Source organism: Dreissena polymorpha, chromosome 1, assembly GCF_020536995.1.
Source record: "Dreissena polymorpha isolate Duluth1 chromosome 1, UMN_Dpol_1.0, whole genome shotgun sequence".
NCBI lineage: Eukaryota > Metazoa > Mollusca > Bivalvia > Myida > Dreissenidae > Dreissena > Dreissena polymorpha.
The window spans coordinates 193,420,853-193,492,941 of NC_068355.1; the positions used below are offsets into that span (position 1 = coordinate 193,420,853).

The following is a 72,089-nucleotide window of genomic DNA, read 5'->3' on the forward strand; positions in this document are numbered from 1 at the left end:
GATACATAATAAGACCACGAAACCTTGAGAAACTGCGCAGACAGCGCTTTATCTACCCTAGCCAAAGCGCCAAAAGACCTATTTTCGCATGACGCGACTAGAAAAGTATGATTTGAATGCGTGGAAAGAAAACTGCATGTCTAAAGAAAACTACATGCTTATCAACTATTTGAATACCATATACTTCGTTGGTGAAAAATAGACTAATAGTTAAAAAATGAGAACACAAAGGATGTGATCTCCCATATTATAATTTTTATTTACGTGTGGTTTGAATACACATGCACTTGATAATACAAATTTCAGCGGTGAATATGCGACACACAAGTCACAAAAACCAACAACAACAATCTAAATAGTTTTGTTCCATTAACTTATTTAAAGCGTATTTGTCCAACTGTTTTCCAAATCACGATATTATATGTTAGCTATTATATGTTAGCGTTTCCGATCGACAAAATATGTCAGCTCGCGACTAAAGTTGATAATGTAAAAAAAAATGGCGACCATCAATTCTGAACTATAACTGCGAGTTTTGAGGATTTATGAAAGAGGAGAACATTGAGCGCGACCATCGCACATTTTGTAAACGAATATTTAATGTTAAGATGTCAACAAACTTATTATCGCTATATGCCAAAATTGGTCCATTCCCCTTTGTATATGTACAGATATGTCAAAATCGTTAAATTCTTTTTTGTAAATAATATACTGTAAAGCAGGGTAATTGTCTTATAAAACAAATTGGTCCACCAAAGAGATAAGAAATTGAACACAAACATAACGCAAATAATAGGTCATCAAAAGTACGGGACATTCTTAACCAAACTGGTTTTAACGATGTATGGGTATTCCACATATATACGGAATTAAAATCAGTATTCGAAAGATCGTCTTATCTTGATATTGTTGAAAATAAAAATAAAAACATTGGAATATTATTGCTAAATTAAGTTTGTCGTCTCACAAATTATTTATTGAAACGGGTAGACACCGAACATTGTTATAGATGAATGTAAATGTGTTAAACGTTAATGATATCGAGGGTGAATATCACTTTGTTCTTAAATGTCCTTACCATGTCGATGTAAGGAAAGCTTTAAAGGGGCCTTTTCACAGAGTTTTGCATGTTTTAAAGTTTGTCATTCAAATGCTTTATATTGACAGATGTAAATATTGGATATAAAATGATCCAGTAAAAAATCAAGAATAAAATATAAAAACAAGAAGGAAAAAAGGTAACCTTCAGCAGGGCTCGAACCACTGACCCCTGGACTCCTGGAGTAAAAGTTATACCACTTAGATTACTCGGCTATCCTTCCGGATACAATATATGATGTATTTTATACTATATTTAAGCAATCCTTGAAGTTTCACAAAAAATAACGACAACAACAGAACTCTCCAAATTATTATTTCGTTTCGCGTTGCGACGCTTTATAATTTTCGAGATTTTAAGCAGTCAAAAGATGCATATAATGGCTATTTTAGAGCACGGTACATGTCCAGTATTACTGTTTCCTCACAAATATCATAACTAAAACGAAAATTTGCGATTCTGGAACAACTTTGTTTAATTTTGTCAATTTACTCAAACGTGAAAAGGCCCCTTTAATTCGAAAGTATAATAAATCTCGCCTAAATATGATCAAGTTTATCGAACTAATTAAAAGTTCAAAGAAAAAAGTGTTAAGAAAACTAGCCATGTTTTGTTTAAAGCCAATACGCTTAGAATAATGTAATACTTGTTGCCATCATTAAACAACGTTTTTTTACATTGTGTTGTCATCAAGTATTTACCTTTTCCATGTGACATTGTCACTTAAACATGTTGTATTTCGTTGCTTTTTAAATCGATCTTTCTCTGATATGATGTATGTTTTGTATTTAATTTAAAAGCATGCTGTTATTGTTTATGCATGTTTATGACGATGAGCTGTTATTTTCGGTTAACTTGCGACTATTATTTTTGATTGATGTAGGTCAATGAAGTAAGCGTTTACCGCAGATTGTTTAACACATAATTACAGGTTTACCAATACGGTAATTTATACAGTACATTAAAGACACTATCGGACATCATCCTCACTCTAAACAATAGTTACTTATAGCAATTTGTTAAACATGGCAGTAGATGGTACGTTCATATCAGTATTGGTGACGGGTGGAGTAGAGGAGTTACGATTTGATGTCAGTACATGAAAATGAAAAAAAATGAAATTGGAAATACATTAAATTAAGCATTTTTTTTCAGTCTAAAATATGTAATATGTTAAATGTCGTTTGATCGACATTAAATACAATTCTCGATAATACCAATACATTTATTATTAGAATTATGGTGTGGTTCATTCTTTGTTAGACTCACATACTTTTCCTTAGCACCGACTTAAATGTACGTTGAATTTCTTTTTTCATTTGTGTACTCATAAGTGGATTTTGTGTGAATCCTTTTTAAAATTATTAGAGATTGTATTTAAATCAATGAAATTTTCATATTTTTATCAAAATCTCACCATTGTAGACAATTAAAAGTTAATTACATTGGTGTTCATAAGTCAAACTTCATGTCCTGTGACTGTAAGTAATATAAAATACGTGCAAAGAGTGAACAACTGCAGTGCATTCAGCGCTTTGATTGTATAATATTCAAAAGCTAAGACGGAAACGCAAACCGCAACGGAAAGCGGGTTGTCTGTACACTCGTGAACCACATTGATAGAACGTAAAACATATTAACAAATCGTTAATCAAATACTATTATTTTTAAGCGACTGAAAATAAATAAGTTAAATGCATATTTAATACTGAAATAAAGTGTACCATGCGTCCAACTAGACCTACGAACTGTTATACATGCCGCAACAACTGTTACACTGATCTTTTTTAAACTCCTACTATTATAGCATTATATATTACATATGAAATATATACCACCGAAAATTGCTTGTAGGCCTAGTTATTTATACTTTCAATACTTTCATCAAATGTTATTAATGATAAACAGGAAGGCCAGAAAACTGCACTGCTACATCCACCGTACTACGGGCGGGACCATACATTAATATTCTTTGAAGTCCGTATGGAAAAACCAAGCCTGAGATTTTTTTTCGATAATAATGCCAATTCAAAAAGGATTTTATCAACTCTACAAATAACTTTCTGAACATAAATGATAAATGTACATGTTTTATCTTTATTTAAAGATTTCTGTAATCATATTAAAAACTGAAAACGAAAACAGTTTGGCCAACCCACCAGCACTATGCATTTGAAATCTAAGTGAAAACTTACAATACATATAAGCATATAAGGAATGGTGTATGTTCTTGTGTTATACAAGTTAGACCTCCGTAAACAAAAACGATTCCTGCCCATAAGGCATAAGCACGCCACAGGCGGGACAGTTTATTACTGGACCCCAATGGACAGTCAGAATACAGTAAGATTGTCATGGAGTCTCTAACGATCAAACAACAATTTCTTTGCCTTTCCGCGGAAACCCAGTGTCTGCGTCTCATCTGTGTATCGTTGCGTTTTACCGAGATGCTGTTGCAAAGACAACACCAGTAAGATAAACTTCGGGTTTTACTTAGAAATATTTCACGCGACATGGGGCGCTATTGGTCTCCACCAAGAAAGATGCCCGTTTAACGCAGTGGTTCGTACACGAGCTTTTTACGTAGGCGACCCGGGTTCGATCTCCGCTAAATGCCAATGTCGTTTGTTTGTCACCATTGAATGTTTTTCAGCAAACTCTTTAATACCGAGTGGCTGGAAATTGCAACTGTAGTTAAAAGATAACTCCAACTTTTGCGAGTCTAGTCAGTAAATTCACCATTAGTTCTTGGAAATACTCTGGGTACACACAGAATGCAGCCTTCGGCGCGGAAGGACCTCATCAACTTCGATATGCGCATACACGTTCGTTGTTCCCATGGCGTCTTAATGCTTTCTGGACACGTTTCAACGGCACTATATTACCATTAAAATCCTGTAGCGTTATATGCACAACTAACATATGTCTGTTAGCAATAAATATACACTGAGTATAAAGTAATAATCAAGTAGGTGTTTATACGTAAGGCTTTTTGCTTTGGTCAGGTCTGTATCCATTTCAAGAAGGCAACTCGTTCAGTTATGATACAACACAAATTAAAATCAGCACTATCTATTTTCGTACAGTCTATTTGTCTGGACGTCCTTTTTGTGCATATGCATATGCCGCGGGATAAAAATATGCTGTAAACGGGTATTTTAAGCAGTTTATGCCAACGTCCAATCAAGGTACGGTAAATATATGGTCTTCAAAAACCTTATTTTAAAAGTTTTGTTCAAATATTGTTTGAACATATTCCTTAATACATGTATACATGTATAAAACAGTATCAGATACCGGGCCATATGAAAAGTTTGGTATAGGGACGAGGGCATATGTTCATTAAAATAAAAACATATTTTCCATAAAATTACAGAAAATAATGGGATTTTCAAAATTTAAGTCAATTCAGTAAAACAAGTATAAAATGCCATTATCCACTTCTTCTCATGTTTTTAAAACAGATTTCAAATTACAATAAAAAGATATTTCTTCATTATCAATTTACTAAAACTTATATTTTCTCCTTGGCATATTATTTTAAAATCCTTCAATGGAAGTACATTGGTCCATTTTAACAGGAGTAAGAATATATCCTGTTATAGTTTAGCTGCGCTGTGGGATAACTGGGCTTAATACATGTAAATGTCTTCCCAGATTAGCCTGTGCAGTCTGGATGTTAATTCTTAAAGGAAAACTTTCATAAATTGGAAAGGTGTCGTCCTTGATAAGCCGGTGCGGACTGCACAGGCTTATATAGGATGACACTTTACGCATTCAATCCATTTTTCCCAGAACGCATCTCATCTCGTGTATGTTATTCAAATCATTTTACTTTTTTATATACCGGCATTTAAGATTTTTTTATTTAATATATATTTTTTATTAATGTTGTTAGTTTCTTTTTCTCAGGGCCACTCATTCCATAAATCTATATTTGTAAAAGTATTTAAGATTAAGGTTCTGCTTTGGAAGATCGTTGACCTTATTGCTTAATTTGGCCAGCACACAACTCATGATTATGAAATTATAGGACTTAGGCAAAAATAAGGTGTCGTTTAAAGATTGCTCATAAGACGTTAAGTTGCGTAACATTTTCCCTTATTGTCTATGTTCTTTGGAAACTGCGTTAGCCATATTTGGTATTATTCCTAGACCGAAACAAGTGTAATTAAGGGAAATTGAGGATGATTTATCGTTGATCATTATACACGCGATTATATTAATAGACTATATGCATGTATGCCATAGATAACTCCCACGTGCATGTTATTTATACTTTGTGTTCCGTGTAAAATACTGAATGGAGCCTCGTTCTGGGAAACCTGGGATTGATGCGTGTGGATAAATTGTCGTCCCAGATTACACTGTGAAATTCGCACCTTCTAGTCAGGGACGACACTTTCCATCTACACAAGATTGTCTTTTAGAATCGACTTCCTGTAAACGCAGAATTCCATAAAAGCGGCGTCTCTGATAAGCCTGTGCAGACTACACAGACTACTTTACGCACATGCATTGAGCCCAAGCTCAATTGTTCCACGTACTTTTTGTCACAACTGAATCTGACAAAGTGATGATAAACTATATACGCAGTTTTTGATGTTACATAGTGTTCCACCAAGGTTTTTCTCACAGACCATAGCTATCCCTTCTGATCGTATTCTCCCAAAATGTGTATCATGTAGTCGCTGTTGAAATAAAAGATAATCGTTCAGGAGAACTGTTATATCAATATGTTTTGAGAATTCTGCGTTATTAAACTCGTGATTTATTGACAGCAGATTGAAAATGATTATATTGATATGCTTAGTACGTATTTACTGAAGCATCGTTCTGTGACAACTGAGCTAAATGCTTATTTGTGTGCACAGGCAAATATGACACGACACTGTCCGCCTAAACCGGATAAATTTAAGAAGAGACTTAATTTAAACAAACAATACCATTACAGCGGAAAGTTTCTTTCATGATTAGCCTGTGAACACTGCACAGGCTAATCCGTGACGACACTTTACGCGAATGCATTGAACATAGTTTTCCCAGATCTAGGCTAATGTGCGGACTGCACAGGCTAATCTGGGATGACACTAAACGCACATGCATTAAACCCAATTTTCTCAGAACAAGGCTCACATATCTTTGAAATCGATGTTTCACGTTGACGTTATAAATTAAGCATACATTGCTTTTGATTTGAACAATAAAAATAATAAAACATGTCACTTTTCACTGAAATGTTGGCAATGAAATTATCTTGATTTCTTACAACTTTCAAAAACTATTTATTGCCATGATTCGCTTGTTCAGAAAATACAAGCGTAACTGCGCCTTGATGATTTGTGATGCATGCGGCAGTTTAATATGTTTCACTATTAACTTGACAATAAGAACTTATGTAATTGCACGCTTAAAAATTGGGAAAGATTTACTTCTGTTATAATGATGTATTTACTAGTTTCGAAAGGGTTGATGACGATCTAATCATAGTTTACGTATCGAGACACGTGTTCGGCTGTAGATCATTGCAGCTTTACATGTGGTTATTGACCTATTACTGAATTCCGCAATAATAAAAACGCAAAAAATACTAAGACACACAACATGTTTCTTTAAAACAACCTATTTCCATCTATTTTGCATAATACTTGATAACAGTCAAAGTGTCGAAGTCTTAGTTTTAATTGTCAACATTAACCAAGAAATGTCGCATAGGTTTCACATTATAGGAATGACGAGCAAGCGTGTGCACACGACAACGAAAACAAACCAACTTTTATTTCAACGACAAATCAGACGAATATCATATACAATTACATGTCATTGATACTTTAGCTATCCGTTTCCGACAGACTAAAGTACATACGTTAATGCGATGAAGAGAGGACGAGCGGAGTAAACTGGTTTGATAATGATTACTCTAACTTTATCAATTGTGCGGTATTTAATAAAGTAGATTAAAGCATCTGTCTGATATAATTTCCCGCCATAAACATTTTTTTGAACTTGGCATTTAAGCGTGATGTTGTTTACTCACTACTTGACTTCCCGTGTTTAAATTGCGAGCGTGGCGATTGATTGTATCGCTTCCGAATTGTTGCATTAACATTCCATATGCAGATATGACAAGCTGCTTTCATAAATACAATTGAGCCGTGCTCTGTGAAAACGGGGCTAAATAAGTGTGCGTTAAAGCGGCCTTTTCACAGATTTTGGCATTTTTTTAACTTAGTCATTAAATGCTTTATATTGATAAATGTAAACATTGGATCGTAAAAGCTCCAGTAAAAAATCAAGAAAAAAAATAAAAAAAGGAAAAAAATATTGCCCGGAGCAGGTTTCGAACCAGTGACCCCTGGAGTCCTGCCAGAGTCCTGAAGTAAAAACGCTTTAGCCTACTGAGCTATTCCGCCGATTATACAATCTTGATGTATTTTATACCTTATATAAGCAATCTTCGTAGTTTCACAAAATTTAACGACAAAAACAGAACTCTCCAAATTATTCAATCGTTTCGCGTTGCAACGCTTTATAATTTTTAGGTTTTAAAATCGTCAAAAGATGCATATAATGGCTATATTAGAGCATGGTTAATGTTCAGTATTACTGTTTCCTCACAAATATCATAACTAAAACGAAAACTTACGAATCTGAAACAACTTTTTTCAATTTTGTCAATTTACCAAAGCGTGAAAAGATCCCTTTAAGTGTCGTTCCCGTCTAGCCATGCAGTCCGCACAGACGTATCAGATACGACACTTACCACGAAAACTAGATTTTCGCTCATTAGATACTTCCTTTAAACTAAACAAGAAATATATTTTTAAAAGATATACGGCGTTGATTGTGGTCGACGTTTATGAACGATCAAAAGTTATCTGTATGAGATAAAAAGTAGCGGATGCCTTTTTTCTGCGCAGTTCTTAGCTACATCACAAGCAATTCAATTACGGGGTGTTGCGCCAGATTTCGTGGCTTATTTTGCTTTATGTGATATTATTACTCAGATATCTATATTTACAGAATAGAAAAACACAAGAAACATGAAAATAAACGAGTGCATATAGGTCAGCCGGCAATACTCGAATTTTATTTAATTGCATAATTATAGTATAGTGAATTATTGTGCTCATGCTTAATAAACTGGTCTAAATGGATAAATATTTCTAATTAATTTTATCAAAATTGGTCCTTATCATGCAAATGTTGAAAACATATTAAAAATCGATGATTGACATACCACAATAATATCGCCGAATATCTTTATTTAGTATCTTTCTGATCAAAACAGACTTCAAGTGCACAAAGTTTACGAGACGGCGTTTATATAAAGATTTCTGCAACTGACCGCAAACTGACCTCGATATCTTGCGGATTGGAATGCGATGCATTAAAGTTAGGTAACAATTCTGCTGCTGAAACGACGGCTTGTTTACGCCAACTGTACACGACCAAGGCAACAGCTGTGCCTAAAATATTGATATATCGACAAAGCGACTAAACGAACTATTTACTCCATCAGACAAAAATAGCATAGATTCCAATTTTTTCCTTCAATGAAAAAATCGCAACCCCTTCTGCGAACTCCGGTGATGAACTGTATATAAACTCTGACTTTCACACACTGGCCGCGAATTGACCCGAAACCTCGCGGGTTGAAATGCAATGCAAGTAAGTACTAAATATAAGAATATAGCCTTTAGTATAAACGCTTTTGCGCTGGTAATTCTCTGAAAATAAAAGGTGAACGCACAAACTGTATTTATGTCGAAAATTGATTGTAAAACTGTTCTATCTATTGAGCCTTTTCATTAGAGATAAAATTGTTTCATGCAGTAAAACAGTGTTACAAAGACGCGGATATGTTTCCAATGTTCTTGTGTTATACTCAAATCAGCCAATGGAATAAATGAAGTGTATTCATTCGTACCTAGCCGCGGGGAATTTTATTTGAATATTATTGGACACTTACAAAGGTCAAGTCAGGGTGAAAAGCTGGCTTAATACAGCTTACGCCGAAAAATTCCATCAGAGCGGAAAGTGTCGTCCCTGATTAGCCAGCACGGACTGCACTAGTTATTCTGTGACGGCACTTTACGCACATGCATTAAAGCCCGTTTCATCAGAGACAGGCTTAATTGAACTTATGGCATATTAAACATGACCAGTGGGAGACCCGTTTTTTTGTCATTCCCGGACATTCGGCACCCCGCAAATGGGTCGGACAGGACAATGGCACCCGATTATATTGCACATTTGTATGGTCCGCAAACTTATGAGGTGCCGATCGTTGGGTAATGCAAAAAAGCGCATTGAGCCGATTGTCCGGCTGCCGTTGTTCCGGATACCTTTATAGGCTTAATACTTAAGTGTTCTGTGTGTCAAACATTTCCACTTTAAATAATGTAAACACAATTAGTGACACATTTGCTTTTTAGCTAAACATTTTCACTTCTGTAACACGTTTTGAACTTTAGAATCACATTTGCAACTTTTAATTACCTACCTATGCGCGTGAAAACTGAATCTTCACTCGAGCGCTTGTAATCACGCATATCTATCATTCACGAAAGGTCGCTGGATTGATGTCCCATAGCTTTTTGCTTCACGTTTTATTTTAATAACAGGCAAGTTTAATTGTTCATGGTTTTTTCAGTGTAATTTGACTTTTTTTTCATAAAATTAATGCTTATGTCAGAGATCAGAGAATGTTCGCTCAGTTGCTGCCATGAAAGTTCAAATTGCCAATATGCTATATGAGAAAAACAGTAGAATAAAAGAGACATAGGGTATGATTAAAAATTTGCAAATACGATCGCATCAGTCGAGCGATCGCGTAGCGTTGTGTTGCTGACTTCCTCTTGAGTTCTGATGCATTCAAGTGGCCGCAAGAATTATGATAATTATTTTCATAATGAGACCCTCGCACCTTTCATGATTTTGTTTATGTATATGACACCTAAATGCTTATTAGATACACAAGATTCGTCGCTTGATATGTATGACACGTCGCTATACCGGGGCAATACTATTTACTTCAGTTTGTATCCTTTTTTAGCTATGACAATGCCTAAATCCAGATGTTTAAAAAGATATTACGATGGTATTTGATGCGTTAGTATGATATGGCTGCTAAATAGTGAATACTAAGATAAAGTTTGTATAAAGACACCTCCTGCATCGCAGAAGATATAGTTTCACAAAATAAAAGTGCACGAAAAAACAGTGATGCTACCTGGTTGCGAACGATAGCATCGTAGAAAACTTCGAAATCCGACAATGAAGTTATACAAAATTGTGTTTTGCTTGCAATAACGTACTAAATGGCCAAATTATGTGCATCATTCATGATTGGTGCCGAGTCATCCGAAACTGTGCATTGTGTGATATGCGCCAAGCGTAACCCAAGACCAGTCTGAGCATTCGCGCCGTGTTATCAAGTGCCTTAAAGGGACATGTTCACATATTTTGGCATGTATTGAAGTCTGTCATTAAATGCTTTATTTTTGATAAATGTAAAAAATTGGATCGAAAAAAGCTCTTGTAAAAAAAACAAGAATAAAATTACAGAAAAAAAACACAAGTAACGCATAACTGGGCTCGATTCACTGATCCCTGGAGTAAAAGTCTAACGCTTAGACCACTCGGCCATCCGTGCTCATACCATGGGTGCTGATTTAATACTTTGTATAAACAATCCTCGTAGTGTCACAAAATATAACGACAACAACATGAACTCTTCAAATTATTCAATCGTTTCGCGTTGCAACGCTTTATAATTTTCAGGTTTTAAAATTTTCAAAGAATGCATATAATGGATAATTTAGAGCATGTTAAATGTTCAGAATTACTGTTTCCTCACACATATCATCACTACAACAACAAAAATCGAATCTCAAACATTTTTTTCAATTTTGTTCAATTAACCAAAACGTGAAAAGGTCCCTTTAAATCCCCGAGAGGTTTCGTGGCCTAGTAAGCGGATAAGGTAGCTCCTTACCAGACTGCTCGGATGCGCAGGCGGGTCTTGAGCTAAACTGGCCGCATACGGTTAAGACCCATTTTCGCATGTCGCTCCTCATAATAACTATGCCGAAGCAAAAGCCCCGATTTTTATTTCAGACAAAGTTTGTAATTTTAATAGTTAAAAACTGTTACGACTATCTTCATTGAAAGCGTTTTATATAACTGTATAGTTAACGGTTAAATTCAAACTCATACAGAACAAATCATTAAGTCATCAAACGCTACAATATAACTGCAATTTGAAATAAAGACTGCAATGAACTAGTTAAAACCACATACTCCTAAACCCAATATTCCAGTCAGCAATGATATGTGTGTGAACATGAGACAAACACATATCGTTTACATTTTTTACCAACATGCGGTCGTTTATTGTTATTTGTGAGATTTTGTTAAATAAAACATTGCATATGTTTATTGCAAAAGTAACTTATCTAAAGACGAAGTAATGTATGCGATATGCGGTTTTGTTAAGGTCACCATTGCCAAAGCTATATATGCATGTGTCGCAGATTTTATTTAACATGTCATGTTTATGTAGGTTTACATAAACGGCGGGTTTATGAACAAAATATCGACGTATTTACGTCTAAAGATGTTTATCACAACGGTAAATATTGGCATGGCGTAGAGGACATATCTCATATGGGGACCGCGGTGACGGGCTAATGGGATTTTCACACATATTTGATACGTTCATATTTTATATGCGGGTCCAATGCCCTCTGGCGGCTTGGCGTACTCTCTGGTCAGTCTGTTGCGCGAATTCACTTAATAAACGGCGACAGTCCTCCGTGGGGGATATGTTCATCCCCTCATCATATGGTGTGAAATATTTTTATTCACTTTGTCGTCATGAAAATATATGAACATGATAATATTGTTTACCACGAACAACCTTCCTAACTTTAAAGGACGTATTTTAACATACAACGAAAATGGTTAGTTTTCAACAATTTTGTGTTTTACACTTTAACAATACCAACGACAAGATAGGGACATCAAACAAAGTTAATATAAAATGTTAGACAATGCTATCGAGGTATAAAACAGTTGCAGAAAACGAAATTTATCAAACTTATTTAGTTCCCTATTATGAATGGATACACGTTCAGCCTCGTTCTGGAATTCTGCGAGTAACGTTATTTCGCGCCCTAATCAGTTTTTGCTTATTGTGCAAAAAGGTCTATAGCTGTAAGGTTATATAATTTACACAATTATATATCTTTATACAACGAGACTAAATAATGATAACTCCTTGATTTGGTGCTTCTCTTGATCATGACAAAGCGAATGCCGAATTCTCACTACAGCAGTAGAATTTAAGATTACCAGTGCACTTTACGTTTCTCTGATGCCTTGAAGGTGAGTTTGTTTGCTGTAAAAGACAACAACAACAACGTTAACACACGTTTGTGCACTAAAAGAGTGTTGCAAACAATTAAGCAAAGCAACATATTTCCATCTAAACCCTTAAATTCCAATAGGAATTGAGGCTTGAAGAAAGCAGACAGACAGATAGACAGAAAGATAGTTTATTCAGATTTATACAATTGTACAATGTCTTCATGCTTAAATACACATTCTATTCTCTGTCTCGAAACAAGGCATAACAAGATAACATTACTGAAAATAAAAATACCAATAAATACAATCGATGGTAAGAACACCTAGGTTCTATCAAGGCGGTACTTAAGTTAAATGAACAGTATTATTAAGTATAGTATTTCTTTTAACAAAAGCTTCTTTAATAAATCTACAAACATTATAAATTATTGATTTGTCACAGGAATTTATATACAGATGGGTTTATACAAAATGAACGGCTTATATAAGTTTGTCTTAACTCAGTGGCATATACATATTAAAATGGTATTCATCTTCTAAATCAAAGTCATAACAACACAGAAATAACTTGTATACTTTAAAGCATACTTCAGGAATAACCGCTGCAAGATTTGACGTCGGCAAGAGGTACAAAACACTTGAGCCGAGCACTTGGAAAACGGGGCCTAATGCATGTGTGTAAAGTTTCCTCCCGATTAGCCTTTAGGTCCGTTAAGTTATTACTTTACGCCACTTTTAGCCAGAACTGGATTTTCGCTGAAAAAGATACTTCCTGTAAACGAAAACTTTCGTTAATGAGGAGAATGTCGTTGCATGTGCTGACTGCACAGGCTTATCAGGGACGACACTTTACGCCTTGATTAGATTTCGTGAAGTAGTCTTCGTTGAAATGTAAAATGCAATAAATGCGGAAAGTATCGTCCTTGTTATCCTGGGTGGACTGCACAGGCTTATCTGGGACGACACTTTACACACATGCATAAAGCCCCGTTTTCAAAGATCTCTGCTGAATTATTTTCATATTTAAATTCCTCCATTTGAAAGCCATATGTACGAGGCACGCGTAAACAGACTATCAATGGCGTTCCATGTTTTGTCTGTCCGCGTGTTTGTTTATTTTGGAATCGATTAAGCCTTGCAAATCTGGATTTCAAATTATGCGCGTCGCTCTGGTCACTGCATTAGAGGCGCTTTATTCACGCTAATTAAGCGCCTGTTTGAAAACACACAAACCACGCGTCCCTCTAGATGTTTATAGCGGACCGGAAGTATTTGAAGTAAAAAAAGTGTGTGAGACTGATTGTCGTCCATTTTCTGCACGTGCGCACCTGAGAGAATGTTAGCAGCCGACAGATCGGGATCGAATACGCATTGTGTTTTGATTTATAATTGAGCCCAACAATCGCGTATTTTGTAAAGTTTATACAATAAGAGGACAATGGTATGACATAAAAAAATCTCTTTAATCAATGAACAACATAACGTCAACGGTGTTCGTTTTCCTGTTACCGTCAAAGAAGTACTTGTTTGTTTGTTACCCATATCTTAAAATATTTATGGGCCTTGCTCTATGAAAAGGGGTTTAATGGATGTCAATAAAATGTCGTTCCAGATAGCCTGTGTAGTCCGCACAGGCTAATCATGGATGAAACTTTCCGCTTTTATATTTTTTGTTAAAATAAAGTATCTTCTTAGCAAAAATCCTGTTTCGGCGGAAAGTGTCGTCCCTGATTAGCCCATGCAGACTGCACTGGCTAATCTTGGACGACGCTTTATGCACGTGCATAAACCACTTTTCCCTAGAGCTCGGCTTTATATATATATATATATATATATATATATATATATATATATATAAAATACAAAATACAAAAGCAAAACGCCAAACACTCGTATACCGTTTGAGGTCACTTACCATCCAGGGCTACCTAAAATAGAAGACATCATTGACCGCCACTGGACCACAATCGAAAAATCAAGCAAGCTTAAACGTATATTTTCTGAAAAAGCCCATTTTGGCATAAAGAAGACCCATACTGGTAAGTGCCAAAAGTACACCAACTTCCAAAGAAGCTGTTCTAGGTGAATCAAAACCATGCGTTGCCAAATATGCAACATGATGCGCCCATCAAATACATTCAAAGCCACATCTGGTGCCATTTCGTCCATTAAAGGTAACCACAACTGTAAAACTGCAAATGCCCCATACCTGATGACATGCAGTATATGTAAAAAAAAATATGTTGCGAAACAAAACTGGCATTGAACAAGCACACTTCAGCAAATCTGGCCACTCGTTTGACAATATCATTTTGTTTTGTATAGAAGCAAAAACACAATGGTCCGACGACCATTATATTATATTAAATATTTATATATATGTTTGTGTATGTATATATATATATATATATATATATATATATATATATATATATATATATATATATATGTATATATATATATATATATATATATATATATATATATATATATGTATATATATATATATATATATATAAGGCGACTCAATACTCTTCAGCCCCATGGAATAAATAAAAACGACATAAAAAATAAAACAACTTAACGCTAAATTCTAACTTCCATTTTAATCATTTAAATGTTAAATCGATATAATAAACATTGTAAGCGCCATTTTATAACACACAATTTTAATAAGTGTATGTACATAATCATAAAACGAAGAATAAATATGACACAATACTGAATGCAAAACGTTCACTGCAAATTATAATATTTTTCATTATAACATCGATATAATTTATATTACGGGCGTCAGTCTATAACACAATTTAAATATGCATAAATATATAAATAAACAAGGGCTGTTTGTAAAACATGCATGCCCCCCATACGGGCTCTCAGTTGTAGTGACAGCCATTGTGTGAATATGTTTTTTGTCACAGTGACCTTGACCTTTGACCTAGTGACCTGAAAATCAATAGGGGTCATCTTCGAGTCATGATCAATGTACCTATGAAGTTTCATGATCCTAGCCATAAGCGTTCTTGAGTTATCATCGGGAAACCATTTTACTATTTCGGGTCACCGTGACCTTGACCTTTGACCTAGTGACCTCAAAATCAATAGGGGTTATCTGCCAGTCATGATTAATGTACCTATGAAGTTTCATGATCCTAGCCATAAGCGTTCTTGAGTTATCATCCTGAAACCATTTTACTATTTCGGGTCACCGTGACCTTGACCTTTGACCTAGTGACCTGAAAATCAATAGGGGTTATCTGCGAGTCATGATCAATGTACCTATGAAGTTTCATGATCCTAGGCCTAAGCGTTCTTGAGTTATCCGGAAACCATTTTACTATTTCGGGTCACCGTGACCTTGACCTTTGACCTAGTGACCTGAAAATCAATAGGGGTCATCTGCAAGTCATGATCAATCTACCTATCAAGTTTCATGATCCTACGCCTAAGCGTTCTTGAGTTACCATCCAGAAACCTTTTTTTCTATTTCGGGTCACCGTGACCTTGACCTTTGACCTTGTGACCTGAAAATCAATAGGGGTCATCTGCGAGTCATGATCAATCTACCTATCAAGTTTCATGATCCTAGGCATAAGCGTTCTGAGTTATCATCTGGAAACTATTTTACTATTTCGGGTCACCGTGACCTTGGCCTTTGACCTAGTGACCTCATAATCAATAGGGGTCATCTGCGAGTCATGATCAATGTACCTATGAAGTTTCATGATCGCCCAAGCGTTCTTGAGTTATCATCTGACAACCACCTGGTGGACGGAACGACAGACCAACCGACCGACATGAGCAAAGCAATATACCCCCTCTTCTTCGAAGGGGGGCATGCAAAATAAAACGACACATAACTAAAAAAAAACAAGACTGAAAGCCAATAAGTTAATCTCTATTGTGCATTCGCACTGGGGAATCGTTAACTCATATCTGTATACACCCCTGAAGAAGACGTGTAGTCGAAAGCGCTAGGGTATAAGATACACATTTTTTACACTGTTTGAACAATTTCTTTCTATATATATATATATATATATATATATATATATATATATATATATATATATATATATATATATATTGCCATTTAACATTAAACAAAATGAGCTCACGGTCACGTTTTTACACCATTTCAATAGGGGAAAGCTATAAAATTGATACGACAATCCTTGCGGTTTTTATTTGTAAAGACAACAAATTGTCACTTAGCAATACTATTCCACGTGTATAACAATGTACTTTATTGAGAATGCAACATTACACTTAGATTGGGAAATACATATCACCAAAATAAACATGTTTAATTATTTACATATATCATAAAACAAAAACAACAGCATTAGTGATATGCGCTTTGTCTTAACAAAACAACCACAATAAAATTACGCACGAATATAGACAATATTAAACTTGGTAAGCCAAACAATATAAACACGTTATAATTAATGCAAAAGATGCCCGGTTATAGTTAAGATGCTAGTTTATCTTTTAATATTAAAATCCTCTTAACAAGTATCTTTGAAGATATTTACACAATCAGACATAGGCATTAACAATCATGCAATAATTTAGAAAGACCCTGATCCATATGAGGTACTTTCCATAGACATTATTACCCTATATTTACTTATTTAAAATGATTATTTGGAGTACACGAACATATAAACACATTATAATTAAAATTGCATTTCATCCGAGATGACAAATATAGCACAATTATATTTATACCAAATACATAAATTTGTATTTGGAAACATGTGTTGTTTAGCTACCAATACAAGTTAATGCAAAATGTGTTTTTTTCTATATATCAATTTGATCTAACATGTCACACAATTTACAAACATCAAGCTATTTTCAGCTATTCAAAAACAGAACAAACATGTTTCATGCATTCAATAAAAGTTAAATATAAACATTCCCAAATATGAGGAAATCTGGTCATAAAACATTTGCTGAACTTGTAGTGGAAGATGTACAGAAACTGGCCCCACTGAAAGCGAATAAGGGATTGTGGGAGGGTCAATTTGAAAGGTCAAACACGCTGTTACAAAACTAATAAAATGTCAAACTTTATCATAAGCAATATGTCAATACTGTTCACGTTTAATATAAGCACATTCATAAGTGTTAAAAAAAATTGCAAAACAGACATCTTTGTTTTTATTTTTAGCTGGGTATTTTCGGAGAAAACCCGAGGTAATGTCATAGCCAGTTCGTTGTGTCGTCCGCCGTCCGCGTCGTGCTTAAACCTTAACATTGGCTCTAAAATCAAAGTGCTTCCAACTACAACTTTCAAACTTCATATGTAGATTCACATTGATGAGTTCTACACACCACACCCACTTTGGGGTCACTAGGTCAATGGTCAAGTCACTGTGACCTCTCAAATAAATTATGTCAAGCTTTCATTTATTCAAAACTGCACCCGTAGCCGAGCATGGCACCCTTTATGTGGTGCTCTAGTTTAAGCAAATTGTATTGCTCTGTTGTATTACCCATAAAGGCATTTGCATTTCTTGACTATTGTTAGCATATGGCAACACTCCCTTTTTTTTCATTGACTGATTTCAAATTACAAGGTACTATTTTTTCTTCAGATAATGTTAAACAAAATTAAACAAATTTTAAGTAGGTGTTCTTAATAAAAAGCATTTCATATAACAATGTGTTTCTATTGCCTTAAGTATATTTTTCTCTTCAGAAGTTGTTACTGTGCATTATTTTAACAGTTTAATACATATTTTAGCATTGAAACAAGAAATATTTTTTATAACAATAGTTTGTACAAATTAATGTTAACAGTGAGTTTATCTAATAAAAATGGCAACAATACATGGATACATTACATTTAAAATACAATTGTTTTACAGTTGCTCTATGTATAAATGGCAAAATATACACTTGATACAGTGATCAAGATATCTTGATTAAGTTGCTCACTGATTAAAGAGGATACAATCTTGTCGTCGTTATGTACATATACAAATATAAAGCATAATAAACTATTATGTCCGAAAACAAATTTTAACACTTATGACCATGTTAGTATATGATAAAACAACACAACTTAACAATATTTTGCCATTTTTCATAAAACTGTAAAACAAATTTAATATTTATTTTTTAATTCACAGTTTCATTTAAAGCTTTTCAACAAGAGTCATACTCTATTCATTTAACAAACACTATCCATTGAAATCAACAAAGTACTAGTAGTAAATACAGAATCGATTATTTCAGGTAGATTAAATAATTTTGCCCAGAATTAATTTATATTCCCATGAAATACATGTACATAGTATGCTACTAAAAAAGATTCATGATAAAATACCGACCCGAATGAGCCAATTGACTAGTATTGTTTTCATAAGGTTGATTGACAAAAATCTGAAGCGTAAACATTTTACACCTTTCTGAACAAATACTTTTCATTAGCTAATCTATATTAACGGGTTAAAAACAGACAACTGAAACATATCTTATAACATGAAAACACTCCAATGTTTTTTTCAATCTTGTTCAAGTTACCAGCATCATTTAAACAGCTTTGGCAATCTTAACAAATCTTTGATAACATTGTATTTCCCATTTATTTACCATCATGAGGATCAACATCTGTAGTGAAAGTTTCATAATACAGGCAAAGACATTGAATTGACATGCAATATGTGTGCTTTTAAAAATACTTTAAATGCTTTGCTAAACCAGGGACCTATACAAACAACTTGGTAGGTCACATAAAAAATAAAACGTAAACTATTGTTTTTCGTTGAATACAACTTGGCTGGTCACATACACAATAGAGCATAAACTATTGTTTGTCTTTGAATACAACTTGGCTGGTGACATACAAAATGTGGCTGTTGACATGACTTTCTGGCTTTCCACTTGAATTGTTGTGATGTGTCATTCTGCCATTTCGATCTGAACAAGGTCATTCATTTCCATCCGTCATAATATTCAAAGAGTCAGAGTAAGTGCTGACCAAACCAGGCCGTATGCAGAGACTAGCAGAACTAAATCAGTATTTATCTCTGAGCTTCTTAGGTTTGACTGCGGTCAATATGGTAACAACTGCTGCAACAGTCTGTGTTTGTGATCGGATGGTTTGATTTCGTCAAAAGGCATCTGAAAAAAAGACTTGTTACTGTAAATGTCAGTTTTTCATTTTATCTTTGATACCGATGGAAAAAAAGAACACGCGGAGCACTTGGTATTTCAGAATGATACAACTAATCTGATTTGAATCCATCGAGAAAATAATGGTCCTGAGACTACTCATAAAATAATAATTAATAATAAGTGATTAAATTAAAGTGTATTCTTTTTATTACCAAACCATTTGGATTGTGATTTGATGAATATACATTTTGCCGTCGGAATCAAACGTTTTGTTTTGAAGTAGTGAAAGGGTTTGCCACCATTCACCTACATTTTGCTTTTGTCTCAAAATTCCACATATGTCAAAGAAAACGAAATCAAAATACACAAGTAGGCAAGTTCACAGTATGGTTTGGAAAATATGTTAAGTTTAATCACACTAGAAACAATACTTTTCGAGTTAAGACTATGCATAAAAATCCAACAGCAGGATGCACGTATGGAGGGACAAAGGTAAATCTACATTCACCCACACATCTATGAACTTGGGGGCGTAAAAAAAACATGCACATGACTTGAACACTCACCTGAGGTTAGCTCTGCATTTTGTTCACAGACTGAGGTCGTCCTTCACCATGGAGATTCCAGAATATCAAGATGATGACTGCTTCTGGTGCAAATGCTTCAAGAACAAACTCAACGCCTTGCTATCCGGGTTTCTGCAATTAAGTATGTCATGTATAAATTAAGACAACATTTTTTAAGACTTTATAAGCATTTCATTACCCTGGCAACACACTTGATACTCTCTCAAAAAGCCATTCATTAACTTAATAACAAACAAACTAGAGCTTTGTCACAGACGTGACGAATACCCCCACATGAAGAGGTGATGAAAGGTACTTGAAATAGGGAAAACCTTGCTAAATGTGTAAAACGCACCCGTGACCCCTTGACCTAGTTTATGGCCCGGAATGGCCCATGTTTGAACATGGCCTAAAGGTCATCTAGATTAAGTTTTCGACCAAGTTTGTTGAGAAGGGGATGATAAGTACTTGAAAAAGAGAGCGGACACCATACTGAATGTGTAAAACGCATTAAGTGACCCCTTGACCTAGTTTGTTTTCCCCAGAATGGCCAGTGTTCAATCATGGCCTAGATATCATCTATATTAAACTTCTGACCAAGTTTGATGAAGATCGGAAGTAAACTTCGTCAATAAGAGACAGAGAGCAGACACCATGCTCAATGCATTAAATGCACTAAGTGACCCCGTGACCTAGGTTTTGGCCCGGCATGGCCCATGTTCAAACTAGGTCTAGAGATCATCTAGATAAAACGTCAACCTAAGTTTGGTGAAGATTGGATGAAAATTACTTGAATTAAAGAGCTGACAACATGCTGAATGTTTAAAACGCACTAAGTGGCACCGCGACCTATGTTTTGACCCAGCATGACCCATATTTAAACACTTAATACGGACCGACCGACAGACAGACAGACAGACCGACAGACAAGTTCACTCCTATATACCCCCCCCTAAACTAAAAGCTACGAACATCACTGATCCCTCTTCGTAATTCAATGTTAGTTTAAAAACCATACATACAGTTAATATGGAACCTGATTTTGTCAAGATTTAAAGAGTCAAATATGTTGGTACCTGCTCATAAATTGTTTCATGTTATTGTTGTTGTGGTTTTGAGTTTTAATGTAACTAAAGATGTTAAATTTAAAATGCAAATTTGAGGGTTTAGCTTGCAAGTTTTGCATTTTCTTCACATTTCTATATTAGATACAGTAGTTTGTGGCTGAACTCTAAACTTAGATTAGATAAACTGGTCAATTAATTGAAGAGCAGAAACCCCAGTTTGTTTTGGGTTTTACCTATTGGGTATTTGTGAAAGCTTAATTGCATCAAACGGTTTAGGCTATTACGACTGGGTCTCCTGAATGCTTTGTCACAGTGAACACATTTGCAACGGCAAGGTGACTTAACTATTGAGATGCAGAGTTTGATAATGTGAACATCGCTCATTGGGCTTGAACTTATGAGTATAAGACCTCTGTGAACAGATAGAAAGACCTTAGGGCATCCCAGGAATGTGTCCCTGTAAACAAAATTATTTAATGCATTCTGAAATGGCATCAGATATATAAGAAGTCAATCAATGTTGTTTGAGTAAACAAATATTTAAGAAATAAATTATGTTTGAAGGATCTTGATACAAATGGGATATACATTAAACACTTGATACAAACATAGCCTTCTATATATTGTACACTTGATATAAACATTTTGTGTCCCTCAGGAACCAATATTTATTAAATTACATGCAACACTATAAGGTGGGTCGGACATAAGGATGAAAGTAAGGACGGGGAGAATTACAAACAAGGACACATGTGTACGCCCCCCCAACTGAGCCCTTTCAAGGCAATACAAATGGCGGCTATTATAAATATTTAACACTTACATAAATGATTTGTTTAAGTTAGCAGCCAGGATAGAGTTTTATCAATATTTAACACAAACTGTTTAAATTAAAATTTGGAGTTAATCACTGCACATTATAAATGGTTAATTACATGTACATTACCAACCTACCTTATTGACAAGGTAATCTTGGCCGCTGGCCAAGAAAGTTTGGAGCCCCAGGTTCAGAGTGGCTCCACCCTGCAGGTAGGACTAGTTGAGCATTTGCCCCAAGGTCCTGGGCCAGGAAGTGTCACTGGGCGTCTGGGCCCAGCTGACCAGACAGCCTGTTGTTCAGCTAGGTACCGATCTATGATTGCATGGGTTCCTGTAGGAACAGGCTATTAAAACAAAATCCAAGAATTTAAATAAATATTGAAAATACATGAAGAAAATAATTTTAAAATGAGCTGAAGGCTTTTACGTAATTATTTTACTAAAATTAAATATAATTTAAAAATTATATTAAAGCAGATTTGTATGCAAGGATTAACTTTTGGTTCAGGGGCTGAATGTCGGTCGAAAATATACAAAACTTAATGCCCTGACCTTCTATGATTAAAATTGATATCATATCAAGTGCTATTTGCATTGTATTTACTAAGTGTGATCAATGTAAAAGTACATTATTCCCATTTGATGCTAGGAACTTTTCAGGCACATAAAATACTGATGTTAAGTGTAGTATATGAGCCTCATTCTGGGAAAATAGGGCTAAATGAATGTGCAGTCTGCACAGGCTAATCTGGGATGACACTTTTATAGGACTTTATGTATGTGCAGTCTGCACAGGCTAATCTGAGATGACACTTTAATATGACTTAATGTATGTGCAGTCTGCACAGGCTAATCTGATATGACACTTTAATAGGACTTTATGTATGTGCAGTCTGCACAGGCTAATCTGATATGACACTTTAATAGGACTTAATGTATGTGCAGTCTGCACAGGATAATCTGAGATGACACTTTTATAGGTTTTTATGTATGTGCAGTCTGCACAGGCTAATATGGGATGACACTTTAATATGGCTTAATGTATGTGCAGTCTGCACAGGCTAATCTGGGATGACACTTTAATAGGGCTTAATGTATGTGCAGTCTGCACAGGCTAATCTGAGATGACACTTTAATAGGGCTTAATGCATGTGCAGTCTGCACAGGCTAATCAGGGATGACACTTTAATAGGACTAAATGTATGTGCAGTCTGCACAGGCTAATCTGGGATGACACTTTAATAGGACTTAATGTATGTGCAGTCTGCACAGGCTAATATGGGATGACACTTTAATACGGCTTAATGTATGTGCAGTCTGCACAGGCTAATCTGGGATGACACTTTAATAGGGCTTAATGTATGTGCAGTCTGCACAGGCTTATCTGAGATGACACTTTAATAGGGCTTAATGCATGTGCAGTCTGCACAGGCTAATCAGGGATGACACTTTAATAGGACTTAATGTATATGCAGTCTGCATAGGCTAATCTGGGATGACACTTTAATAGGACTTTATGTATGTGCAGTCTGCATAGGCTAATCTGGGATGACACTTTGATAGGACTTAATGTATGTGCAGTCTGCACAGGCTAATCTGAGATGACACTTTAATAGGGCTTAATGTATGTGCAGTCTGCACAGGCTAATCTGGGATGACACTTTAATAGGACTTAATGTATGTGCAGTCTGCACAGGCTAATCTGAGATGACACTTTAATAGGACTAAATGTATGTGCAGTCTGCACAGGCTAATCTGGGATGACACTTTAATAGGACTAAATGCATGTGCAGTCTGCACAGGCTAATCTGAGATGACACTTTAATAGGACTTAATGTATGTGCAGTCTGCACAGGCTAATCAGGGATGACACTTTAATAGGACTAAATGTATGTGCAGTCTGCACAGGCTAATCTGAGATGACACTTTAATAGGACTTAATGTATGTGCAGTCTGCACAGACTAATATGGGATGACACTTTAATAGGGCTTAATGTATGTGCAGTCTGCACAGGCTAATCTGGGATGACAATTTAAGCACATACATGAATCCCCAAATCGCAGAACACCGCTAAGATAGTACTTATTGTTCTTGTTGCTGCTGCGACTGGGCCATAGACAGAGATGGAGTGAGTCCCGACGCCGAAGTCGCCACCCCAAACCCAAGAATTGCCGACAACAACTGTTGTTGAATGGCGTCAATCGCATACTGCTCTCCAGGCCTAAGGTTCACATTTTTCGAGAACAACATATCGTGGTCAGTCACATTAACGGACGTGTCAGGCAACGCCTGCTCTACCTGTTGAATCAGATCGTTTCAGTTCGAGCAACTTGTCCGGCCTAATTTGTCGACGCAATCATCCAATTGTTGCTAAGCGACATCGATGCCGAGACGGAAGTCGAACTCACCAAGGCTCTGCTGTTGGAAGTGTTGATGTAGCCAACATGGGAGAAGATATTGATAGGAGGCTTGGTAGTCTGACGCAAGACGTCTTCATGCTGAATTTCTTAAGCAATTTGGTATTTGTGCAAGAAGGGGGTTGTCATCGACTTTCACTTCAATGACGTTAGTCATGTTTGCTAGTAAAGTTCACTGAAAAGGAAATGGAAAGTAAACTAAAACCGGATTGTTTAGTGACACATGAATAAGCCTTGCAACACCTTACTTTACAGACCTGTTTTTTAAATGCCAAACATCGTGCCTTTAATTGATATTTAGAATATTGCAATTAATTTTTCACCAATTAGAACTCAGAATAACGTAGTATCAATGTTTTACATGCACCAACTTGATATTGGAATTTTTGGGTTTGTAGCAAGGTGTTATATTTATTTTTTGTAAATCAAAAACAGGCATTACTTGAGCAATTAAGAATGTGAGACTGCACACCTTTAATTGTGTGACTATAGAACTTTAAATGTGAGGCTACATAATTTTAAATGTGATACTCAGCAGCTTAAAATGTGAGACAACACAACTATAAATGTTACAATCTACATATTTAAGTGTGAGTCTGCACACCTTTAAATGTGAAAGTTTATGACTTATACCTGAGACATAACAACTTTAAATGTGAGACAATACAACTGCATGGCATTTAATAAGAAACAATAGATGTGAGTTCAAAATAGTAATTAAACTTAGTTAAATAAGCAAACTGGAGCTGTGTCACAGACGTGACAAATACCCCCACATTACGCATTGAAACATAATATTTTGCATGTCGTCTTCACAAAAAACAGCGGACACCATGCTCAATTTTTAAAACGCACTAAGTGACCTCTTGACCTAGTTTTTGACCCAGAAAAGCCCATGTTCTAACTTGGCCTTAAGATCATCTCCATAAAACTTCTGACCAAGTTTGGTGAAGATCGGATGTAAACTAATTGAATTAGAGAGCGGACACCATGCTGAATGTTAAAAAATGCACAAAGTGACCTGGTGACCTAGTTTTAGGCCCGGAATGGCCCATGTTCAAACTTGTCCAAGAGATCATTTAGATAAAAATTGTGACCAAGTTTGGTGAGGATTGGATGAAAACTACTTCAATTAGAGAGCGGAAAACATGGTGAGGTTTAAAACGCACTATGATACCCCATGACCTAGTTTTTGACCCAGCATGACCCATATTCCAACTTGACCTAGACATCATCTAGATACAACTTCTGACCAATTTTGGTGAAGATGTGATGAAAACTACTTGAATTAGAGAGCAGACAACATTGTGATCTTTAAAACGCACTAAGTGACCCCATGACCTTGTTTTTGACCCGGCATGACCCATATTCAACCTTGACCTAGACATTATCAAGATACAACTTCTGACAAATTTTGGTAAAGATTGGATAAAAACTACTTGAATTAGACAGCCGACAACATGGTGAGGTTTAAAACACACTAAGTGACCCCGTGACCTAGTTTTTGACCCAGCATAGCCCATGTTCGAACTTGACCTACACATAATCTAGTTACAACTTCTGACCAAGTGTGGTGAAGATCGGATTTAAACTATTTGAAATAGAGAGCCGACACCATGCTCAATGTGTAAAACGTACAAAGTGACCCTGTGACCTATTGTTTGATCTGGCATGGCCCATGTTCAAACTTGGCATTCAGATCATCTAGATAAAACTTCTGACCAAGTTTGGTGAAGATCGGATGAAAACTATTTGAATAAGAGAGAGGACACCATGCTGAATGTTAAAAAACGCACAATGTGACCCCATGACCTAGTTTTTGATCTGGCATGGCCCATGTTCGAACATGGCCTTTAGATCATCTATATAAAACTTCTGACCAAGTTTGATGAAAACTACTTGAATAAGAAAGAGTACACCATGCTGAATGTTAAAAAACGCACTAAGTGACCCGGTGATCTAGTTTTTGACCCAGCAAGGCCCATGTTCGAACCTGGCCTTAAGATTATCTAGATACATCTTCTGACCAAGTTTGGTGAAGATCGGATGAAAACTACTTAGAGAGCGGACAACATGCTGAATGTTTAAAACGCACTAAGTGACCCCGTGACCTAGTTTTTGACCCGGCAAGGCCCATGTTCAAACTTGGCCTAGACATCATGTACATACAACTTCTAACCAAGTTTGGTGAAGATTGGATGAAAACTACTTGAATTAGAGAGCGGACACTTAATACAGACCGACAGACAGACCGACAGACCGCCTGACCGACAGACCGCCTGACCGACAAGTTCACTCCTATTTACCCCCCTAAACTACGTTTGTGGGGGAGAAATTTAAGCCAGTTATTTTGGTTAAAAAAAACTTTAAAATGTGCTATAACTAGGGGCTAGCTCTGTGCAGAGTTTATTTTAACCATTTTTGGATTGGGACACTTCGTAAAAAATCATAGTGTTTTGAATTTAATTGGGAGAATGGTTGTAGTTATTGCTAAACATAATTTAAAAATTGAGAATAAGTGTTATCAAGATAAATTGTGCTAAGGTTCAACTTATAAAGCTGCATAAGGAAACAAACTCAATTTGTAACCTATTAAAACATTGTTTGGGGTCAAATCTTGAATTGAGAACTTTAGTCAGTGATTATGGAAAAAATAAACTGTTTAAGATTAGGAATGGGACTCAATTTTGGCCCCAATTTCGACAAATGAATAACACTGTATGATCTCACCTGAAGCTCAAGAAGCTGAGCTGATATGCTGGCCTCGCTGATATTGCCAAAGGCTGAATTTGAGTTCTGATTAACTCAATGTTGCAACCTATCAAAACATTCTTTTTCTTCCAGGAAACCATGAATTGAGAACTTTAGCCAGCAATCATGGATATAGACTTTATGAGATAAGAATGGGGCTGAATTTCGGCCCCAAAATTTCAACAAAATAATTAACACTGTAAGGTCTCACCTGAAGTTCAAGAAGCTGAGATGACATGCTAGCCTTGCTGATATTGCTAAGAGACGAGTTTGAGTTCTGCTTTCTTTAGGTTGCGAGTCGAAGGGCGTACTGGACCACACAACAAAACTGCTGTTATTTTCCAAAGCCTTCTCTTGCATCAATTTAATGCGAGGCCTTTTGGGCTTGGAGTGCTATGTGCTCATAACCAAACCAGACGTGTTCACTTTAAGAACCTTGTTCATAATAGTGGGCGTAATTTGCGGCTGTGGCACACCCCATGGATGTATGGATCTCTTAGTGTTTACAACAAAGTCTTTACTGCCTGTCTGTGTCAGCATGGATGTATTGTGCTCTGGGTGTTTACAACCAAGTCTTTACTGCCTTTCTGTGTCAGCATGGATGTATCGTGCTCTGAGTTCACAGCAAAGTCACTACTGCCTTTCTGTGTCAACAAGGATGTATTGTGCTCTGTGTTCACAACCAAGTCATAACTGCCTTTCTGTGTCAGCATGGATGTATTGTGCTCTGTGTTTACAGCCAAGTCATTACTGCCTTTCTGTGTCAGCATGAATGTATTATGCTCTGTGTTTACAGCCAAGTCATAACTACCTTTCTGTGTCAGCATGGATGTATTGTGCTCTGTGTTTACAGCCAAGTCATTACTGCCTTTCTGTGTCAGCATGGATGTATTAAGCTCTGTGTTCACAGCCAAGTCATTACTGCCTTTCTGTGTCAGCATGGGTGTAATGTGTTCTGTGTTTACAGCCAAGTCATTACTGCCTTTCTGTGTCAGCATGGGTGTATTGTGTTCTGTGTTTACAGCCAAGTCATTACTGCCTTCCTGTGTCAGCATGTGATATATCTTGCTCCTGGTGTTCACAACCAAGTCATTACTGCCTTTCTGTGTCAGCATGGATGTATTGTGTTTTGGGTGTTCACAGCATAGTCATTACTGCCTTTCTGTGTCAGCATGGATATATCTCTCTGTGGGTGTTCACAGCATAGTCATTACTGCCTTTCTGAGTCAGCATGGACATATCGTGCTCTTGGTGTTCACAGCATAGTCATGACTGCCATTCTGTGTCAGCATGGATATATCTCTCTGTGGGTGTTCACAGCATAGTCATTACTGCCTTTCTGAGTCAGCATGGATATATCTTGCTCTGGGTGTTCACTGCATAGTCATTACTGCCTTTCTGTGTCAGCATGGATAATTCTTTATCTGGGTGTTCACTGCATAGTCATTACTGCCTTTCTGTGTCAGCATGGATATATCTTGCTCTGGGTGTTCACAGCATAGTCATTACTGTCTTTCTGTGTCAGCATGGATATATCGTGCTCTGGGTGTTCACAGCATAGTCATGACTGCCTTTCTGTTTCAGCATGGATGTATTGTGCTCTGTGTTCACAGCCAAGTCATTACTGCCTTTCTGTGTCAGCATGGGTGTATCGTGTTCTGTGTTCACAGCCAAGTCATTACTGCCTTTCTGTGTCAGCATGGATGTATTGTGCTCTGGGTGTTCCCAACCAAGTCATTAATGCCTTTCTGTGTCAGCATGGATGTATTGTGCTCTGGGTGTTCACAGCATAGTCATTACTGCCTTTCTGTAACAGCATGGATATATCTTGCTCTGGGTGTTCACAACCAAGTCATTACTTATTTTCTGTGTCAGCATGGATGTATCGTGCTCTGGGTGTTCACAACCAAGTCATTACTTCCTTTCTGTGTCAGCATGGATGTATTGTGCTCTGGGTTTTCAAAACCAAGTTATTACCGCCTTTCTGTGTCAGCATGGATGTATCGCGCTCTTGGTGTTCACAACCAAGTCATTTTTGCCTTTTTTTGTCAGTAACATTGCCAAAAGTCTGTTCTATTATAATATTTTGGCCGCTGAGAGGACAATCTGGGGCAGTCCGTAACCCTACTGTTGTCCAAACTATCAACAGCAGACGTATGCCACTAGGAAAGCTCACGCTTTTATTGTTCCTTGATTCTCTCCTGTTCAATTTCTGTTTGTCCCATAAAGATTGGAACAAGTGATTGAACTTTTTATTCTTCATGATATTTGTTGTGATGTCCAACAGCAACAACTGACTGTTAGCGTTACCATAACTACTGCTATAACTTTTCGTGTCTGTAACACTCGTCCCTTTCAGGCCCACGCGGTACTCTAGCTTAACAAAACTACCCAGGCTTATGTTTGGAAAACGTGACGTGGGCATTGCGTTTGTCAGAACAGAATCACCCTAAGAATTTCCTGCAGAACAGAGTTGTTCAACGATGCTGACTTTTTGAGGCAGGAGGTCAAGGGGGAGGAGTTAGAAGTCAATGGAGGGGGAGGGTCAATCTGGACTGGGGCTTCTGCAGGCAGGACTGGTGTGGTTGCTGGGCCAACTCGATATTAATGCTGGTGCTCTGCTGAAAACAACAACAACAGAGTGGGTGATAGGAACTTGTAACAAAGTATATTACAATCTATAACAAACTATGCCTCTTGACTGGCTGTGAAGGTTTTCGAAAACATGAATTTCTAATCTGGCATTTTGTTGGTTCCTTGTCCTTAATAGCATAAACATAAATACAATTAAGTCATTTTGTATTAAAACAAGCAAAGTGTTGGCTAATGCTATACTTATCTGTAAATTTATATCTATAATCTTTACTCCATTTCCAGAAATGTATTTTCATAAGCCAATATGCGGATCACTAATGTTAGAAAGTGTCCTCCCAGATTAGCAGGTGAAATTCACATAAGCTAATAAGGGAGGGTACTTTCTGACTAGACTGGATTTTCATAAAGAGGATAATTTGTTCAATGAAAAATACCTTTAAGAGGAAAGTATTGTCCGTGAATAGCCTGTGCGAACTGCACAGGCTAATCTGTGACAACAATTTAAGCACATGCATTAGGCCCCATTTTTCCACATCACAGCTTATTTATCTATTAGCCAATTTTTTGCTGCATAACACAAAAAAGGAAAACCATCTGGTTAAAAATTTAATATTTTTTTATTGTACTTATTCTATGAATCACATTACTTTTAAAATGCCATTAGATATGTTTTATTGTTATTATATGTTTCAATAAATGGGAGGCAACAATATTAATATTTAATAATAATATTAATGTCTCACCAACGTTGCAAAAAAGCACACACACATATTATTTTACCTTGCCTTTACTGATCTTTGATGGTTAAAATCTGTTTAAATTCACACTAGAAAACAGTTTTAAAGTCAATTTACATGTAAGTTGTAAGACATTATAAAAATAAATAAAACATTAAACAACTTAAGGGCAACAACTCACTGCTGGTGCAGATCTACAGTTCTCTCCCTAGTTAGTTTCAGCTAAAATGTCCTTCATGTTGCAATACGAGGACTTGAAAGGCTGTGTCACCCTCACATCACTGGACTTTGATTTGGCTGAGCCTTTCACTACTCCTTTGTCTTCTGTGCTTAGCAGTTGCTGTAACATTGAGAAAACCAATATGAAGTCTTTTGAACTAGTAAATTAGTAATACACCAGCAATTTTTTTGCCAAATTGAAAAAAGTATTTGTACCACACCAATGAGGAAAATTGGCGTAATAATATCAAACATCGGGAAAATTCTATCTTTTAATATGGGAATTATAGGTCTTTTTAATTGCATGGAACTTAATTGCACAAATCCAATCAAAATATATTCGTTGACATGCGTTTTTGTTGAAATATTCAGTTTCAGTGCTCATTTTATTAGTCCACTTGCATATACCGGTAAGGAAGTGCCTATTATGTGTTCTTTATAAAGATGGAAAGAAAAGGCTTTTTTTCACATACCCCTTGGAGTAAAAATTACTGTGAAACCATTATTATTCGTCAGATATTAATTTTTGTCTTTTTCGTCCTTTGACTGATGGACGAATTCAAGATCCTAACGAACAATCATTTTCCATATTTGAAACAAATAAGACTGAATTACCGTAGGCATGAGGCATTTAAATCCAGCGTTATCCACGCATATACACAGGGCTCGAAATTAACACTCGCACACTCGCAAAATGCGAGAAAAAAAGATTGCAAGGTAAGTTATAAGCCACTAGTATTTTTTGCAAGTAAAGAAATAGTGAAAAAACGAGTTATATTGCTAAATGCGTTCGACGGCGTGAACGCTACACTGTACGTCAATTTTTTGAACGTCCGAATACCCATATGCGGAAGCGCGCACCTTGTTTGTAGACTGGTATACTTATAGTACAGATGGCCAGATGGTATTGATAAAAAGAACATGAAACAGTCGACCATTCACACTAAATTTAAATCCGGTTTTGACACAAAGGGGTGTACATCACCCAGTGTACTGACAACTGACATTTCCTGTAAGACGCGAATGCAAAAAGGCTGTATCGAATGCGTCGACTTCGTTTAGGTATAATAGTGTTCATTAGCGCTTATTGTTAACAACTTTATTACCCATTGTGTGTATTGTGTTTTTCAGGGGTGTTGCAGATTATACCAACAACACGCGGTGAATCCGGATTAAAGACAATACTATTAAATGCAATTAAAATATGACTATGTGTGATCAACACCAGACTGAAATATATTCTGCGCTTTTATTACAAATTAATAAAGAACATATTGATTTGTGTTTGGTTGTTTGGTTTTAACTGCATCTACTATTTTTGTACATTAACATAAAAACCCGTACCTTCGTTGTTTAAAACACTCGTTAACGGTTATTCAGTCCCACTTATCCGCTAATCATAACAAAGAACGTGTCAATGACATAAAATAATAAGGGACAGTTACTATCACCTGAAATAACAGACTTGTTAATTGGCATATGTCAAACAAGGCCCACCTCCTGCAAGTGACTACCAAGTGTCACCCCTCTTTCCCCAGCACGAATTTTTCGAAACCGCGTATTACATGTATTACAAACATTACAAACAAATCAGACGCTTTTTTTTCAAAACCAGTAATGGACGAATTTAAGTGCTGACGAAATAGTCATTTTTTTAAAAAGGATGAAATTTCGTGCTGACGAAAATAAATGGTTTCACAGTAAGCAAATCAGGAAGGACACTTTGGATTATTATAAAGAAGATACTTCTTTCCAGCAAAACCACATTAAAGAGCAAATTGATGTCCCTCATTAGCCTGTACTGACTGCACAGGCTAATATGTGACAACAAGTTAAGCACATGCATTAAGCCCCATTTCCCCACAGCATAGTTTATTTATCTTTATAGCATGATTTTTTTCTAATTGTACTCATTATAATATTAATCTCTTTACTTTTATAATGCCTTTACAGATGTTTTACTGTTAATATATTTTTCAATAAATGGGAGGAAACAATTAAATATTAATGTCTTTGCAAAGTTGCAAAAAACACACACCTAATATTTTACCATGCCTTTACAGATATTTGATTGTTAAAATCTGTTAAAATTCACACTAGAAAACAGTTCCAAAGTAAATCAACATGTAATAAAGTTGTTAGACATATTTAAACAAACAACTTAAAGGGCTACAACTCACTGCTGATACAGATCTTCAATTCTCTCCCTTCTTAGTGTCATTGATTAAACAGCAACTTAAAGGCAAAATCTCACTACTGGTGCAGATTTTTTATTATCTTCCTTGTTAGTGTTAGCTAAAATAATTAAAAAGCAACTTAAGAGGAAGAACTCACTGCTGGTGCAGATCTACAGTTATCTCCCTTGTTAGTGACAGCTAAAATGATGTAATATATGGATATGGATAGGCCGCGTCCCCGCACATTGCTGGACTTTGATACGGCTGAGCCTTTCATTAAACAGTCTTCCGCTGTGCTCAGCAATTGCTGTAACATTAAGGGGACCAATATGATATATTTTGGCTATGTCAGTATTTTGAACTTGTACATGTAAGTTAGTAATACACCAGCATTTTTTGCAAATTCCTAGCATAAAATCTTCAAATTGAGAATGATGGGTCTTTTTAATTGCACGGAACTTAATTGTAAAAACCCATCAAAATATTATTTTACATGCGTTTTTGTGGCAATGTTAAGTGTCAATGCTCATTTTATTATTCCACTTGCAAATACAGAAGTGTCTATTATGAGTGCTTTAAACAAGATGTGTTTGTGAAACACAATGTCCCCCTATATGACGTTTGAACTTGAAGGATGACCTTGACCTTGACCGTTCACCACTCAAAATGTGCAGCTCCATGAGATGCACATGCATTTTAAATATAAAATTGCTAGCATCAATAGTGCAGAAGTGACATTACATGAGCGATTTTGACCCATATATTTGAGCTTGAAGGATGACCTTGACCTTTCACCATTCAAAATGTGCAGCTCCATGAGATACACATGCATGCCAAATATCAAATTGCTATCTTCAATTTTGCATAAGTATTCATAAAATCAGTGATTTCGGCCACATATATTTGACCTCTGACCTTAAAGGATAACCTTGACCTTTCACCACTCAAAATGTGCAGCTCCATGAGATACACATGCATGCCAAATATCAAGTTGCTATCTTCAATATTGCAAAAGTAATCATAAAATGAGCGATTTTGGTCACATATATTTGACATCTGACCTTGAAGAATGACCTTGACCTTTCACCACTAAAAATGTGCAGCTCCATGAGATACACATGCATGCCAAATATCAAGTTGCTATCTTCAATATTGAAATACTGCAAAAGTGTACATTAAATGAGCGATTTTGACCCATATATTTGACCTTTGACCTTGAAGGATGACCTTGACCTTTCACAACTCAAAATTTGCAGCTCCATGAGATACATATGCATGCCAAATATCAAGTTGCTATCTTCAATATTCTAAAAGTTATTGCAAATGTTAAAGTTGGCGCAAACCAACAGACCAACAGACCAACCAACAGACAGGGCAAAAACAATATAGTAGTGGGGGACATAAAAAAGGGAAATAAATGGCTGTTCATATACACCTGGGAGTAAAATTATGTTACAGACTACTTGCCCTTAATGACTACCTCCTGACAAAACTAGTTCGTTCGTACTTTGATGACGCCCAAACATAGAAAATTTCACATTTACCAATACCAAGACACGATCTTTTTTTGAAAGTAAATTGCAACATTAACTTTGTTTGATATGTTTAGGGGAAATTAAAGTTTCAGAAAAAATATACCCAAAACATCCACAAACACAAATCAAATCACAGGGCTTGTTTTGAGTCATTTTTGTGTCATCCTTCGGTCTTGAATTTTTTTTTAAATTGCGAAAAAGAGTACATTGTGAAAATTTCAGTTGCAATTTTCTTTAAATTGTGAAAATTTGAGTCACGAAATTCAGAAATTCATGAAAAATGCCATTCCCTAAGAAGGAAAAATAGCCCTGAGTCATGGCTCCTTTCTGACAGACTATTATTTCAAAAAAGGCCCTGACAGATAAAACAAAGCAAAATATTAGTCACCAATTCAAGATGGAGACTGGAATGTTTACCCCCTGATACTGGATAATGATTTATATTTGTTGGCACCTCCAGGTTATAAAAAAATACTTGTTCATGGACACGTAAATTTGTGGATTCCTGATTTTGTAATAACACGAATTAGCCCCGGGTCATTTTGTTATGTGTTTGAGTTTATTTAGTGGATTAGTAAACCCACCAAATGAACATTAATTAATTTCCAACAAATAATAATGAATTTAGAGCTTTTTTTCAACATTTTTATAGTAAAGTGTTTGAAAAGCTTTATTGTATTTATTTTTTAATTTTGATACACAATTGTTCATTTAGAACAATAATTTTAAATCTTTTTTAGAGAGGTGTATTCCTTGCTCAATACAGGCGAAAACCAAAAACTAAACCTCGCTGGGACAGACGACAAAAGTTAGACCCATCTGGAATTTGATCGAACTGATTTCAAATAGATGTATGTTTACTAACATAACTTTGCAATAATTTGTTGAATTAGTAAGAACAGAAAATATATACGTCATATTTTTAAGTCATCAATATTTTAAAATAGTTAAATATACAATCAAAAAATTATCATATGTAAGGAATAACGCTAAGAATCAAAGCAATTATAAGCATTTTATACACATCACCGAAAAATAAAACAGCACGATATGTATTAATTCATTTTTTTTTTTTAAGAATGACATGATGTAAAGATACAAAATTAGAAAGTATCCTCTATGATTAGTCTGTGTGTGCAATACACAGACTAATGTGTGGATGACACTTTGAATGCGTTAAGAACCCGTTTCCCAGAATGAGGCTCATCTTGTTAAACTCTGTGACAGACTGTAGGTGGAATTGCTTTGAGCCTCCTTTTGAGAAAACAGTAATTTATTATTAATATTGCGTAAAGTGTCTTCCCAGATGAGCCCATACAGCCACACAGGCTACTCCGCTAGACGGAATTTCGTTTAGAAGAGACTTCCTATATTAAAAAAATTCCCTAAATGCATGGATGACATTAATGAAACTACATACTGTTCTTTTCCACCTCATCTTTTTTTTGCATTCTAAATAAACAGGAAATACACATGCATACATTTTCCTTGCCAAGTTATGGGTCTGTTCAACGGACCCACACCCAAAGCGTTTATTTAAAAAAAATAATATCCTCAGGATAATTATATCTCAATCATATTTCGATAAGATCTAAATAAGAGATGTGTTTGTCAGAAACAGAATGCCCCCTATTGCGCCGCTTTAAAATTAAAATGCAATCCCCAGCCATGGAAAGGCCGCGTCCCCCGACATCACTGGACTGTTATACAGCCAGCCTTTCACCAGACAGTTGTCTTCTTTGCTGAGCAGTAGCTGTAACGTTGAGCGAACCAATATGGAATATGCAAACTGCACAGGCTAATCTGGGACACTTTACACACATGCATTAAGTCCTGTTTTCCCATGCAACCTTACATTGTTGCCATTGCATGCATGAAAACTAACTCTAAAACTTTTATTACACTGTTCTGGGAATGAGACCGGGGTCCTTCTTATTGAGAACAAATGCATTCCATGGAATCATATTTACAAGCTTTATTAAATATCTCACAACTTTATAAAAACTCAAGGCCTTATGAGGATGACAGAAATTCTCGGGGTGTTGTCTAACTGAGGTTCCTGTATGATAAGTTGGAAAGCATCGAGCTGAAGAAGAGTTTGAGTTATTGATCCTCAAGTAAAACAAGTCCTGCTGTAAACACGATATACACAATAAAAGACGCCATTTTATGTTTTGTTAAATCATATCATTCTTGTCAATTTCATCTTGTCAAAATTCCCCCTATTAATGCATGTGCTCAAATTCTTATCCCTTATAAGTCTGCGCAGTCTGCACACACTAATAGGGACAACACTTTCCTCTTCAAAGGTTTTTTTCGTTGAAAGGAAGTGTCCTTTTTACAAAAATCCAGTCTAGTCGTAAAGTGTCCTACCTGATAAGCTTATGTGGACTTGACATGCTTATCTGAGACGACAACAATTAATATTATTGATGAGCCGCATATTGGCTTATCAAATAACAGCTCTGAAAGTTTAGTGAAAATTATCATTTTGAATTCACAGATTAGTATAACATTAGCCAACAATGTTTTAATACAAAATGGTTTAAGTATGCCCCCTTTCAAAGAAAAGGGGGCATAAAAGGGGGCATATAGTGATCTGACTGTCCGTCTGTCTGTCTGTCCGTCTTTCCGTCACACTTTGCATTTAGGTTTCGAAAAATGCTCATAACTTCTATGTCCCTTGAGATATAACCTTCATATTTGGTATGCATGTGTATATGTACAAGGCCTTTCCATACGCACACAAATTTTTACCCCTGTGATCTTGACCTTGAACTTAGGGTCCGTGTTTAGGTTTCGAAATCTGCGTTTAGGTTTCAAAAAAACCTCATAACTTCTATGTCCCTTGAGATATAACATTCTTAATACACAGGTTACATTGTAAACCATTATTATTTCAGGGACATTATTTTGGTTGATTTTAAGGGTTCACTGATCCACAAATTTATCACACACAGAAAAGTAACTGACACAAATTCATCATTTATTTTTCTGAACTGAGAAATCCACAAAATAAACTAATGTGTCCGTAAAAGTCTTTTTGACCACGAAATTTCGGATGAATATATATATATATATATATATATATATATATATATATATATATATATATATATATATATATGAGTTTACACTATACAAACAAGTAAAAAGGGTATTTTATGTTAAGTAAATTCATACTTTTCTTTTCCACCTCATCTTTTTTGCATTCTTAATACATAGGGAATACATAAGCAGGTCTTTTCCTTTTATGGGTATGTGAAACGGACCCATACGCAAAGCGTTTTTCTTTCTTTAACAAGGGCTGTTTTGTAAAACATGCATGTCCCCAATATGGGCTGTCAGTTGTAGTGGCAGCCATGGTGTTTATATGTTTTTTGTCACTGTGACCTTGACCTTTGACTTAGTGACCTGAAAATCAATAGGGGTCATCTGCCAGTCATGATCAATGTATCTATGAAGTTTGATGATCCTAGGCTTAAGCATTCTGTAGTTATCATCCGGTAACCATTTGACTATTTCGAATCACTGTGGCCTTGACCTTTGACCTAGTGACCTGAAAATCAATAGGGGTCATCTGCCAGTCATGATCAATGTATCTATGAAGTTTGATGATCCTAGGCTTAAGCATTCTGTAGTTATCATCCGGTAACCATTTGACTATTTCGAATCACTGTGGCCTTGACCTTTGACCTAGTGACCTGAAAATCAATAGGGGTCATCTGCCAGTCATGATCAATGTACCTATGAAGTTTCATGATCCTAGGCCTTAGCGTTCTTTAGTTATCATCAGGACACTATCTGGTGGACGGACAGAAGGACCGACATGTGCAAAACAATATACCCCCTCTTCTTTAAATGGGGGGCATAATAAGTGCCTTATGATTAATATGTCTCAATTATATTTCAATAAGATCTAAAAAAAAGTATATTACTAGCGTAATATGATTTTATTCTTTAAATTTAAGTTTAAGAAATAGTTATATTAAATTTGTTTTTCTGAAATCAATGGACTTTTCGCACACAAAAAATAAAAATCCCAAAATTGCTTTTTTTCCCAAATTGGCCATGAAAAGGCCTGATAATTAAAAACGTCTTTGTTACCTTCTGTGTATTCAGGTCATCCTTGTCCACCACATCCTCAGCATCCTTGTCCTGACTCAGCAGCGACTGGAGCAGCAAAATAGCTTGATGTTTTTCTTGTATGTATATTTAGGACTCACACAAATTTATATAAATGTAATGAAAATCAATAACAAATGCTCAACAGCATAAAATGTGGCAAATTTATGAATCTCACATCAAGTGTTACCTTTCTGTAAACATTGCGTAAAATTCCAATATATGCGCCTCCAAAGATTACTTAAACAATATTTTATATAAAAAATATTCATCCATATACATTTCTTACATGGCATGGTGTTTATAGAAATGAAAGTCTAAAAATAGCCTTAGTTGCTATGTACATGTGCATTTATGTACAAATATGAAATTTTCAGTTGAAATGCTTTGTTTTTTCATGCACAGTTTACAAGAACTAAATGTTAGGACCATAATGACACAAATGTTATGACAACATAACATAATATGCATTAGATCTAATGTTCTAACAAAAACCCTCACAGTGTGTAATTAGATAACAATATGTTCACATAAATCATTTGTATCTTTAACTACACATTTAATGTTGTATTGTAACATCACACACTACTATGTTTGTATGCTAAACAACACATGGTAATTGAAATACTAATTACAACAACTCATACATACATGTACACACTATTCCACTCTGAACACCAGGATGTTGTCCAAAGACTGTCCCACAATGATGGAGGATGTTGTGCTGCTGTAGCAGACTGACACTGGTAACCACACTCCATCCTCCTTAGTAGCCAGCGTAGCCAGCTTACTCTTTCCCTCCCAGCCCACCTGTTGTACAGTGTCGGACCGGAATCCACAGACCAGCACCTGGCCTGCAGGGGTCACATGTAGACCACGTGGGTGACCTAGTGCTGGGTCTGTGTAAGTAGCCAGGAGTGTGCCATCCCTGGCCAGGGTGCGAAGCTTGCTCTGGTAGCTGGTGATGATGTACAGCCTGTCTCCTGTGGGACTCACAGCACACTTCCTTACTGCAAAACAGAGTAACATCAAGATATTGAATTACTGTCAATGTTAAATAATCTTATTAAACGTACTGCAGTGATATTGTATTACGCATATGTTGCTATAAAGAGGCCTTTACACATCTAAAATATATGCATACATTTCAATGATTCAATAGTTAAGCGTGACAATAAACTTCAGTAGCAGAGCTACACTATTGTGTTAAAGTTTGACATGTTGAAATGCGACTGGTGAGTTAGATAAGAATTGAAGCAAAACAATTACACAGATGGAAACAATTACACATACAGAAACAATTGCACAGTTCAATCAACAGTTTATACCATGTTACTATGTGCAGCATGAATAGATTTCCCACACATGTATACATGTGATAACTATGTACTGAAATAAGTGAAATTGACCAAAGCAGTTATAATTTATGTGCCGTGTTACAACATTATTTGTGTTTTTCAAGTGTTTATAACAAAAAAAAAATATTCAGAACAGCAGTTATTGACACTTTTCTAGCTAGTTAGTTACCAAACCAACAGCAAAATGTTTAAATGAACATAGATCTACTACTATAATTGCAATGAAATTAATACATACATTTGAACACTTCATAAAAGAATACAACCACAAGAGTACCTTTGTTATATGGTGTTATGAAATTATTCAATTTATCAAAGATATTGTACATGTACAATCATTTAAAAACCACAAAATTAGGACTAGGTCAGAAAGTGTCTCACTTCCAGGAACTCAGTTTCTATTTATAGACATGCCATGTAGTGACAGTCAAAATACTTCATTACTCATGTTTATAAATCAATATTTCTGAATCTTGTTTTGGCTACAATGCACTGTAGTATTCAAGGGCACATATGAATTATAGAACAAATATTTTATAATACATCAGCAGGTTTTCTGCTATGACATCCGACTGTTATTTTATTTTCATCTCACAAAGTATATAACTATAATTTATATGATTAAAAAAAAACAAGATAAAAGCCATATGAGTCAATATTTGTTGATTAAAAAAATAAATCCCAATTCGGTTCATTAAGTCGATAAAATTTTTCCAATTTGTGATTGTATGGATTTAAAACAACATAATATAAACAAACATGGTAGAGGACTATAAGATGTCACTACATACCAAATTTGGTAGCATTAGGCCCAATGGTTATGGACAAGCCCTTTATAAGCATATATTCAATTTTGTGACCCCCGGGGCAGTTTTAAATTTGACCCCAGGGGCATATTGAACAAACTAAGAAGAGAACTATTATATGTCACTACATACCAACTTTGGTAGCCCTATGCCATACGGTTATGGACAAGAAGATTAAAAAAATAATCCCACAATACCCTTATATCAGCATATGTTCAATTTTGTGACCCTCGGAGCAGGGTCAAACTTGACCCCAGGGGCATAATTTGAACAAACTTGGTAGAGTACTATAAGATGCCACTACATACCGAATTTGGTAGCCCTATAGGCCCAATGGGCCCAATGGTTATGGACGAGAAGATTTGTAAAGTTTCCACAAAATAGACCCTATATAAGCGTATGTTCAATGTTGTGACCCCTGGGAAAGGGTCAAATTTGTCCACAGGGTAATAATTTGAACAAATTTGGTAGAGGACTATTTTTTAGATGTCTCTACATACTGAATTTGATATCCCTTTGCCCAATAGTTATGGACGAGAAAATTTTGAAAGTTTTTACAAAATAGGCCTGATAAAAGATTTTATTTTATTTAGTGACCCCCGGGCAGGGTCAATTTTACCCCAGGGGCATAATTTGAACAAATTTGAAAGAGGTTTACCCCAGGAACATTCCTGGGAAATTTCATCAGAATTGGACCAGTAGTTTAGGAGAATAAGATGTTTAAAGGAAAAGTTAGCGCACGGATGGACGCACGACGGACACAGGACCATGATATAAGCCCCGCTGGCCTTTGGCCAATGGAGCTAAAAATCAGAAATAGCCATCAAATATGTTAATGCCTCAGACGATCAAATCATGAATATACTTATTTGCCAACTTTCGTTATTGTTAATTCTTTGTTTTTGACATCGATTGTTTTTGGTGCCTACGAGTTATGTTCTGAAAAACTGAAAACTGTTAAGATTGAGAAGGGCGTAAAAAAAGTTGACCTGTTGATGAGTTTCAATGACATAATAAACAACTTATTTGAATTGTGATGCAACACAATGAGAAAAAACCCTCTTCATTGCAAGTACTGTATTGATAAATAAAACATTTGTTAATTTTGAATGAGTTGTATCTTTTCATTGTATTGTTGTTCTTTGAGTGCTATGTACAGTTACACGTGACAGTAACATAAACTTTCAAATCACATATATCACAGGCCATATAAGTATAGATTGATATATTTATCACATGAAACTAATATCTTGTGGAATTTATATACGGATGGATTTATATAAAATTTGCGGCTTATATGTTTTTTCCTAAGATCAGTGTAATATCGGCATATACATATAAAATGGTATTCATCTTCTAAATCCAAGTCATTACAACATAAACAATAACGTTCATTTCGTGGTATGTTATTTTGGGCGTATCTCCCAGTTTGGATTCTAAAAGAATGTGCAGAGACTCTTAATCTTACAAAAAATAGTCGCAGTCGTCTAGGTAGTAAATCTAAATATGTTTCATATTCCAGACAGTTTTTAAAAACTTTATAATTATCTAATACAGTAATATGATTATAGGTGCTACCTAATTTACGGGCAAAAGCTTTTTAAGTTTTTTTGATAACTATGTATTTTTAATAAATATATTGACATGATTGTGTTCAAAATATTATAATTGTTGCAATAATTAAGTAATGCATCCAAAAAAAATCAATCTTAAAACAAGTTACATGTTCCAAGCTTAAAGATCTAGCATCTTATATTTTTTTGTTTTCTAGCCACAGGAATTTATAGCTGGTTCGGTGTCTGTGGTATAGTGGATGGGGTGTCTGCTAACTGGCTTAGTAACTGGGAGGTCTCTGTATTGATCTCTTAAGTGGGAGCATTCTTTAGATAACCCTAAAGACATACTATGGCGTACCATTTGGGTTGAAAGTCAAGAAGACCTACAAGTTAAAAAGAGAAATGTACGTCGAAGTACAATAATTGTACTTCGACATAAATATAAAATACACTTCGAAGTATATATTTGTACGTCAAAGTACAATTTGTACTTCGACATACATGTTTGTACTTCGACGTACACATTTTTTGAACAGCCAATCAAAACACTAGTCTCTTGAGCCGCTTTTCCTTCAGATTTATTCATAATAAATGTTTAAAATCTCTTTTTTAATTGAGGACAAAATGAATAAAAATATCAGAATGGCAAAAAAACAACACATAGAAGTTTCAAGTATTTAATGCATTGAAATAGATTATATACAAATTTGAAGAAGATTCAATTGTTACCTTTTTAAAATTAAAATTATTCAGCATATTGTGAGTATTTATTGATCATGCGGGGCGGAGTATCACGACCGTCCAGTGCATTACTGTGTAGGAAATTCCCAACGGTAACCAAACAGTTACCAAGCATTAACAGGATAAATAATGTATTATAACCTCTCCGTTGGTCGTATTTTGTGATAACCATTACTTGCATAAGTCAGAGGTTAATTCCACCACGCCAGGTCAATAAATACGCACAATATCTATGAGTAAGCGGTCGATAGTCGCATAATTTGGTATAAATAATAATAATACTTATGTTCAATTTCAAATATCTCTAAAAGCAACAGATGTAAAGTGTCTTCTGATTGGCTAACACTCAAGGGTTGGTGAAAACTGTACGTCGAAGTACATTTCTCGTTCTACCTAGTAGGTCTTGTAGACTTTCGACGTTATGGTACGTCATATAGACACTAAGTACTGGTCCTACCCAGGAACCAGTTTGTTTCATCAAATGTCTCAATTCAACTTGACAGCTTGCTAAAGCAGTTGCATTTAGCATACAGTACATGTGATGTGTCAAATCAATTTTGATTGACAAATTTGACAGGATTTTTTTTAATCCAATAAGTTTTAGACTGCCAAATAACACACACTACGTATTGAAAGCCATACCTGAAGCTTTCGTCTGTATACCACTGACTTCATCAGATGAATGATTTCTACTGTTGGGAAACGTTAACACCACTAATTGTCTTCTTATTTATTATCAATGTATAATTATGTGTAACAGCATAACAACATACTTGTTTCGCAATTAAAATATTTAATAAATACAGGTATCTTGCAGGTTTCTAATTTTCTTTCGCAAACTATTGTTGAATAGTTTAAATTGTGTCGCCACTAAAAAACTAGCCATTTTGTAGCAATTCTAAAATCACAGTCTAAACTGCATACACTTAGCTCTACAGTTACAATTTGAATGCAAATATTAGAATGCATCATGTTATATCATCCATATTGTTTTATTTAAACATTCAAATAACACATAATACAGTACATATATAAAAAGATATGTGGTATTGTGTGGATATACAAAACACTTCACATCATTTATTTGCACATAAAATAAAAGTTACAAAATAAGTAAAACTCATCAACCTACATTTCAAGAATATTTACTTATATGAAATTACAAAGTGGTGTTATTGTATTACCTTTTACAAAATTAACATTGCTGGTTTTGCACTAGCCATAAAACATTTATCATGGATTAACAAGTAACAACCAATTTATTAATTACAATAGAACGGAAATCATATTAATTGCATTATGCATTTACTAAACAAGCTATTTGCTACTGTTTAGAATTACACTATCTTACTAAAAATGATCACTGGTACTTAGTGCTTTTACATAATTGTGGTAAGTTTTGTATTACTAGTTTGACAATAATCGGCAGACACTTGTTGATATACAGACAAAATTTGCATGGAAACTTTTAATATTTTTTCAGCATAATTGCCTTCAAATTGTTAATTTAACAACCCTTTGACATTGTTTGCACATCTGATCTTATTATACCATAGCTGATTTTTGTTTATAGATAGACATATATAGACTTTTCAAAGTTCTATAAAAGTTCACACATGTTCCATCCAAGTAAACAAACAGAACCAATAAAGATCACCACAGATAATAACTGTGTGTATAGCTTGGAAATTTTGATAGTTAGGGAATCCCTCCTTTGTTGATTTCTGTAAACCAAAACTGTCAGTTTTGCTGGATATAATGGCTTGTATAATGCCCAGCTCTTGCCTTGGCAGAACAGCTTCTAAAAACGTAAAACCAACAAATATCTTAAAATTTGATCAATAATGCAGACAATTTATAAATGTCTTGTTTTTTGTTGATTTCGAATCTGGAAGATTTTTTACGTAAGATTGTGGTACGAAAATTCCAACGGTATCGGATTTTGTGGTTTTAGGCCTAAACTATTTATAGTGATATGTAACCTTTTGGGATATCGGTAAAGTGCGAGCAGACGAGGTGAAAATACTTTAAAAATTAAAGCTAAAAGACTAAAAAGTTAGATCTGAATATCTTAAAAATTTGTGAATAAATGTGTTTCTGGTGGGTAACAACGACAACTTACCTGAATATTGCTCATGATCAAACGTAAAACTTCTTTCTGAGAGCGAATGGAAAATGCGTCACAAATTCTGATACATAAACAGTAGGGTGTCGTTATTGAAATACCGCGAGAATACTTGAAGAATAGAGATGCCAACAATAGTGTTTAAAACAAATAATTTTTTAACAAGCGTTTGTGATTTGTCAGGATAATAATAACAATAAGATATCGAAAAGATCAAAGCAAATAAATTCGACAGAAATCGGAGATTCGGCAATATATTAAAGACGGGTTATGTTCCCCTAAATTGTGTTCGGTGAAGACTGTTACTATATGTAGTGAACCAGTCTTCGGCTTATACCTACTGAAGAAGAGCATTCAGGGGAGATAATTGAGTAATGACCTAATTCTGGAACGATTGCGAAGAAAAACAAATAATGCGAGAATATTTAGTGCGATTCGCTACACAGTTATGATGTCATTGATATAACTTTTTCTGAGGTATGTATTTACATGTGATTTAGCATATGTCAAAGTGTTTTTGATTTGTTCAAGTTCATAAATAGCATCGCAAAAATATATGTCGCGTGGCAAATTTTTTTGAGACGTATCCATATGTGGTATTCTTATGTAATTTTATGTCTAAATTCCCATATGTATGAACGGTCAACGCCCGCTTCGCGGGCTTTTGCCTGTACTATTATTAATTTTACCGTACCATTCTTGTTTAAAATTGTCAACAAGTCTACATTTGAACTCGCTAATAAAACTATTGACATGTACAACGTTTGGATTTTCAAAAACATAACCAAATCCAAAATTATTTAACATGTTCTTGATATTTGAGACCCAGTTTGTTCAGAACTTTAAACCAATATTTAATAATTTTAACAAACCTGTTTACATACAATGGATATCTACCCAATTCTCCATAAACAGCAACATTACATGTATTTATTTTTACCTGAAGTAAGCGTTTGCAAAATTTTAAATGTATACGTTCTAAATCATCGGACTTCGTGAAACCCCATACTTCTGAAGCATAATTTAATATCGAACCCACAAAAGAGTCAAACAACTGGCAAAATATTTACGGTTTTATGTCAAATTCGTTGCATTTAGACAATAATGTATTCATGGCCTTAAGGGCTTTACCAATCAAATGTATGTATATATTTGAAGGAAGCTCTTGCTTTAAGAAATACAATTCTAAATAATGTTGTTTAAACAAATTCATTACCGCTTTGATGGGATTTACGTATTCTTGCAATTGATTGTGTTTCTTTATTTTTGTATTCGCAAATGACCATTTATGTTATGTTAAGTTTAAAAAAATCCATTACCGCTTTGATGGAATATACGTATCCTTGCGTATGCGAATGTACGTATTTTTGCAATTGATAGTGTTTATTTACACTTGTATAAGTAAATGACTTATTATGTTATGTTATGTTTAAAAAATAAATTTCATTACCGCTTTGATGGAATTTACGTATTCTTGTAATTGATTGTGTTTAATTATATTTGTATTCTTAAATGACCATTTATGTTATGTTATGTAATGTAATATTGTTAACCTATTTACGTGACAGAAATCAATGTATATATTTGTGTATGAAGACGATGTACTTATGTATAAGTCTGAATAAACTGTCTGTCTGTCTGTCTGTCTGATATATTTATCACAACAGTCCATATTTATTTCCCAATTGATTAAAACTAAACAATTGGTCATGTGTTTATATAATGAACCAACAAAGACTTGAAGAATAATATGAAAATAGTTTTTATTGTTACTGTGCCAATATGAATTTATAAGTGTATTTCTTTGATGTCAAAATGGAACACTTCAGGTATCTGTAAAAAAACAGTTGGAAACTTTGTTGGTTCATTATAAATAAGCATACACTGTAACTCCAATATAGCGCGGTCAACGGGGTCCAAGCCGCGAAACAGCGTTATAACGGATCCGCGTTATAGGTTTTAAGCTCATTTACTGCAGGGCGCTATAAAAAAAAACAGGTATAGAATAGCCTATAATATAGGTCATGTATATTGCCATGCTGTGTTGACGCAAATACATGCATATAAACCGAATCGTATCGATAACAGTATACATACCGCTTTTCTTATGTGCACATTTATCCGATAATCCAATGAAATTACAACATCACTTAAAAAATAATAATCTTGAACATTAATGACGATATATGTTTAAGTACTCCTATAAATATGAGGTCGATTTACATCGTAATCGGTAAATTACGTCTAATTATTTGGACTAATGTTTAAGAAATTTCGTAAACACAACCGTTCGCATATATGCCATTTTCAGAAGTGTTAAGAGTACAGTGCATTATGGGGCAGAGCTTTCATTCGACGAGCGTCTTTAAATTTAGATTGAATGCAATACGACTCATGTACAAATTTTTTTTTATTGCGTCATACGCATGCAAAAAACGTGTTTCCCGGGGACTTTCTGATACCGCGCGAAAATGAAAGTGAAACTCTGTTAACAATTGCCGGTACACTGCGTTCGCATGTAAATAAATCGTCTGCATTATTTAATTTCTTATACACGAACTGAAAGATTAAATGACATAATACTAGAATGATAATGAAATGACAGAAAAAGTTGTTTTATACAGTAGGAAGTATATATCACAGCCGCTCATTTAATATAGTCAAACTGCAACCATATCAAAGTAAGAATGTTTCAATCGTTTTGAATTACTTGAATTGTATAACTATCCCGCTTGCACTTAACTAATGGAAATTATCGCACTGAATCGCTCTGATGAGGAATACATGTAATAAACACTGACACGCGAGTTTTTCACACCTTTAATTACATTACACAACAGATTAACACCAATTAGCTGTCGGTGTTGTTTAACCTCGAGGCGATTATAATCGGTTCAACGGACGGTTGAATAAAGCAATCAACATGACTGTGATTGCCGCCATCTTTAAATTAACTGAAAATACATGAAGTTGCATAATACGGATTTGAATCAGAAAACAAATGGAAGGTTGGAGAAAAAATGGGATCCAAGCACCCTCCGCGTTATATTGGATTCAGCGTTATAACGGAGCGCTTTATATTGGAGTTACAGTGTATATCTAATTACATAAGTTTGCAGACATTTTTAAAAATTATGGGATACAGAGATATTGCTCATTTTTAGAATTTTCCACTTTTACCACAATTATTCCTATTTATAATTGTATCTCTATTGATGGTTTTACTATATATATATGAAGAAAAAAAATTAAGGAGACACTCATCGAAAATATTCATAAAAAATAATCCAAGCAATTTAATTTCACGTGATTCAATCATTATCAGTAAAAAGCATTACCCTTTCAGTGCGGGAACCGAATTTTAAAGGCCTTTGCAAACAGTTTGGATCCAGATGAGACGCCACAGAACGTGGCGTCTCATCAGGATCCAAACTGTTTGCTGTTCTGATAGTATTCTTTGGAAAAAAATCAAAGAAAATGCTAATTTTAGAAATTCTGCAGACGACATTTTAGCAGACAACAAATTTCCCAGCTGCAAAGGGTTAATATTAACCGACTGGAAATGAAATCAGAATCTTAAAGCAAGCAGAATAATTAAAGGCACTTACTTAATAAATTAACTATTTTTGGGAGGCACAAAACATTTGATCTAGAAAGACATTCTCCTAGCAGAGTTGTCGTTCGTGCCTCAACATACAACATCTCTGCAGCGGGCTCAATTCCAGAAATCTTGGCGAAACACATCAAAGTAATTTTGGGAGGCGGAAAACTACAACGGGCGAGGCATGGTATGGTATTGCGCAAGGGGGGGTTAGAGGGTTAGGGTTTGGGTTAGTGTTAGGGGTCGGGTTAGGGTTTGGGTTAGCCTAAACCCAACCCTAACCCTAACCCGACCCCTAATCCTAACCCTTACCCTTTTTTGGGGTTATCACCCCTGACCATGCCTCGCCCGTTGTAGTTTTCCGCCTCCCAGTAATTTTACGCTCTCTCATGGAAATATCTAGGACACCAAGCATAATATTTTAAGTAATTACCTTTAAAAAATGCATATATTGTTAATTTATTGAGATATTTAATTACAATTACCGGTATGAGAACAATTTTCATGCCCATTTACGCCGATAGCATCACTCCGCTAAAATGTTAACAAAGGCCGAAATGGTGATGAAAAGCAAGTGTTAATCTACAAACACATTGAAAGTTTCGTGTATGTTTATGTTAAATGTGTAATCAAATGAAATAGCTAATTATGGGAACATATCATACGTATGCAATTTGGATAGATAGATAATAATTATTTTTGATAATTAATAGTGTATCATTGTATGAAGATAATGATAAATGTTTTTGTTTTGTTTTGTTCTGGTTATTTGGCTAGGCTGGTCTTGGTTATTGCTCTGTCATATATTTGTATACTACCATGTGCTTAATAGCCTCTTTGCCATGCTTATTTTATGTCTTTAATTGTCTTCATTAATTTGTAAGCTTACGGTTTAGATTAGCGCAAATCTCTCAGTTATTATTTATTACTATTAGTTGCTTATCATTTTGCTTTATCTTTTGCTTTGTGTTGCTTATTTGGCAAGGCTGGTCTTGCAGTTATTGCTCTACCTCATATATATACTAATATATATATATATACTACTATGTGCGCTACTAAGGCCAGCATTTTTTTAATTATTTGTTTTACGGGAGCGCCCGACCCTATTTTTCGACAAATAAAAATAAAAATAAGTCACTTTCGTTTTTTTTTATTGACATTTCACCCGCGGACCTGGTATTTTATCCAAAACTAGAAAAAAAATTGCGGAGATTGCCGAAAGTGTTGTTCAAAATTTGTTTATAATATGGGTTGTTTCGTTGTGCCAAGTCGACTTGTAAAGCGTCAGCGATTTTCATTGGCTTTTGCAGCCAATACCACACGCTATTAGCCAATCGGTGAGTATTTAACAAATGATTTTCATATTGCATTTCCGAAATGACGGACATTAACAACAACGAGACAAATGTAGCATATTTTAAAATCAAATTAATTAAAAACAGAGCAGAAACAATTTCAATAAGAAAAGTTAATCTTCAGAACACCATTGTTGATATCATGCCAATATTATGTGATACGAAATTAAGAATAATTAGAGTTTTTGCAGAGGTGTCACCATCAATTACTTTCGGTGTGTTTAAACGATTTGGGTAGGTTTAATTAATGTGCGTATTTATTAAAATGTAGATCCTGATATATTTTTATAGATAAAAATCAACATCCTGAAAATGAAGAAGTACTACTTCACGTTTCTTTATAATGAACATGAGGAATGAACCACAGGTACTTGCATAAATAATCCCATTCTCCACCCACCCATATATATTCTTTATTTAGAAAAAAAGTATTCAACACAGCTTCTGAAGAAAATTAGATTGGGTCCGGATGTCTGTACGGCCGTCAAAGTCACAAGAAAGTTTTAATTATATTTCTTAGCAAATTAACATGCTTATTATTCTACATTAACTTAAAACAAAACATTTTTTCCATATATTAAACTCTATAACTCTTTTTATATCAACATTTTAACCATTTTCCCGGTACCTTTTGACCAAGTTACGTCAGTTTGGATCAGTTCATTTAATTGAATTTCTACAGAAGAAACCAAAGTTTTGACTTTCAAAATGTAATGAAAAAGCAAATGGAATTTATTTCTTAATTATTTGATCAGTTTTGTAAATCAGAAATACATCTTAATGTATTTTTCAAAAATGAGTTATTATTTAGCCAAAATATGATGTTCTATCAACTGTACATAATGTTTTCATACTGCAGGATTTGTTCTGCAGGGAATGCAAGTAAATTTATCACACCTCAGGCTCTGTTGATAAAATGTGCTCAATTGGCTCTATGTATTTGTTCCAAAGGTTATTATTATCTTCACTTTTATATAGCTCTCTCTGTTTATTATATATCCAAAACATGTTATTGCTGTTTCTCCTTAAAATAATACAGACAACACATTCCATAGAAATTTTCATTTGAACTTAAACTGTGAATAAGAGAGGAACAAAATAATATGTGCAAAAGTTTACACCATTTTATTTTTTACTCCAGGACTCCGGGGTCACTGGTTCGAGCCCTGCTGCGGGCTACCTTTTTTTCCCTTTTTATATTATTCTATATTTTTTACTGGAGCTTTTTAGATCCAATATGTTTACATTTATCAATATAAAGCTTTAATTGACAAACTTCAAAACATGCCAAAATCTGTGAAAAGGCCCCTTTAATACTTACCAAGCACTATTAATTACTTTAGAAATGTTACTTCTGTGCTTGTTCAATATTTTGCTTTTAATGCTTTTTCAGTAAAAATCACAGGAGTTTGAAATTCTATCCATGAAGCTAATAATCTAATGGCTAAATAATAAAAACTAGACCCCTATATACTAATATAGTATATAGACTTACTATATAGGGGTCTATTTTTATTATTTTGCCACAAGATTAGCTTCATGTATAGAATTTCAAACTCCTGTGGTAAAAATTATACACATAATTAATGCTCAAGCATAATACATACTGGGCATTGTAAATATACTATGGTATTTTATGTTTTGATGACACAGGATGAGAAAATTGTGCAGCCAGTCCGGGATTTTAACCAGGGACCCCTTGCTTTTCTGATTGAGCTAATGATATGCCAAAAAACATCTTCTGTTTAATGACAATCACTAAGTTCGTGCACTAACATTTTCTTCTGCCAAGCTGGAATTTTTTCGAGAATTCGAGTCACGGGATCATTGTAAACTGGATCCATTCAAACCATGAACAGGTTTTGTTGAGAATAGATTGTGCCATGGTCCCACATTGGGCACCAAATGTTGCAGGATGGGACAACTGTACAGCCAATCCGGAACTCGAATCTTTTACCCCTGGCTATCAGGGCCAGTGTCTAGGATTATGCTGTTTACATGTGTACAATTAATAAACATGTAGTTAATTTCTTGATCACTATTTATGGTTACCTGTAACCTGCTAATTTGGAACTGCCACCATTGTGCGATCATACTATTGGACCTTTATATCAAGTTATGAGTAAATTGACTACCGTAACCTACATGTACATGTAGAATAGTAGATGATTGTTTCTTTGTTATAATGCTTAAAACTATAAATGTATAAACTGCAGTTTTAGGTCTTTATTGCCACTTACAGATATAATAAATTATGATAAATGAAATGCTTAACGTTGCTGAATTCTTAATTCCTGCCCTTGCTTTTCAAGAGAGAATACTTTCCAGTCAACCCATTTGAAAAGAGGTCAAATTTTCTTACACTTTCCTTTAAACAGGTTTACTAGGATATATGTGCTATCTTTAATTTTGATACATGACTAAGATTACATTTAGTACCATTCTTAATGTAATGTACATGTATCATGAAATTTGTTTAAAGTTTCATAATTCCAAGCATATTTTGAAACAGCTTGTGGTACAATAGGCCCCATATACAAATTATTCACAATATAAATAATATATTTTTTTTAACAAAAATACTATTAACATTTATTATCTTAATAAGTTAATTGTAATTATTACAATATAATAGTAATTAGTAAATTATCACAGTTATTGTTTAATGAATAAACTTCACTCCAATCAATGTTTACATTTATCAGTGCAATATTATGTACCCATTCATAATAATAGAATTCATGATTATGAATAGCATTCATATAGATAAAATGGTTAGATCAAATTTTAATGCTAGAATATTTTTATCTTGAAGTGCTTGCATGTGCATGTATATTTATTGTTGTTTAGATTGAAAAGAGACTCAAAAATATGCTATTGGTATGATACTGTATGTTGAAAAATAAATAAAGCTGAACATGAGGGATTAAACATTCAAAGTCAAGTTGTGTTTTCCTTTTTATTTTAATCATTTATTATTTATGGAAAAGTATGCAAGTGTATGAAAGAAACAAGAGATGTGTTCATCAGAAACACAATGCCCCCTAGTGCACCGCTTTGAATTAAAAAAAAAATAAAAATTTACCTTTGACCTTGAAGGATGACCTTGACCTTGAAACTTCCACCACTCAAAAAGTGCAGCTTCATGAGAACGCCACTTTGAAATAATTTTTTTACCTTTGACTTCGAAGAATGACCTTGAAGGATGACCTTGACCTTGAACTTCCACCACTCAAAATGTGCAGCTTCATGATAACGCTGCTTTGAATAAAAAAAAATGACATTTGACCTTGAAGGATGACCTTGACCTTGAAGGATGACCTTGGCCTTAAACTTCCACCACTCAAAATGTGCAGCTTCATGATAACGCAGCTTTGAATTTTTGTTTGACCTTGAAGGATAACCTTGACCTTGAAGGATGACCTTGACCTTGAACTTCCATCACTCAAAATGTCCAGTTTCATGAGAATGCCCCTTTGATTTTTGTTTTGTTTTTTTTACCTTGAAGGATGACCTTAACCTTGAACTTCCACTACTCAAAATGTGCAGCTTCATGAGATACACATGCATGCAAAATATCAATGCTATCTTCAATATTAAAAAAATTATGACCGATGTTAAAGTTTTCGGACGGACAGACGCCATATATTTGACATTTTACCTTAAAGGATGACCTTCACCTTCACCTTTCACCACTCAAAATGTTCAGCTCCATGAGATACACATGCATGCCAAATATCAAGTTGCTATCTTCAATATTGAAAAAGTTATGACCAATGGAAAAGTTTTCAGACAGACAGACGCCATAAATTTGACATTTGACCTTGAAGGATGACCTTGACCTTTCATCACTCAATGTGCAGCTCCATGAGATACACATGCATGCCATATATCAAGTTGCTATCTTCAATAGTGAAAAAGTTATTTTTTTACCTTTGACCTTGAAAGATGACCTTGACCTTTCATCACTCAAAATGTGCAACTCCATGAGATACACATGCATGCCAAATATGAAGTTGCTATCTTCAATATTTCAAAAGTTATTGCAAAACTTAACTATCTTAAAGTTTGAAATTTTTTACCTTTGACCTTAAAGGATGACCTTGACCTTTCACCACTCAAAATGTGCAGCTCCATGAGATACACATGCATGCCAAATATCAAGTTGCTTTGTTCAATATTTCAAAAGTTATTGCAAAACTTTACTATATTAAAGTTTTAAATTTTTGACCTTTGACCTTGAAGGATGACCTTGACCTTTCACCACTCAAAATGTGCAGCTCCATGAGATACACATGCATGCCAAATACCAAGTTGCTATGTTCAATATTTCAAAAGTTATTGCAAAACTTTACTATGTAAAGTTTTAAATTTTTGACCTTTGACCTTGAAGGATGACCTTGACCATGACCTTTTACCACTCAAAATGTGCAGCTCAATGAGATACACGTGCATGCCAAATATCAAGTTGCTATGTTCAATATTTCAAAAGTTATTGCAAAACTTTACTATGTAATGTTTTAAAAATTTTACCTTTGACCTTGAATGATGACCTTGACATTTCACCACTCAAAATGTGCAGCCCAATGAGATACACATGCATGCCAAATATCAAGTTGCTATGTTCAATATTTCAAAAGTTATTGCAAAACTTTACTATATAAAAGTTTGAAATATTTGACCTTTGACCTTGAAGGATGACCTTGACCTTTCACCACTCAAAATGTGCAGCTCCATGAGATACACATACATGCCAAATATCAAGTTGCTATGTTCAATATTTCAAAAGTTATTTCAAAACTTAACTGTAAGGTTAAAGTTTTGGGACAGAATGACAGACAGAAAGACAGACAGACAGGCCAAAAGCAATATACCCCAGATCATTCGATCCGGGGGCATAAAAAGTATTAATTAAGGACATTCAAATTTACACCCCACCATCCCTTTTTCTCGTATTGCTTTCTATTATTAAACTCATCCTCTTCACTTGCGAAGAATACCTAAAAAATCCTGTTATATGTAATCAAGTTTGTTTAAATGTGTGTACTTTGATGCATTGCTGAACCTTCTGAATATCCTGAATAATGATATTGACATTGAACAAAACAAGGACATGCACTACTGTATCAGCAATGCAGGTCTTTCTCCAGAAATTTGCACAGGGGAAAATATGTGTGATTTACAGGGTACTGGGTTACTCCTTTGAGTTTATTTAATGCTAGGCACTTAACCAAATGTTATTGTACTTAAGAAAGTGCAATAATTGAACAAATATATATTTAAACTAATCAGCCTTTAAAAACATGATGAACCTTTAATGTCTTTCATGATATTGAAGAATTACAGCAACACAAATTGGTGAGATAAAGTAATAAATTAACTTAGATTCAGGCAGTAAGGTGCTTAAAGAGCCGGAGAAAAGGCATGAGTATTACAAGTATTGCAATTTATTATTTATTTAAAAGATCATGTAAAGAATTTAATGTATATTATAGCCGCTTAATTTGATTCTGTGCAGTTTTGATTCTGTACTTTTTTGACAGATTGTCATATTTCTCTTATAAAATTTTGTATTTTTTAAACATTATTCCTGAATGAACTTGTAAGTGTATGATAGATGCTTCCAGTTGTCCCCTTTCAGGATAAGCATGCGACAATGAAATGTATATTGTTAAAACAACAATAACAAAACAACTGTACTGATGTTGGCCTGCAATTTATTTTAAGATGTGTATTTTACCATAGAATTAGTTTGAGTAAACATCTTCAGGGTCTATGTGTACCAAACTGGCATTGCATTGGTAAAACATTAACAGACTGTTTACTTTGGTCAACACTGAACTATGACCAATCACAACACTCTCACACAGTATTATCAAGAAGATATTTAAACCAAACAATTAGAGCGCCGCATGACGGAGCAATATACGCCCGATTCGTGTGCCATTGGAGATGATACACTGATGATTGATGTATTTGTTTTGGAAATAAGCAAAAAAAAATTTCAAAAATCGCGAAAAAAATAAACCCGATGAAAATATCGCAAAATAAAACTGGATAAAAATATTGCATAAAAATATTGCATGTGTTAATCGGTTGCATGTCTCCAATCAGACCTGACTGATATATAATCTATATACTACCTCTGACCAAGTTTGGTGAATTCAACTTGAACTAGAGCTTTGTCATTGAATGTGACTTATACCCCCATACCACTTTGATGCAGGATAAAAAGTTGTTTAAAAGTTTCGGATGAATACAATTTGAATTAGAGTCCGGACAAAGTGGCGCCGTTGAAAATGCACTAATTGACCCTATGACCTAGTTCTTGACCCGACATGACCCATATTCGAACTTGACCTAGATATCAACTAGACGCAACTACTGACCAAGTTTGGTAAAGATCGGATGAATACAATTTGAATAAGAGTCCGGACAAAGTGGCGCTGTTGAAAATGGACTAATTGACCCTATGACCTAGTTTTTTACCTGGCATGACCCATATTCGAACTTGGCCTAGATATCAACTAGATGCAACTACTGACCAAGTTTGGTGAAGATAAGATTTATACAATTTGAATTAGAGTCCGGACAAAGTAAAATGCACTAATTGACCCTTTGACCTAGTTTTTGACCCAGCATGACCCATATTCGGACTTGACCTAGATATCAACTAGATGCAACTACTGACCAAGTTTGGTGAAGATCGGATGAATACAATTTGAATTAGAGTCCGGACAAAGTGGCGCCGTTGAAAATGCACTAATTGACCCTATGACCTAGTTTTTGACCCGGCATGACCCATATTCGAACTTGGCCTATATATCAACTAGATGCAACTGCTGACCAAGTTTGGTGAAGATCGGATGAATACAATTTGAAATAGAGTCCGGACAAAGTGGCCCCTTTGAAAATGCACTTATTGACCCTATGACCTAGTTTTTGACCCGGCATGACCCATATTCGAACTTGGCCTAGATATCAACTAGATGCAACTGCTGACCAAGTTTGGTGAAGATCGGATGAATACAATTTGAATTAGAGTCCGGACAAAGTGATGCCTTCCGCCCGCCGCCCGCCGCCCACCCGCCGCCCGCCCGCCCGCCAAGGGGTTTCACATAATACGTCCCGTATTTTATACGGGCGTATAAAAATCAGTTAAAAAACATCATAAAGTATTTATCGTAAAATCAAGAAAATAATGTACTAAGTTAACTGGTATGAAATTGCTGTTAAAACATTTTTTCTTTCAGAAACTGATAGTCAAGTGTGACAGTGACAGAAGAATATCAATCAATATTTAAAATAAACCCACATTACTGAGGTGAATGAATCAATGAAATACTTGACAGGAACGTAATAAATGTTTGGAATCAATTGAATAATGCAACAGGCACAGTTTTAAAAGCAGAAAGCTTAATTATCAGTGGTGCTTAACTTTTACTGATGAAGAGCTTTTGGTTGCAAAGTTATATGGCAATACAGCATTAAAATACTAATGTACACAAACTAGTATATAAGTATATCAATCAATAAAGAAATAACTGTATACGTAAATTGAAATGAACAGTAAATATTACGATTTTAGAGATCTGAGAAGCATATGATAACTTGTTTTCGTTTGGTTCGTTTACTTGTTACCCGATACCTACCTGAATGCGAGACAACTCTTGTTTGCCCTTAGTTTCGAAAAGACCGAATATTTATTGTTAAGAAAAAATCGGTCCATTTAGTCAATAACGAAATTCCCCAATGTGCCATTTTATCGATTTTAAAAATATCAATTTGACGAGACTCTTTTTCTTAAAATGGCTAGAAAATCTCTGTACATATCACACATGTTATTAGAATGAATCCACCATGATTCTTACCTGTAAAATCAGCTGATGAATTTTCATAAAGTCTGCAGACCAGTTCGCCACTCAATGTGAACTTGTACAGAGCAGTACCAGAGCAGATATATAGGTCATCCTGGTTGAGGGCAATACCTGTACATTCATGTTGTAACTTAAGCTTCCTGCCTTTGGCAAGCTGGCTCTGGCTTACTGTGATAAACTGGACCTCTTTATTCGACATAGCCACTGCAACCTCAGTGGGTGTGATAAGACACATGTCCTGTGGCCTAACCCTTACATCCAAGTGGCCCACCACACGGTACTGTTGGTCCAGAAGCTTGACTTTGGTATTATCGTAGTCTCCAACCAGGACCTGTCCATTTGGGAGAGCACATACTGCTGTGATATGACATGTGTTTGATTCACTTGGCATTTTTACATTGTGGACAGACTTCCCATTCACAGTGAAAACCTTGTTTGAAATGTTTTCTTTTTTAAATATATCAGATTGTTGTATATTTTCCAGACATTTTTTACTGGCAATAAAAGAGAGTTCAGGTTTACCCAGTATTTTCGGTATGGCTACATGGAGATGGAACAATTCATAGTGAAGCCTGATGCAGCTGTTTCTCCAAACCTTGAGAGAAGCTTGTTTCAGGTTAAGCTCATCTTTCTTCTCCTTAATAGTGCTTTTCTCAAAATCTGCTAATAAATATTTGATTTTCTCACGTCTCATGTTAATGACTGTGTTTTGCATATGTTTGTGTTGTGAATGAACTGTTCTGGTTTCACATCGGAGTAAAAACGACATTATTTCCAGACGCAAACCATCCACAATAAGCCTCTCATGTTCTTTGTATGAAACCTTAAGAGACTTCATTCTATCCTCCTGATACGCCTGAAAATGCTTCAGTTGTGAAAGAGCATTTTCCGTACTGACAGACAGGTTCTTGAAGTCGGTTGACTTCCCTGTGGCAGCCTGAGGTAATGGATGTACTTGTAAGCATCGTCTGAAAAAAAAACAAACCCACATGGTTGACAGTAAGTGATTTAATAGTTATCAACTGGAAAATACCAAACACTAGCCCCTAAATTATTTTAATTATAATACAAATTTAAAGGGCCATTATAACAAATACAAGAGCACTGCCTTGCGGGTGCAAACCTTTCATCTATTTTTCTTTTTAAATGTGTAGGGACCTATCTCAATTTCAATCACAAAGGAGGGAGGGGTGAAGAGGGGTGTATAGTGTGGGGGTGTGGTCATTTATTACAATTCAACTTGCCAGGTACAGTACCCTCGTGATAGCATGAAAGTATTTGAAGTTTGAAAGCAATAGCCTTGATACTTTAGAAGTAAAGTGGATCTAAACACAAAATTTAACCATATATTAAAAGTTACTAAGTCAAAAAAGGCCCATAGTTCCGTAAAAATGACAACCAGAGTAATGCAACTTGTCCTTTACTATCCCCTATTGATAGTTTGCCAGTGTTCCAAGTATGAAAGCAATATCTATGCTACTTAAAGGGTAAAGTGGACCAAAACACAAGACCTCACCAAATTTTCAAGTATAAAAATTGCACATAATTCTGTCAAAATGCCAGTCAGAGTTACATAACTTTGCCTGCACAGTCCCCTTATGATAGTTAGTAAGCGTTGCAAGTATGAAAGCAATAGCTTTGATACTTAAGGAATAAAATGGATCTAAACACAAAACTTAACCAATATTTTCAATTTTCCAAGTATAAAAGGGCACATAATTCTGTCAAAATGCAAGCCAGAGTTATCTAACTTTGCCTTCTCAGTCTCCTCATGATAGTTAGTAAGTGTACCATGTTTGAATGCAATAGCATTGATACTTTATGAGAAAAGTGGACCTAAATGCACAACTTAACCGGACGCCGACGCCAAGGTGATGACAATAGCTCATAATTTAAAAAAAAAATAGATGAGCTATATAGGCACAGCCAATAACAAAGCATGTTCCCTTCATTCACAATGTTACTTTTCTAGAAGAAATACTACATGTATATTCATTATCGTTAAAATAAAAATATATAAATAAATACATATATATCTATCTACTGTGCGTTTGGGAAATAATGCATACCACACTGAACAACACATTGTGCATTATATTGATACAACCAGTCTATAGTAATGTCATTAATGGTATGCATGTGTATAATATAAAGCTATGTAGATTGTATTTATAATTATTTTACGAAATGAAAATCTAAATATAAATATAAATATGTTTTTGCATAATCCGTTGATATTAAGCTTTTACTATAAAATTCTTATTTTTAAAAGGTTATATATTATGAGAACCTTATTCCTATTAACTAATTCCTTTCTTGCACAGAATGGCATAAGCTTCATTAATATATATATGACGAAAGTGTGGCTTTTGTTCATTCAGAATCGGGTCCGGTAATCAGCCCAATTCACAATGGAAACAAAAGTATGTTTTTCCCAAAATGGTTCTAAACAATTCCCAAAGGAAGGTTTCCAAATAAATACATTTTTTACATCTAAATATTTTGTTCAACTCCAATTCATTTAAGTTCAACCTTAGTAAATATAATACTGAAACCACTTGTATTCTCAATGTTAAGCATTTTTTAGCAAAACAACCACTTTAGTTTCAAAATGTTAGTCAAATAGCTGTAAATTTTCCCAATCCAAAGTGACCCGGCCCCATCCCCAAAATGGTGAACATAACACTTGGAAAAATTGTGTGATAGCATAGTTATTGTTAAATATTGTAAAAATTAACAATGGACTAGCACATACACTCAACCAATTCGGCACCTTTATGGTACAAATCACAAGTATATTGACAAATATTGAGAGTCCATATACTTCAGTCAAGCGAGAAATTCTTGTTATCATCTAATATAAGGCAGGGGATGAATTTCGAGTGATTTTCCAAAAGTATACTTGATTTTAAACATGTTATCATTTATGACACAACTTCTTTGACTCTACTAGTTCCAAAACGTTTGGCTCCTATCATAATTGGTTGCAAAATAGCCCACACTTGACTTTCTTCTGTGTATAAAGAATGTAGGCCTCATGCCCTATCAAAATAAATGACAAACTCATTATGAACAAAAAGGGTCATCATGGCTCTTAAGGTCTCAACTGAGTTTCTGCACATGAATTGTGGAAGACTTCAATTGGTGGTCTATTATTTGACCCTACTTGACCCAAAATCAAACAAGGACTTTGTATTGTCAACAAACACCAATCTGATCAAGTTTCATTTAGAATTACACTGTAACTCCAATATAGTGTGGTCCGTTATAACGCTGTGTCCAATAAAACGCGGGGGGTCCATGGATTCCGTTTTTTTCTCCAACCTTCCATACTGATTCAAATCCATGTTATGCAACTTCATGTATTTTCATAAATTCAAAGAAGCCGGCGATCACAGCTTGATTGCTTTATCCGTCCGTTTATCTGATTTTAATCGATTAGAGGTTAAACGACACTCGACAGCTAATTGGTGTTAATCTGTTGTGTAATGTCATTAAAGGTGTGAAAACTCGCGAGTCGGTGTTTATTACATGTATTCCCTATCAGAGAGCGGTTCGGTGCGCTAATTTCAATAAGGCAAGTGGAAGCGGAATAATTATCAAATTAAAGTTATTTAATAAGATTACCTGTTTATGTTTTGTATTTATCGTGTATTGTATTTTATTGTATAAACTATGGCTGTGTAAGTGTGTTATCGTTTATTATATGCTACACATGCTTGATAAATAAAAATATCTTTGTGTGTGTTTAATGTTTCAGTACGTATACGAAAAATAAATTTAAAAATCCTGACGATTTATTTACATGCTAACGCAGTGTAATTGTTAACAGAGATGCACTTAAATTTTTGCCCGTTATCAGAAAGTCCACGGAAAGCACGTTTTTTACATGCTGCGTATGACGCAATAAAACATTTCTTTGTACATGTATCGTGTTGCATTCAATCTAAATTATAATTCGCTCGTCCAATGAAAGCTGTGTCCCATAATGCACTGTCCTAATTTTTCTGAAAAATGGCGTAGGCATATGAATTTGTTTACGAAGTTCGTAGACATATTTCTTGTCATAAATGTTAAACATTATTTTTTCGTAAGTGATGTAATTATATTGGATTATCGGATAAATGTGCACATTAGAAAAGCGGTATGTATACTGTTATCGTTCGATTCGGTTTATATGCATGTATTTGCGGATGACAACACAGCATGACGATACACAGGACCTATATTATAGGCTATACTTTACCTGTTTTTATAGCCCCTTAAATAAATAAGCTCAAAACTTATAACGCTGTCCGTTTATAACGCTGTTGCGTGGCTTGGACCCCGTCATCCGCGTTGTATTGGAGTTACAGTGTAGTCTTTAATGCTGCTACTAGAGTGGTTAGAATTTAGATAAAGATATAACTTAGTGGCATAGTTTCTAGATGCATGTGACACACTTTTAGACTTGGCCTAGATATTGTGAAGATGCATATTCTGTCCAGATTGAGTCATGAAATCTGGTCTCTGTAGTGGCACAAAGGATTTCTTATTGTTCATCTGCTAATCTACTTTCAAAACACAAATGAAACAAAACTTTGAACTTGGCCTTAATGAGCACTCTTGATAAAGGGCGTTTTTGCGGAAATACGCAAATTAAATTATGTAAATACGCATAACAAATATTTTGCATGCGTATCAAGTACCCTTCATAAATGTTGATTACACATTTTTTTCTTTTCGGCCGCGTACCAAATTTCCAAAAAGTAAGAGGATGTTAACCCCTTACAAAGGGAGTGATGTGTCACTTATTTGCAATCAGACTGGTTCTCTATAATATTGGCAAAAATTGTAGTATTTGCTAATCAAACAATCCGTTTATATTTTTGGTGCTGGAAAATTGGCGTCTGCACGTGTTGGGCGACTGTTGAAAAAAACATCAACGCAAGACAACCTTTATACGTACTTTAGCAAAAACAGTGCGGCGCAGTTCGATGTACGAAAACATTGTGTTGTTCCAATATTGGAATCTATTTTGGAGGATGAATCTAACAAGAGGGCCTGAAAGGCCCAAAATTGCTCACCTGAGATAACCAGATAGTATTGGGACAAATCTTCTGACCAATGAGTTTCATGAAGACTGCCCCTTGAAAGCCATGTTTTTCAAGCAAACATAATAATTTTCAAATTCATCCAAGATATCATTGAGACCAATCTTCTGACCAAATTTCATGAAGACTGGAAAATAAATATGGCCTCTAGAGTGTTAACAAGGTTTTACTATAGCCATATAAGGAAAAATGCCCTGCCCCCTGGCAACCATGTTTTTCAACCAAAGGGCATCATTTTTTAACTCTTCCAAGATATTATTGGGATAAATCTTCTGACCAAGTTTCATGAAGATTGGACAATAAATGTGGCCTCTAGAGTGTTAACAAGATTTTACTATAGCCATATAAAGCCATATAAGGAAAAATGCCCCGCCCCTTGACAGCCATGTTTTTCAAGCAAAGATTACCATTTTCAAACTCATCCAAGATATTATAGGGACACATTTTCTGACCAAGTTTAATGAAGATCGGAAAATAAATGTGGTCTCTAGAGTGTTAACAAGGTTTTACTACAGCCATATAAAGAAAAATGCCCCCCCCCCCCCCGGCGGCCATGTTTTTCAACCAAAGGGCATCATTTTCAAACTCTTTCAAGAAATTATTAGGATAAATCTTCTGACCAAGTTTCATGAAGATTGGACAATAAATGTGGCCTCTAGAGTGTTAACAAGATTTAACTATAGCCAAATATAGCTATATAAGGAAAAATGCCCCGCCCCTTGGCAGCCATGTTTTTCAAGCAAACATAAGCATTTTCAAACTCAACCGTCATATCCAGAAAACACACGTTCTGGCTAAATTTCCTGAAGATTAGACCAAAAATGTGACTTTCAGAGTGTTCACATGTTTTCACTATTTACATATAGAGAAAACTGCCCCGCCCCCTGCAGGCCATGTTTTTTCATCGATCTGGACCATTTTCAAACTCGTCCGAGATATCAAGGAAACCAATGTTTCAACCAAGTTTCATAATGATTGGGCAAAAATTGTGACTTCTAGAGTGTTCACAAGGTTTCTCTATAGCCATATTAGGAATACTGCCCCGCCCACTGGCGGCCATGTTTTCCAACGGACTGAAACCATTTTTGAACTCAACTAACATATGGTTTAGACAAACATTTTGACAAAGTTACATGAAGATTTGGCATCAAATGTGACTTCTACAGTGTTCACAAGGTTTTTCTTTTTTTTGACCTAGTGACCTAGTTTTTGACCCAGTTTCGAACTCAGTCGAGGTATCAATGGGACAAGTGTTCTGACCAAGTTTCATGAAGATCGGACAATAAAGGCCTCTAGAGTGTTCACAAGGCAAAATGTTGACGACGCACGACGCACAAACGGACAAAAGGCTATCTCAAAAGCTCACCATGAGCATGTTGTGCTCAGGTGAGCTAAAAAGAAGCATGACAGCCAGAAAGCGAAGGACAAAACGTTATGTGAATAAAAAGCACTGTTTCCGTGGCTTTGTACTTCAACATATGATGACTGCAAACGACTCCATAAAATGTAAGCTTTGCAAAAATTCTTGTTAAGTTCCTATCATTATTGCTTGCATAATAGCCCAGACTTGCCTTTCTTCTGTGTATAAAGAATGTAGGCCTCATGTCATATTAGAATTAATGACAAACACATTATGACCAAAGGGGTATATCATGGACCTTAAGGGCTTATCTGAGTTTCCTGGACATGAATTGTATAATACTTCAATTAGTGGTCTATTGTTTGACCCCACAAATTGACCCAAATTCAAACATTGTAATCGTATTGTCAACAAAAACATTATGATCAAGTTTCATTAAGAATGAGTCATAAATGTTGCCATTAGAGTGGTAGGAATTTAGTAAAAGATTTGACCTGGTGACATTGTTTCTAGACGCATCTGATCTACTTTCAGACTTGGCCTAGATATTGTGAACATACACATTCTGTGTTTTGTCCAGATTGAGTCATGAAATCTGGTCTCTGTAGTGGCACAAATGATTTGTTATTGTTCATCTGCTAATCTACTTTCTACACGCACATGACACAAACATTTGAACTCAGCCTTGACACATATTCAGGATGCAGGATTACAGGACTTTATGGGGTTCAAAAATTGATGTTAATGGATGTAAACACACCGGTAAGTGGTGCTTTTTTCCATATAACTTTTTAAAACCATTTTTCAGAAGAATTTCAACTAGTGCATAAAAGACAAGTTTTATGTGGTCAATGGCAATGTGAAAAACATCGGAATTACTTTATTTAATAAGCCTACATTCTTAGCCAACCATTCGATTTGTAATGGAATCATATACATGGTTGTGCTGCATGCAACGTGAAGTTCTGGCACTGATTTCAGGCGTATTCAATGATGGAGTTTTGTATGCACATGAACCAGATTCATACTTGGCCTTAATATTGTCTAGATAAACGTTCTGACCAAGTTTCATCGATAATACATTACACATGTTGCATCTAGAGTGGTAACAAAAAGGTGCAAATCGGACACCTAACACTGCATGCCGCACACCAACTACACCGGACGCCTGACAAAGGGTGATTACAATAGCACTTCCTGGTCTGGTGATAAAACTGCCTCTGGTGGTCATTTTTTTTAACAAAACATCATCTTTTTATTCAGAACACATATTATGATATCACACTCTTTCAATGTGTTGAGCAAGTTTCATTAAAAGTGGGTCACACATGTGACTTCTTTAGTGTTAAACTGATTTTACTATAGCAACATAAGCAAAACTGCCCGCACCAAAATAAGATAAATAATATCTTATTTTGCGGAGAAATCACTTAAATCAATGTTAAGCAAGTGTCAATATTATTGAGGAAACATATATTACTTCTACAGTGTTCATAGTCTTTTCTTTTTATATTACCTAGTGACCTTGTTTTGAACTTGGACAAATGCTATTACTTCTACAGTTTTCAAATCTGCTGAGATATCATTGGAACAAATACTCTCACGAGGATTATACAATCAGTGTGGACTCTAGAGTTTTATCAGAGTTTTTTTCAGTTTGACCTTGTGAGTTAGTTTTTCACCCTACCCAGTTTTGATCTAGTCTGAGATATGATTGGGACAAAAATTACTAAGTGTCATGAAAACAATTAGAAATAAATGTTAACTACAAGTTGAAATATGTTAACAAACCTATTCTTCAATTTCACGTAATGGTCAAGTTTTACATCCAACAGGACCAGTTTGGAACTTCACTGATCCACTGATATCATTGGAATAAATGTTATTACCAAGTTTCATGAAGATTTGACAATACATGTGAGTAATGTGATTCGTACATTAACAAATGATTTGTTTTTACCTATAATATGCATATTGTAAGTTTGTATTTATTTGTATAAAATATATGCATAATGTTATGTCCCCTGACATGGATTTCAATACAAAGTGATAGACCACGAACATGTTGAAGTGATTACATGTATATCTTGTATTGATCTGGCAAATATGGTTGTCGGACTGAATATCTGATACAGTATTACTCTTCTTGAGCTTTCAGGACGTATGAAATATGTCTAAGATTTTAATAGGATTAATGTTGTTACTAAGTTTCAATTGACAATTAATGTGGCCTCTCGAGTGTGAACAGGCTTCTTTTAAATTGTGTCTTACAAACTATTTGTTTGAACCATACATGACCCAGTTTTAAATATATTAGGTTTATACTTTGGACACATGTTCTGACAAAGAGTTTCATAACAAAATGGGCAATAAATGTGTCTTCTATAGTGTTCACAAGATTGTTTTTTCATGTAACCTAGTTTTTACCTCACATGACCAGACTTAACACGTGGCCGAGATATCATTATGACAAAATGTTCTGAACGAGTTTTATGAAGATTTGCCAACAAATGCCATCCTTGAGTGTTCAAAAGGCAAATGTTGATGATGAACAAGGGGCGACAAAACATGGACAAAATTTGATCACAAAAGTTCACCATGAGAATGTTGTGCTCAGGTGATCTTTTAATGTGATATGTAGTGTTTGCAAGGTATCACCATCGGCATGTCAGAAACATGTCCCTCTTTCCAGCTATATCATTAGAAAACAAGGGCTGTTTGTAAAACATGCATGCCCCCCATATGGGCTGTCAGTTGTAGTGGCAGCTATTGTGTGAATACGTTTTGTGTCACTGTGACCTTGACATTTGACCTAGTGACCTGAAATATCAAAAGGGGTCATCTGCCAGTCATGATCAATGTACCTATGAAGTTTCATGATCCTAGGCCTAAGCATTGTTGAGTTATCATCCGGAAACCATTTTACTATTTCGAGTTACTGTGACCTTGACCTTTAACCTTGTGACCTGAAAATCATTAGGAGTCATCTGCCAGTCATGATCAATGTACCTATGAAGTTTCTAGATCCTAGGCCTAAGCGTTCTTGAGTTATCATCCGGAAACCATCTGGTGGACGGACCGACAGACAGACAGACGGATGGACCGACATGTTCAAAACAATAATCCCCCTCTTCTTCGAAGGGGGGCATACACATATTCTGAAAAATCTTAATGAAGATCGGTCAAACCAGACATTCCCAAAAGTATTTAAAGGTCACAGGACATTGGGTCCTGTTGACTTAAAAAAAAATTACGACCGGACTGGGATTCATAAGACCTATACATCACATCATCAACTTTTATTTATTGACATAATGATAATTGGAACAAAAGCTGTCACCATAGGATGACATATGCCCCCTATAAACGTTTTGATAGAAGTTATGAGCATTTTTCGAAACATAAACGCAGATTTCGAAACCTAAACACGGACCCTATAAGTTCAAGGTCAAGGTCACAGGGGTCAAAATGTTGAGGCATATGGAAAGGCCTTGTCCATATACACATGCATACCAAATATGAAGGTTACATCTGAAGGGACATAGAAGTAATGAGCATTTTTCAAAACCTAAACGCAAAGTGAGGGACAGACAGACGGACAGTACGATCACTATATGCCCTCTTCCGGGGGCATAAAAATGAAATGAAAAATAAACACAGCACTGAACAATTAACACTAACAAATCACAACACAATCACAGTATTCTTAAGAAAAATATTTAAACCAAAATGAAGTTAAAGACAATGCAAGTGTTCAATTGAAAATTCAGTAATTGTATACTGGCATGCACATTTCTGTTAACACCAATGTTTTCAGATGCCTATAGTTAGGTGTCACGATGACTGAAGAATGTAAATAAATTATTTCTACACAAAAACATCACCTTTATACTTGAAAGGGCTCAATGAAGTACCTCAAATAATTTAACACATGTTGCTATCAATTACATAATTTTACAGACTAAGTTTTAAAAGCAATTCTAGGTATTTACAATATTTCAATGACATACATTTCCCGGTCTGGAAATTATATGCAAACTCAGAATTAAACTACAAATATCAACAAACCAACCACAAAGATATAAAAATCAATGAAAAAGCACTATTAAGCGTAAATAAATATCAACACCAACTGTAAATACCCGAATACAACGACCTGAGTTGCAGAACATGTTTTGGTTTAACAGTAAAACCTATTGACACATTTACTTGCATAGGAGAAAGTGTTCGGTGCGCATGTGCAGTAACATTTCATGACTGTTAACAAAAAAACGAGGTAATTTGTACTGCTCATATTTCATTCAAGCTTGCTTTTTAGTTTCATGTTTTAATTCTATGAAATAAAGAAACTTTTGCTCTTTAATTATTTACTGGACATGTGAACCGACAACAAAGCATTTTCAATCGGACCTGTTTTAAAAACTTTGGTCAGGTACGACAGTTCGGCACATTAAAGAAAGAAATTTGGCAGAAATATCATAGAGGCAATTTATGTTCTTACCAAGTCCCATGAATATTGGGCAATACATGTGGCGCCTCTATAGTTTTCATTAGCTAATTGTTGGACAGACAAAGAACAATCAACATAAAGAGATCAGGCTGAGAAAAGCTCACCGTGAGCAGGTTAAGCTCAAGTGAGTTAAGAAATGCAGGCTCAAACATTCAGCCATTAAATGTGACGTATATCCTTCATACATGTAAATTGGGTAAAGGAATACATGCATCAGACATTATACAGGCAGGTTGATTTAAGGTTTTTCTGAAACAAAGCTCGCATTGCCGCATGGGAGTCATTACATTATTTATGAGAAATTTACTGTTCATTAACTGTTGATTGTCACAGCTTTAGGTCCATCATGATTATTGCATTTACCATTTTGACTTGAAACAACAAAGAAAGAGTTTATAATTTAGTCATTTCAGTGAAGGACTTTTTACACTATGTTTTTTGCTGCAATATGGCCAATATCTTGTAATCCATATACTTGAACCATTGAAGAGTTATTTATTAACAAACACAAATTAACAAATTAAAGCTGAACAACAAATTGTTCACATGCACTGATTTGGAAATACTTATATAACTAATATTACAATAATCCAAACAAATTAAAATGGATGATGGTAATTGAATTATACAATGCAGTAATTTATACTGATATAAAATAAGCAATAATTTTAGCTACCTGTGATTAAGCTCAACACATTTAGAGCAGCACAGATGATTGTGGTCCGGGCAGAACATTGTTAACTTTTCACGCTTGTGTATGATGCATATTAAAAGAGAAGTCTCCATCTTCTTAGAAAGTGGCCACTTCCTTATTTTATCCTTTCCATAAGGAGATTTTTTATAGAACCACCTACCATGCTGTCTGTGGGAGTTTATACATGTTCTGCAGAAGTATTTAAGACATTTTTCACAGTAAAAATCTGCATCTATTTCTACAGACCGCTCTGTTTTGCAGATTGTACAACAATAATACATAACCACATCAGAATTTCTAGAAATTCCAGATGTCGCCATTTTGTTAATTCACTTTCAACAAACAAGATTTTACAATCTGAAATAACTTGAAATAGTTATGTCCAAGCATATGTTTTACACACACCCACACAATGTTATTAAACATAGACAAGTGATATGAAATTTCTAACTGAACAGCGCCCAAGTTAACCGTCAAATGGCGCTTGTATGATAGAGGTTAACAGTGTAACTATGCACACTGTCACATGACTATTGGGTAATGTCTGTTTTGATTACTTGAGTTTAAACTGTACCAAACAAGCTGGCTAGATAAAACCTTTAAACCAAATTATTTAACACACCACATTTTTAATTGCTCTAATAAATGACATGTTATGAACATGGAATTATAATGATAATATTAAGCAGGTTCTTACATAAACCAATTTTATTACAATATCAGATCCTTTCCCTCATACAGTATTAACAAGAGGGTCATGATGGCCCTGAATCGCTCCACTGATTTTATGCGAAAAAAGCGTGCAATGCGCATGGGTTGAAATGTACTCACGCATGTGACTGTCTCTTTCTATCCCTCGTCCCACTGGGTTCTTAATATTGGAAAGGTGAGCATTTTTAGATGGTCGCTTTAGCGACCGTCTAAAGTGCTTGATGTGAAATTCAGGTCGATATGGCCTAGGTATGATTAACCCAATACCCGCTTGCGTATCCGCGCAAGAAAGAGTTGTATAATTTATGCAAGAGGTTTGAGTTCTCCAATTATGTGTTTTCACAAATGGAAACATTATATTAATATCGTGTTACATTCAATATTTTCGAACGGTGTTTTATAGAAAAGAATCAATAAACAATGATCGTACTGTACATGTCGCGGAGGCGCTTGTTTATGAATGATTAAAATAGTCCACTTTCTGTTGCGTGTGCGTGACGTAGTATTTTCGCTCAGCTCGTTCATAAATCTGAGGCTGGCGATAAACAAAGGGGAGTCCGTGTGAGAATAACGCAACAGTATAAGGTTACGCTTGTTTATATTCACAGGTCTCAATTAATAATACGTTGACCACCAGTTCAACAATTATTACAGGGATACGATAGACAACATAAAAAAATATTTCATTATCGCTGAAACTGTTAAAAAACATTTAAATATAACAATAATATTCTCTAAAAAATGTAGTCTTGCTGTTTTGAAATAAGGTTTGAAATTTTGTTTTCTAAATAACTTAATTCAAAACAAAAGTTTAATTATAGTGTTTTTTACTTGTTAGTCGCACATTTACCGCAGTATAATGTGTGTTATAATAGGCAAACCATACATTAGTAAAATTCAATCTGCCTTCGCACATAGAAGGAATGGGTCAATTAGGTGCTGCGTTTCCTTTGCTTACTTCAGTTAGAGGTCAATTATTTACGTAATAGCAATCACAAGGCTCCGGCTTCAAAGGAATTGCGGAGCGTTCTTACATAATAAAAGTCGTAGTCGCATGGTATTTGCGTTTTTCGTCCTATTTGGTCACGTGGTTCTTTTTCGCGGGTGTTTTGGCATTCATGATATGAGGCTATTAATAGATGCGCATGTCGATAAACAAAGGAAAGTTTACGGGTTATAACAACGCAATAGGTTACGCTCTCGCATACAACTCAATGACGTAGTACAGGTTGTAAATTGAGAGATTCGGGAAAAAGTTGACGCTTATTTATATTCTCAATTTATAAAACGTTGAACATAAGTTCAACAATAACTTCAGCGATACGATAGACAAAAAAAAGTTTCATAATTGCTAAACCCGAATATAACAAACAATTTGTAATAATAATACGAATGCAATAGTAGAAGGTTAGTAGAAGGTTAAGCTTGTTTATATTCACAGTTCTCAATACATAGACAGTTGGATATGAGTTCATCAATTAGTACAGGCATACTATAGGCAACCTCGAAAATGCTTTTAAATCGCTAAAACCGAAAACAACTTAATATATTATATTAAATATATTTATAACAATAAATGTCTTTTAAAAATGTAGTCGGCGTATACGCTGACTTAAAAATAAAGTTAGCAATTTACTTTTCTAAATAATTAAATACAATTAAACAAAAGTTAAACTATTGTGTTGTG

At 35.0% G+C, this 72,089-nt stretch overlaps 1 protein-coding gene and 2 long non-coding RNA genes across 4 annotated transcripts; all 3 read right to left on the reverse strand.

Moving 5' to 3' along the window:
• Positions 1-15,059: 15,059 nt before the first annotated feature.
• Positions 15,060-16,544, reverse strand: LOC127864404 (uncharacterized). Of its 2 annotated transcripts, none has more exons than XR_008041889.1 (2): positions 16,136-16,544; positions 15,060-15,703 (listed from the first exon to the last, which is right to left on the reverse strand). It is a non-coding gene; the product is annotated as an uncharacterized LOC127864404 (long non-coding RNA). The 2 variants fall into 2 exon arrangements; XR_008041890.1 differs by lacking the exon at positions 16,136-16,544 and adding an exon at positions 16,000-16,125.
• A 2,247-nt stretch (positions 16,545-18,791) lies between these two features.
• Positions 18,792-39,355, reverse strand: LOC127864405 (uncharacterized). Its single transcript, XR_008041891.1, has 9 exons — positions 39,267-39,355; positions 38,598-38,663; positions 33,113-33,262; positions 30,741-30,899; positions 28,039-29,848; positions 27,439-27,981; positions 22,194-24,651; positions 20,173-20,304; positions 18,792-19,612 (listed from the first exon to the last, which is right to left on the reverse strand). It is a non-coding gene; the product is annotated as an uncharacterized LOC127864405 (long non-coding RNA).
• An 18,614-nt stretch (positions 39,356-57,969) lies between these two features.
• On the reverse strand, positions 57,970-70,156 carry LOC127865413 (uncharacterized). Its single transcript, XM_052405332.1, has 2 exons — positions 69,674-70,156; positions 57,970-59,002 (listed from the first exon to the last, which is right to left on the reverse strand). Exons 1-2 carry the CDS (start codon positions 70,009-70,011, stop codon positions 57,970-57,972), a joined length of 1,371 nt encoding a protein of 456 aa, XP_052261292.1. The 5' UTR covers positions 70,012-70,156.
• Positions 70,157-72,089: the final 1,933 nt, after the last annotated feature.

Coding starts and splice junctions, on each gene's coding strand:
- LOC127865413 (XM_052405332.1), bottom strand. CDS start 70,011: ATGGCGACATCTGGAATTTCTAGAAATTCTGATGTGGTTATGTATTAT. Junction 59,003..69,673: donor TGTGTTGAGCTTAATCACAG/GTAGCTAAAATT, acceptor TTTTTTTTTCAG/ACGATGCTTACAAGTACATC.